This window comes from Oncorhynchus mykiss, chromosome 31 (genome assembly GCF_013265735.2).
Source record: "Oncorhynchus mykiss isolate Arlee chromosome 31, USDA_OmykA_1.1, whole genome shotgun sequence".
In the NCBI taxonomy this organism is placed as follows: Eukaryota; Metazoa; Chordata; class Actinopteri; order Salmoniformes; family Salmonidae; genus Oncorhynchus; species Oncorhynchus mykiss.
Window position 1 is genome coordinate 4,059,941 of NC_050571.1, and position 60,948 is coordinate 4,120,888.

General features: G+C 45.5%; 3 protein-coding genes across 5 annotated transcripts; 2 read left to right on the top strand and 1 right to left on the bottom strand.

Moving 5' to 3' along the window:
• Nucleotides 1-6,870: 6,870 nt before the first annotated feature.
• LOC110504473 (clathrin light chain A) lies at nucleotides 6,871-37,732 on the top strand. Of its 3 annotated transcripts, XM_036970449.1 has the most exons (6): nucleotides 18,495-18,936; nucleotides 19,447-19,502; nucleotides 20,557-20,674; nucleotides 21,322-21,433; nucleotides 36,173-36,226; nucleotides 36,766-37,732. In XM_036970449.1, the coding sequence occupies exons 1-6, from the start codon at nucleotides 18,750-18,752 to the stop codon at nucleotides 36,935-36,937; spliced, it is 699 nt and encodes a 232-aa protein (XP_036826344.1). In that variant the 5' UTR covers nucleotides 18,495-18,749; the 3' UTR covers nucleotides 36,938-37,732. The 3 variants fall into 3 exon arrangements, with proteins under 3 accessions (XP_036826346.1, XP_036826344.1, XP_036826345.1); XM_036970451.1 differs by lacking the exons at nucleotides 18,495-18,936; nucleotides 36,173-36,226 and adding an exon at nucleotides 6,871-7,122; XM_036970450.1 differs by lacking the exon at nucleotides 36,173-36,226 and having other exon boundaries at nucleotides 18,496-18,936.
• A 1,094-nt stretch (nucleotides 37,733-38,826) lies between these two features.
• On the bottom strand, nucleotides 38,827-40,776 carry higd2a (HIG1 hypoxia inducible domain family, member 2A). Its single transcript, XM_021583228.2, has 2 exons — nucleotides 40,478-40,776; nucleotides 38,827-39,640 (listed from the first exon to the last, which is right to left on the bottom strand). The coding sequence occupies exons 1-2, from the start codon at nucleotides 40,656-40,658 to the stop codon at nucleotides 39,477-39,479; spliced, it is 345 nt and encodes a 114-aa protein (XP_021438903.1). The 5' UTR covers nucleotides 40,659-40,776; the 3' UTR covers nucleotides 38,827-39,476.
• Nucleotides 40,777-43,800: 3,024 nt separating this feature from the next.
• On the top strand, nucleotides 43,801-59,433 carry LOC110504355 (FAS-associated factor 2). The gene is made up of 11 exons (XM_036970226.1): nucleotides 43,801-43,905; nucleotides 44,614-44,682; nucleotides 44,960-45,094; nucleotides 45,492-45,568; nucleotides 45,661-45,799; nucleotides 49,816-49,901; nucleotides 50,208-50,299; nucleotides 50,573-50,750; nucleotides 57,089-57,260; nucleotides 57,485-57,628; nucleotides 58,672-59,433. Exons 1-11 carry the CDS (start codon nucleotides 43,843-43,845, stop codon nucleotides 58,852-58,854), a joined length of 1,338 nt encoding a protein of 445 aa, XP_036826121.1. The 5' UTR covers nucleotides 43,801-43,842; the 3' UTR covers nucleotides 58,855-59,433.
• Nucleotides 59,434-60,948: the final 1,515 nt, after the last annotated feature.

The following is a 60,948-nucleotide window of genomic DNA, read 5'->3' on the forward strand; positions in this document are numbered from 1 at the left end:
CCTTCAACCCTAACAGGAAACTCCTTACCATCTCATTCTCCTTCAACCCTAACAGGAAACTCCTTACCATCTCATTCTCCTTCAACCCTAACAGGAAACTCCTTGCCATCTCATTCTCCTTCAACCCTAACAGGACACTCCTTACCATCTCATTCTCCTTCAACCCTAACAGGACACTCCTTACCATCTCATTCTCTTTCGCCCCTAACAGGAAACTCCTTACCATCTCATTCAACCCTAACAGGACACTCCTTACCATCTCATTCTCCTTCAACCCTAACAGGAAACTCCTTACCATCTCATTCTCCTTCAACCCTAACAGGACACTCCTTACCATCTCATTCTCCTTCGCCCCTAACAGGAAACTCCTTGCCATCTCATTCAACCCTAACAGGACACTCCTTACCATCTCATTCTCCTTCGCCCCTAACAGGACACTCCTTACCATCTCATTCTCCTTCACCCCTAACAGGACACTCCTTACCATCTCATTCTCTTTCGCCCCTAACAGGAAACTCCTTACCATCTCATTCTCCTTCAACCCTAACAGGATACACCTTGCCATCTCATTCTCCTTCGCCCCTAACAGGAAACTCCTTGCCATCTCATTCTCCTTCAACCCTAACAGGACACTCCTTACCATCTCATTCTCCTTCAACCCTAACAGGAAACTCCTTACCCTTACCATCTCATTCTCCTTCAACCCTAACAGGAAACTCCTTACCCTTACCATCTCATTCTCCTTCAACCCTAACAGGACACTCCAAGAATTCAGATGCATGTTCACCTCCACAGTTGCAGCATTTCTCTTAATCTGGCACACGATACTCTTCCCTTCTGCACACACTTGACACGTCAGTCAACTTACCTGGTAAAATAAAGGGTAAATTAAAATAAATAAATACAATTCCAGATTTTCCTGTAGACATTAAACAGATTTCCCAGGTAGCATTGGTCCAACACCTTCACTCCGACTAAAAACGAGGCTAGGGGTTTCCTAGTTTCCACCACAACTCTTCTTCTCTTGTATCCCTTTTTCGTCACCACGGTAACCCACTCACTCACTTCCTTTGCTATTAGCTTCTCCCGACTCACTAGCAATTTCAAACAAAACCTCAGTTTCCGCCATATTCTCACTTCCTTGAAGTAATTCCAATCTCCACAAGTTTCTATCTACTGCAGAGAGAGTACGTCAAATTAGTTTACACTCAGAACAACATGCCAGAGAGTACAGAACATCTCCCCCTCAGAGAAAGACCTGTCCAAGTGGTCTTACCTGAGTACTGTAAAGATTCTCCTCAATGAATGCAGAAGTGATGTTCCCCAAGCTGTAAAAATGGACCATAGAATCTCTGTCCTACTGTTACCAACTAACAGAATCTCAGTTTCAAAAATCAGGAAGAGGTGTCGATATGTCAATACAACACAGACTTAAAATGAGAAGTCCTACGAGGTGAGAAAAAAGAGGAAATGTCAGTGGAAAACTTTTTTAAAAAAAGGGGGTTTATGAAGATACTGAATGAGTCTGTCAAGTTCCCAGGAGGGTCATTACAGCCTGAGGTGACCGTTGCCTAGGCTCCACATACCTCCACTGTGATACGGAAGATACTGAATGAGTCTGTCAAGTTCCCAGGAGGGTCATTACAGCCTGAGGTGACCGTTGCCTAGGCTCCACATACCTCCACTGTGATACGGAAGATACTGAATGAGTCTGTCAAGTTCCCAGGAGGGTCATTACAGCCTGAGGTGACCGTTGCCTAGGCTCCACATACCTCCACTGTGATACGGAAGATACTGAATGAGTCTGTCAAGTTCCCAGGAGGGTCATTACAGCCTGAGGTGACCGTTGCCTAGGCTCCACATACCTCCACTGTGATACGGCCGTGTTCTCTCTGATAACAAGAGATCCTATTGGCCACAAATGTTTGAAACCTCGTACGCACATTGGCTATATACTTAATAAGCACTGACTGACTGTCTGTCCAGAACACCGAGTCGTCCAGCTTCAGCTGTTGCCAAGGTTACCTTTCAGGAAGGACGAGGTCACCTTACCTGGCAACCGTCATGTTGCCGAACAGCGCCTCCTAAACTTGAAGTGCAAGTTCAAGAGAAACATACACTTTCCGTAAAGGACTACAAAAGGTTTCCTGTCTGATGTCCTTGACAAGGGGAACGCTGAGAGAGTGTCAGAAGAGTCATAGAGGTCATATAGAGGAATGTTGACATCCTGAGGTTCCTCTGGTGGCCTGGAGGTGACACTAACCTCTCACCTGTTTGAGTGACACGTGACTGTACATCTGTTTGGAGCTGCCTCGTCACCCAGCTGTGTGAGCTATGCATTGACTACAGAGGAATGTTGACATCCTGAGGTTCCTCTGGTGGCCTGGAGGTGACACTAACCTCTCACCTGTTTGGAGCTGCCTCGTCACCCAGCTGTGTGAGCTATGCATTGACTACAGAGGAATGTTGACGTCCTGAGGTTCCTCTGGTGGCCTGGTGGTGACACTAACCTCTCACCTGTTTGGAGCTGCCTCGTCACCCAGCTGTGTGAGCTATGCATTGACTACAGAGGAATGTTGACATCCTGAGGTTCCTCTGGTGGCCTGGTGGTGACACTAACCTCTCACCTGTTTGGAGCTGCCTCGTCACCCAGCTGTGTGAGCTATGCATTGACTACAGAGGAATGTTGACGTCCTGAGGTTCCTCTGGTGGCCTGGTGGTGACACTAACCTCTCACCTGTTTGGAGCTGCCTCGTCACCCAGCTGTGTGAGCTATGCATTGACTACAGAGGAATGTTGACATCCTGAGGTTCCTCTGGTGGCCTGGAGGTGACACTAACCTCTCACCTGTTTGGAGCTGCCTCGTCACCCAGCTGTGTGAGCTATGCATTGACTACAGAGGAATGTTGACATCCTGAGGTTCCTCTGGTGGCCTGGTGGTGACACTAACCTCTCACCTGTTTGGAGCTGCCTCGTCACCCAGCTGTGTGAGCTATGCATTGACTACAGAGGAATGTTGACGTCCTGAGGTTCCTCTGGTGGCCTGGTGGTGACACTAACCTCTCACCTGTTTGGAGCTGCCTCGTCACCCAGCTGTGTGAGCTATGCATTGACTACAGAGGAATGTTGACATCCTGAGGTTCCTCTGGTGGCCTGGTGGTGACACTAACCTCTCACCTGTTTGGAGCTGCCTCGTCACCCAGCTGTGTGAGCTATGCATTGACTACAGAGGAATGTTGACGTCCTGAGGTTCCTCTGGTGGCCTGGTGGTGACACTAACCTCTCACCTGTTTGGAGCTGCCTCGTCACCCAGCTGTGTGAGCTATGCATTGACTACAGAGGAATGTTGACATCCTGAGGTTCCTCTGGTGGCCTGGTGGTGACACTAACCTCTCACCTGTTTGGAGCTGCCTCGTCACCCAGCTGTGTGAGCTATGCATTGACTACAGAGGAATGTTGACATCCTGAGGTTCCTCTGGTGGCCTGGTGGTGACACTAACCTCTCACCTGTTTGAGTGACACGTGACTGTACATCTAGAGGAATGTTGACATCCGTAGGCGGTTGATACAATCAGGAAAATAGAACATTTGATGTTGACGACTGCCTTAAAAACAAATCAGTGTCTGTTGAAGAGGAGGCAGTGCAACTTGCCAAGGATGTCACAGCTACTTGTCATGAAGGAAGATTTAATCTCTCCAAGTGGGCGAGCAATAGTCAAACTGTACTAGCCTCCATCTCAGAAAACTGACAGAGCTAAAGAGGCGAAACTGTTGAAATTGGACAGAGACAAACCTCCCATTGAAAGAGCATTGTGAGTTACAATGGTGGGTGGAGAGCGACACCTGTTTACCTTTAATGTTACCATAATAAGACCAACCCCACACAGGTAGAGGAGTTCTACCCACGGCGAGTTCTACCCGCGGCGAGTTCTACCCACGGCGAGTTCTACCCATGATCCCCTGGGCTTCCTCGTTCCCTCCTGGTAACCCTGCCTGCAAAACTGCTGTGTTACCGGGAGCTGCGTTACCAGGAGCTGCGTTACCAGGAGCTGCGTTACCAGGAGCTGCGTTACCAGGAGCTGCGTTACCAGGAGCTGTGGCTGGGATAAGAATATTTCCAGGTGATTCTCTGAAAAGTGGATGAAATGGATTAGGGATCTTAAAAATAAATTAAAAAATCTACTTTACGATTGAAAGGTATATTAAGCTGTCTTTGGCCAACTCACTCAAGCTCAACTGCACCAGTTCTCAGATGAGCAGTGAGCTAGGTTACGGGACAGTGAGCTAGGTTACGGGACAGTGAGCTAGGTTACGGGACAGTGAGCTAGGTTACGGGACAGTGAGCTAGGTTACGGGACAGTGAGCTAGGTTACGGGACAGTGAGCTAGGTTTCGGGACAGTGAGCTAGGTTACGGGACAGTGAGCTAGGTTAGGGGACAGTGAGCTGGGTTACGGGACAGTGAGCTGGGTTACGGGACAGTGAGCTAGGTTACGGGACAGTGAGCTAGGTTACGGGACAGTGAGCTAGGTTACGGGACAGTGAGCTAGGTTACGGGACAGTGAGCTAGGTTACGGGACAGTGAGCTAGGTTACGGGACAGTGAGCTAGGTTACGGGACAGTGAGCTAGGTTACGGGACAGTGAGCTAGGTTACGGGACAGTGAGCTAGGTTACGGGACAGTGAGCTAGGTTACGGGACAGTGAGCTAGGTTACGGGACAGTGAGCTAGGTTACGGGACCGTGAGCTAGGTTACGGGACAGTGAGCTAGGTTACGGGACAGTGAGCTAGGTTACGGGACAGTGAGCAGAATGGGGGCCAAGGAATAAGTTAGCCCTAAATATTTCAAAATCTAAAAGCATTGCATTTTGGACAAACACTTCACTAAACCTCAACTAAATCTTGTAATAAATAATGTGGAAAATTGAGCAAGTTGAGGTGACTAAACTGCTTGGAGTAACCCTGAATTGTAAACCGTCATGGTCAAAACATGTTGATACAACAGTAGCTAAGATGGGGAGAAGTCTGTCCATAATAAAGCGCTGCTTCTTAACTTCTTGGTGACAGGGGGCAGTATTTTCACATCCGGATGAAATGCATGCCCAAATTCAACTGTCATCTGCTACTCATCCCCAGAAGATAAGATATACATATTATTAGATTTGGATAGAAAACACTCTGAAGTTTCTAAAACTGTTTGAATCATGTCTGAGTATAACAGAACTTATTTAGCAGGCGAAACCCCGAGGACAAACCATTCCGATTTCTTTTTTTTTAGGTCACTTTTCAATTCATTGGGAATCCAGATTTCTAAGAGACTTTCCTGCAGTTCCTACCACTTCCACTGGGTGTCACCAGTCTTTAGAAATTGGTTGAGGTTATTCCCTTTCTGTAATGAAGTAGCCCTGTTCAGAACGAGGGTCATTTGTAGTGCACTGTTAGATAGAGGCACGTGACCAGAAAGCTAGCTACAGTTTGTTTTCCTCCGGTATTGAACACAGATCATCCCTTCTTCAATTTGATTGATTATTTACGTTAAACAAATACCTAAAGTTGTATTACAAAAGTAATTTGAAATGTTTTGGCAAAGTTTACAGGTAACTTGAGATATTTTGTAGTCACCGGTGTTTTTCTGGATGAAACGCGCCAAATAAAGGGACATTTTGGATATATAGACGGAATTAATCGAACAAAAGGACCATTTGTGATGTTTATGGGACATATTGGAGTGCCAACAGAAGAAGCTCGTCAAAGGCATGAATTATATTTTTATTTCTGCGTATTGTGTCGCGCCTGCAGAGTTGAAATATGCTTCTCTCTCTTTGTTTACGGAGGTGCTATCCTCAGATAATAGCATCGTTTGCTTTTGCCGAAAAGCCTTTTTTAAATCTGGCTGGATTCACAACAAGTGTAGCTTTAATTTGCTATCTTGCATGTGTGATTTAATGAAAGTTAAATAAATTACTGTAAAAATCTGAATTTGGCGCTCTGCATTTCCCCTGGTTAACAACACTATCAACAAGGCAGGTCCTACAGGCCCTAGTTGTCACACCTGGACTACTGTTCAGTCATGTGCTACAAAGAGGGACTTAGGGAAACTGCAATTGGCTCAGAACAGCACGGCTGGCCCTTGGATGTACACAGAGATCTAACATTAATAATATGGCTGCCCATCTCTCCTGGCTTAAATTGGAGGAGATGTTGACTTCATCACTACTTGTTATTTGTGAGAGGTATTGACATGTTGAAAACCCTGAGCTGGTTGTTTAAATGACTAGCACACAGCTTAGACACCGATGCATACCCCACAAGACATGCCACCAAAGGTCTCTTCACAGTCCCCAAGTCCAGAACAGACTATGGGAGGCACACAGTACTACATAGAGCCATAACTACATGGAACTCTATTCCACATCAGATCAATGCAAGCAGTAGAATCAGATTTAAAAACAGATTTAAAAAAATACACCTTATGGAACAGTGGGGACTGTGAAGCAACACAACAATTGGCACAAACACATGATAACATACGCACTATACACACACATGGATTTTGTGTTGTAGATGTGTGATGGTGGAGTAGGGGCCTGAGGGCACACAGTGTGTTGAGAAATCTGTTATGATTGTATTGTAGTGTTTTTACAATTGTATCGCTGCCATCAGCTGCCTAGGAATACAAATACAATCTCTGGAAAGCACAGCTTGGAAAGCAAATGGCTCGTTCTTAAAAGAGAATACTCTAATCTGTTTGGTGTACTTGTAACGGATGTGAAACGGCTAGCTTAGTTAGCGGTGGCGCGCGCTAAATAGCGTTTCAATCGGTGACGTCACTTGCTCTGAGACCTTGAAGTGAGACCTTGAAGTAGTAGTTCCCCTTGCTCTGCAAGGGCCGCAGCTTTTGTGGAGCGATGGGTAACTGTTGTTGATGTGTGCAGAGGGTTCGCGCGAGGGGACGGTTTAAAGTTATACTGTTACATACGCTACCAAAATATTTATAAACTTCCAAATAGGCCTATTGTTTTACAAAGTGAAACGAGAGAGAGAGAGAGAGCGAGAGCGAGAGCGAGAGAGACTTTTGGCACGAGTGCATTGGCCATCACCAGTGAGTGAGCTGTGCATCATTGGGTGAGTCAGTGAAACTGGAAAGCATTGTTATGACTATAAATATCCTCCTCATATTGTAGCCTACAATATGCGTCTTCACACACCTTGGCCTAGGCTACTGATGGATTCAAGACAAGGTCGTTATTATTGATCTCAGATTGACCGTGTCAAAGTAGCCCGTCATTTCAATCCTTTGTGTGGTATGTTGCTTTCTGGGAACTCGGAAGAAAACGAGGTCGAATCATAACGTCAGTGATCTTCAGGCCGGACCGTTCTAAACTCGTTTTCCCAGCCGGAGCTCATTTTTGGAACACTGGTCACTTTGAGCACTGTGCCACACGTTGGCTCTCCATTGAACCAGCGGTTTCACGCATTCTGGACCAGTGGGAGGAGCTTAGGCTGCATTTCGCAGTCACCAAGTCCAGTGAACACTGCTACATGGCTGAGGGTTTATACTCCATGTCTAGTGAACACTGCTACATGGCTGAGGGTTTATACTCCATGTCCGGTGAACACTGCTACATGGCTGAGGGTTTATACTCCATGTCTAGTGAACACTGCTACATGGCTGAGGGTTTATACTCCATGTCCGGTGAACACTGCTACATGGCTGAGGGTTTATACTCCATGTCTAGTGAACACTGCTACATGGCTGAGGGTTTATACTCCATGTCTAGTGAACACTGCTACATGGCTGAGGGTTTATACTCCATGTCCGGTGAACACTGCTACATGGCTGAGGGTTTATACTCCATGTCTAGTGAACACTGCTACAAGGCTGAGGGTTTATACTCCATGTCTAGTGAACACTGCTACATGGCTGAGGGTTTATACTCCATGTCTAGTGAACACTGCTACATGGCTGAGGGTTTATACTCCATGTCTAGTGAACACTGCTACATGGCTGAGGGTTTATACTCCATGTCCGGTGAACACTGCTACATGGCTGAGGGTTTATACTCCATGTCTAGTGAACACTGCTACATGGCTGAGGGTTTATACTCCATGTCTAGTGAACACTGCTACATGGCTGAGGGTTTATACTCCATGTCTAGTGAACACTGCTACATGGCTGAGGGTTTATACACCATGTCTAGTGAACACTGCTACATGGCTGAGGGTTTATACTCCATGTCTAGTGAACACTGTTACCTGGCTGAGGGTTTATACACCATGTCTAGTGAACACTGCTGAGGGTTTATACACCATGTCTAGTGAACACTGCTGAGGGTTTATACACCATGTCTAGTGAACACTGTTACCTGGCTGAGGGTTTATACACCATGTCTAGTGAACACTGTTACCTGGCTGAGGGTTTATACTCCATGTCTAGTGAACACTGCTACATGGCTGAGGGTTTATACTCCATGTCTAGTGAACACTGCTACATGGCTGAGGGTTTATACTCCATGTCTAGTGAACACTGCTACATGGCTGAGGGTTTATACTCCATGTCTAGTGAACACTGCTACATGGCTGAGGGTTTATACTCCATGTCTAGTGAACACTGCTACATGGCTGAGGGTTTATACTCCATGTCTAGTGAACACTGCTACATGGCTGAGGGTTTATACTCCATGTGTAGTGAACACTGCTACATGGCTGAGGGTTTATACTCCATGTCTAGTGAACACTGCTACATGGCTGAGGGTTTATACTCCATGTCTAGTGAACACTGCTACATGGCTGAGGGTTTATACTCCATGTCTAGTGAACACTGCTACATGGCTGAGGGTTTATACTCCATGTCTAGTGAACACTGCTACATGGCTGAGGGTTTATACTCCATGTCCGGTGAACACTGCTACATGGCTGAGGGTTTATACTCCATGTCTAGTGAACACTGCTACATGGCTGAGGGTTTATACTCCATGTCTAGTGAACACTGCTGAGGGTTTATACTCCATGTCTAGTGAACACTGCTACATGGCTGGGGTTTATACTCCATGTCTAGTGAACACTGCTACATGGCTGAGGGTTTATACTCCATGTCTAGTGAACACTGATACATGGCTGAGGGTTTATACTCCTGGTGCAGTGAACACTGCTACATGGCTGAGGGTTTATACTCCATGTCTAGTGAACACTGCTACATGGCTGAGGGTTTATACACCATGTCTAGTGAACACTGCTACATGGCTGAGGGTTTATACTCCATGTCTAGTGAACACTGTTACCTGGCTGAGGGTTTATACACCATGTCTAGTGAACACTGCTGAGGGTTTATACACCATGTCTAGTGAACACTGCTGAGGGTTTATACACCATGTCTAGTGAACACTGTTACCTGGCTGAGGGTTTATACACCATGTCTAGTGAACACTGTTACCTGGCTGAGGGTTTATACTCCATGTCTAGTGAACACTGCTGAGGGTTTATACACCATGTCTAGTGAACACTGTTACCTGGCTGAGGGTTTATACTCCATGTCTAGTGAACACTGCTGCATGGCTGAGGGTTTATACTCCATGTCTAGTGAACACAGCTACCTGGCTGAGGGTTTATACTCCATGTCTAGTGAACACTGCTACATGGCTGAGGGTTTATACTCCATGTCTAGTGAACACTGCTGCATGGCTGAGGGTTTATACTCCCATGTCTAGTGAACACTGCTGCATGGCTGAGGGTTTATACTCCATGTCTAGTGAACACTGCTACATGGCTGAGGGTTTATACTCCTGGTGCAGTGAACACTGCTGCATGGCTGAGGGTTTATACTCCCATGTCTAGTGAACACTGCTACATGGCTGAGGGTTTATACTCCTGGTGCAGTGAACACTGCTACATGGCTGAGGGTTTATACTCCATGTCTAGTGAACACTGCTACATGGCTGAGGGTTTATACTCCATTTCTAGTGAACACTGCTACGTGGCTGAGGGTTTATACTCCTGGTACAGTGATAACTGCTACATGGCTGAGGGTTCATACTCCATGTCTAGTGAACACTGCTACATGGCTGAGGGTTTATACTCCATGTCTAGTGAACACTGATACATGGCTGAGGGTTTATACTCCATGTCTAGTGAACACTGCTGAGGGTTTTGTAAGGAAGTGCTATTTCTTATGCAGGTGACCAGCCTACTGCTATTACATTGCTATGACTGAGACAACGTATTTTCACAGTAAAACATGTTAGGTCCCATACAGGATAGCTCCCACACCCACACACATTACACACACTAACTGCCGAGGACACACAGATAAGACATACACCCACACATTGGGAGGAAGAGACAGCCTTGACTTGCAGAAACCAGCGCACACACCTAATCTCCTTTTTTAGCTGAACATTGTGTGACAAGGAACGGCACGACAAGACTCAGAGGGATGACGGACGGCCCAACAGGGCCAATCCAAGAAGACTACACCTCAGCCTGAACCAACCCGAAGACCCGATCTTCTAGAATCAACCTACTTTCTGTTCTGTATATGAGACATGTGCAAACTGTTAGCGGGGCTTCTTTTCTGCTGGTTCCTTAAGAACCGAATGAAATGGGCCTGTATACGTTGTACCAGATATCTTTACTCATAATTAAACTGTCACTTGTCATACAATAGACCACCTTGTCTGAATCGATCCTTGACCGGCTCACCCTCCTACATATCCCATTATCAACAGTTTATACTCCATGTCTAGTGAACACTGCTACATGGCTGGGGTTTATACTCCATGTCTAGTGAACACTGCTACATGGCTGAGGGTTTATACTCCATGTCTAGTGAACACTGCTACATGGCTGAGGGTTTATACTCCATGTCTAGTGAACACTGCTGAGGGTTTATACTCCAAGTCCGGTGAACACTGCTACATGGCTGAGGGTTTATACTCCATGTACAGTGAACACTGCTGAGGGTTTATACTCCATGTCTAGTGAACACTGCTACATGGCTGAGGGTTTATACTCCATGTCTAGTGAACACTGCTACATGGCTGAGGGTTTATACTCCATGTCTAGTGAACACTGCTGAGGGTTTATACTCCAAGTCCGGTGAACACTGCTACATGGCTGAGGGTTTATACTCCATGTACAGTGAACACTGCTGAGGGTTTATACTCCATGTCTAGTGAACACTGCTACATGGCTGAGGGTTTATACTCCATGTCTAGTGAACACTGCTACATGGCTGAGGGTTTATACTCCATGTCTAGTGAACACAGCTACCTGGCTGAGGGTTTATACTCCATGTCTAGTGAACACTGCTACATGGCTGGGGTTTATACTCCATGTCTAGTGAACACTGCTACATGGCTGAGGGTTTATACTCCATGTCTAGTGAACACTGCTACATGGCTGAGGGTTTATACTCCATGTCTAGTGAACACTGCTACATGGCTGAGGGTTTATACTCCATGTCTAGTGAACACTGCTACATGGCTGAGGGTTTATACTCCATGTCTAGTGAACACTGCTGAGGGTTTATACTCCAAGTCCGGTGAACACTGCTACATGGCTGAGGGTTTATACTCCATGTACAGTGAACACTGCTGAGGGTTTATACTCCATGTCTAGTGAACACTGCTGAGGGTTTATACTCCAAGTCCGGTGAACACTGCTACATGGCTGAGGGTTTATACTCCATGTACAGTGAACACTGCTGAGGGTTTATACTCCATGTGTAACAGGGTTATATTGGTGATTCCACTTGCCACTTTATTGTTAAGCCAATGGGTTTTTGGTTTGAGTTTGTTTTGCCTTCACCTACTCAACATGGCATCTTATTGGCTGGTTTGCGTAGCTTGCTTACGAGGGGGGATGTTCCAGTTAGAATCGTCCCAGTGAACAAGCACCAAACCAGCGTGCGTGAGTGCAGAGTTGGATGGTGAGACGTGCATTGCATGACGTGCAATTTTGTGTCGTTCTTATCAGAATAAAGCTACATGACTGGTGCTACATGTTGGAGTTCCGTGTCGATGACTGATTGTACACAACGCAAGACGAGTACTGTTACAGTGGTGCCGTGACCGTTCTTCTGGATCGGATCATCCTTCTCTGGATTTCCATCTCAGAACTTCGCCGTGGTTGCTGTTGAAGAATCAGATAAGACGTTGCTGGTGCAGTTTATGGCGATATCGCATTTCGCCACAAGAGGGCGCCACTAGAACGTTTTATTATCGAAATTGATGAACTTTTGTGTTACTTGTTTAATTGCAATTCTAATGTATATCTGATATAAGTAGGGTGAGTTTTACCAGTGTACTAGATATAGGTTAGATTGGCGTGAGGTTTAAAATATATATATATATATACACACATGTTTTGCTATTTACATTTTTATTAGGGTGTTGATTTCCCATTGTTAAAATGGAAGGTGTTGGGAGAGGTAGGGGTTTCCTGTCATTTAATATGTCACCATCTGTTGGTAGGGGTTCAGCCAAAATTCCAGTTACTTCTACACCTATGCCCAAACTGGAGGGTTTTGATGATAGGTTACCCATGGACACGCCCAGGGATGTGTATGAAAGAGTTTTGCCAAATACAGGGAGTGGGGAGGTCTCCATGGATTTGATAGCAGACATAGTACAGCAGATTGGTCATTCCATTGGGGAGAACATTGCCTCCTGTTTGGAGTCAAAGGCAATTGTTGGGCATGTTGGGGACAATGTTATGGGGAGTGTATGCAGCTTGAGGGGTATGGATGTGTCAGGCCTGAACCTGGTATTGAAGTCTGATATCAGGGAACCGGTGTACTTTCGGGGGGTTGGCTCTGAAAAGTGCACAGTGCATGAGTGGGAGGATATGGTAAGGGTTTACATGCGTAAGAGGGGCGTGTCTGTGATGGACCAAGCAGTTGAGGTTATGGGCAGGCTAATGGGAAGGGCCCGCGATGTTGTTAAAGTGGGCATACGCAGCAATCCCTCCATTGATTTATCTAAAGGCCCGAGTCCCATCTTTGACATACTGAAACAACATTTTAGTGACACTGTTTTTTCAAGCATGCCCCTTGCTGACTTTTATGCCACATTACCTCTGACTGATGAACAACCATTTGAATATTGGCTCAGACTGAACAGGGCTATGGAGGTTGCTGAAGATTGTCTAAAGAGACAGGGAAAAAGTGTTGAAGACCCATCTCGTGAGCTCACAGTCATGTTTATCAGACATTGCCCTAATGCTGAACTGTCGCTTATCTTTAAGTGCAAGCCATTACAGCAGTGGACTGCAGCAGATGTTCATGAGAGGCTGGATGAATACAGGAGGGAGCGGAGGTACTCTCACTTACCTAAGTTGACCCCAGCCATCGCAACAATGAAGCAGGAAGTTGGTGCTGTCATGCCGATCACCATGCCTGCTGTGAGAACCCACATGGAAGTACCCAATACGTTGCCTTACCCAGCCCAGACTATTCAGGGCTCAGCTGAGCCGATGGAACGTATCCTTGCAATGCTGGAGCGTGTGCTGGAGCAGAGGCCACAACAGTCTGACCATAAGTTCCAAAAAGGGAATAGGAGCAAAGTGAAGTCTAATGGGCCATGTAACGTGTGCGGGGATGCTGGACATGATACTTACTTTCACTGCAGGGCCAATCACCTCTGCTTTCTTTGTCATGTAGCTGGCCACGCACGCTCTCAGTGCCCCAAGGCCGCAGCTCTGAGCACAGCTGGTGGAGTCCCTACAGTAATCACTGCTCAGCTTCCGGAAAACTAGTAGGCCTGCATGTAGAAGGGGAGAGTGTTGGGCCTTTTGTAGAGTCCCCATCAGTGAGAGCTGTTGATTTGGAGTCTGTATATAAAAGTGTTTGTGACGAAATGGAAACTGAGAAGAGTATCATAATGCAGAACACACAGAGACTTACCCCGTATGATGATTTATTCTATGCCAAGGTGTTAATAGGAGGAGAAGTAGAAGTGAGAGCTATGCTTGACAGTGGATCCATGGCTTGTACCTTGAGCTCTAGGGTCTTACCTGAACTGTTGCATGCAGGAGTGTTGAAAAGTCCATCATTGAGTCCTACAGAGGTAGTCTTGGTTGGTTGTGGTGGGTTGAAGACGAGGCCTTTGGGAGTATGTGAGCTGGAGATGGAGGTGTACGATGTAGAGTGGCTGTGCCTACACTGGTGGTGGAAGGCCAGAGTGATGACCTCATCTTGGGCAGCAATCTCCTAAAGCACTTGATTCGCCACCTGAAGACGGATGGAGATCTCTGGAAGAGGGTTTATACTCCTGTGTGTGACGGGGGTGAGGAGAGCAAGCTAATCGATATGATGGCTAATGTGGAGAGATGGAGAGACAGTGAAGTACCTGACAAAGTTGGAACTGTGAGACTAAAAGGGGCTGTGACTCTAGAGCCTATGCAGGAGCACTTAGTCTGGGGCAGACTACGAAACACTCAGAATCTATCAGCTGGCAGTGCTGTTGTCATTGAGCCCAGCAGTTCAAGGTCAACACCAAGGTCAATACTGGTAGGGAGGACAGTAGCTCTATTGCGGGGGGATGGGTGGCTCCCTGTTAGAGTGATTAACCCTTCTCAGAAGACAGTGACATTGAGACGAAACGCCACTCTAGCCGATGTCTTTCCTTGCATGGCTCTAGAGGACTTTGACTGTTCGTGTGTGAAGGATGATTCATCAGCAGCTTTCCAGCAGCAAGTGCAGAGAACGGCTGATATACTCACTGACTGCCAAGATGACTTGACACTGACTGACGGTTCCAGCCAACTTCACGATGCTGACGGACCGGACACTTCAAGCGATCCTGAGGTCTTACGTGACTTAGGTTTGACTGATATTGATGTCTCCTCCTGTCAAGCGTCTCCTGCTGGTAAGAAGAAACTCATCCAGCTCATAGCTGAGTACCAGACTATTTTTTCCAGGCACAAGTTGGATTGTGGAAAAGCTTCCGGATGTCTTCACCGCATTCAACTGAGTGATGAGAAACCCTTTCGGATGCCCTACCGACGCCTTTCACCAAATAATTATGAGAAGCTCAAACAAGCATTGAATGAGATGGAAGAACGTGATATCATAAGGAAGTCTAGTAGTGAGTTCGCCTCTCCCCTTGTCTTTGTATGGAAGAAGTCTGGAGACCTGAGACTCTGTACTGATTTTCGTTTGCTCAATGCTCGCACCATCAAAGACGCCCACCCACTCCCTCACCAGGCTGACGCGCTGGCTGCGTTAGGTGGAAATGCCTTTTTCTCGACAATGGACCTTACCTCTGGCTACTACAATGTGGAAGTGCATGAGGATGACCGGAGATTCACAGCTTTTACGTCGCCATTTGGATTGTACGAATACAATCGAATGCCACAGGGGTTATGTAATAGTCCGGCAACCTTTATGAGGATGATGCTAAACATCTTTGGGGATCAGAACTTTCTTAGCCTACTGTGTTACCTTGACGATGTCTTGGTCTATGCGCCCACTGAAGATCTGGCTATACAGCGCCTGGAAATGGTTTTTGAGCGTCTCAAGGCTCACAACCTGAAGTTGGCGCCAAAAAAATGTAACTTTCTGCAGAGGTCTGTGAAGTTTCTGGGGCATATCATTAGTGCGGATGGTGTAGCTACAGACCCTGAGAAGGTGAGGGCCATTACAGGAGTAACAGAAGCCGATCTGATGAAAGATGGCACTGACATTCCATCTCAGAAGAAATTGAGGTCATTCCTTGGGATGGTGGTGTATTATCAACAGTTCATTGAAGGTTGCTCGACCATTGCAAAGCCTCTCTTTGGATTGACCAGTCTGCTTACGATATCCGTACTGACCTACCAAACACGGACCATTCCTTACCTGATCAGTTACGTACTGATTGTGTTGACGGACACACTATTGCAACAGTACACAACACTGTTACCCCTTATGCAGTTGAAGGTAGTCGGGGTCATATTAGGTCAAGGGCAGGAAGGCTAGTTAAACCAGTGTCAAGACTGATTGAGATTATGAATCAGCAGAAAGTTAGCTCTTGAAGGTTAAATATGTGAATAGAGGGTCAATGGTATTGACATCTTTTATTTGTTTTGCTTTTACATCATTGTGACCATGATCAGAGGTTGCAGGATGGTAATGTGACGGATATGATAGTCTCTTATGGTGGTTTATTTTATTACTTGGATGTTTTAAAGTCACCGAGTGTACTTAACATGTGACAGGCATGTTTACCTATGAGGGCTAAGGGGTTTGATCAACTGCTTTTCACTCTAATTCTCAAGGAGAATAGTCTAATGACTGGAATATTTAGTGACTGATTTAAAGCAGGGTCTGCATCCTTGATATACACAGCTTTACCTTTTAGTTCTCTCTATTAGGTAGTATATATATATATTTTTTTCTCTGGATTATTCTGTACATATGTTGAGTGTCTCTGTATCTGGTATGTTTGCACAGTGCCGTTTTGTATTTTGTTATTTTTCTTGGCAAGTGGAATTCAGTAGGGGGGAGTGTAACAGGGTTATATTGGTGATTCCACTTGCCACTTTATTGTTAAGCCAATGGGTTTTTGGTTTGAGTTTGTTTTGCCTTCACCTACTCAACATGGCATCTTATTGGCTGGTTTGCGTAGCTTGCTTACGAGGGGGGATGTTCCAGTTAGAATCGTCCCAGTGAACAAGCACCAAACCAGCCTGCGTGAGTGCAGAGTTGGATGGTGAGACGTGCATTGCATGACGTGCAATTTTGTGTCGTTCTTATCAGAATAAAGCTACATGACTGGTGCTACATGTTGGAGTTCCGTGTCGATGACTGATTGTACACAACGCAAGACGAGTACTGTTACACATGTACAGGGATCCTGAAAACATATTGGATCTGAAGATCATATTGGATCTTTTGAAGTCAGTGCTGGGTGAGGTACAGTAGTGCTGGGTGAGGTACAGTAGTGCTGGGTGAGGTACAGTAGTGCTGGGTGAGGTACAGTTGGCCATCAAGTCTTTTGAGGGAGAGCAAGTAGATCCTCTTATTAAAGATACTTGACAGCTTGGTTAGCCAGATCAAGCCTGTGAGCAGCAGGGTGCGGATTCCACTGGCTAATGTTAATGTACTCAAAGGGCCAATAGATGGATACACCAGTCCCAAAAAGTACCTTGGTTACCTTTTTGAGTCAAAGGCAGCTGAGCTACACCTTGCGCCTGAGGATGAAAACAATGTCCGACAGCAGTGTGTTTGAGCCTTCCCCATCTCCCTCACTAATGAGTTGAGGGTGAGACTGCCGGACAACATCGAAGCATTGCATGTCAGTTTTCAATGTGGAGGAAACTCTAAAGCACAATAAGAGCCCTGGAGAAATACTAAAAATAGCCAAGCTCCTTGGCTACTCCCCTGCAGAGATAGACAAGATGGTCCAGCAATGGCGTGCCATCCATCTTAGTAAATGGAATGAGACAAACAACACACTGGGCTTCTGGAGTGAGATCTGGAAGTTCAGGGATGCAGCTGATATCAACCCGTTTCAAGAACTTGCCATGGCTGCTGTGTCTGTGTTGTCCTTGCCATGGCTGCTGTGTCTGTGTTGTCCTTGCCATGGCTGCTGTGTCTGTGTTGTCCTTGCCACACTCGAATGCTGAAGTCGAGAGAGTATTTAGCCAGATGAGTGTGGTAAAACGCAAACTTAGAAATGGGATGTCCTTGCAGACCCTTAACTCCATCTTGTACATTCGATATGGACTGAAGCTGTCTGGTGAGGCTTGCTATGAGCACCAGCTGCCTGATAATGTGTTGCAGCTTTTTGGCACATCAGCTGCTTATTCATTTACATTTATTATTTATTTTCTTTCTGTGAGCCAGCACAGCCTGTGTGTGTGTTTGGAGGGGGGTCTGGGGGAAAAAAAAAACACAATTAACCTGAATTAGGGCCAGACTAGTTATCATAATTGTCTCCCATTGACAGTTTTTTTCTATTGTCTCTTTTTGGTCCATTAGGTTGTTAATGTAGATTGTATACAAAAAAACATTATGGTTAAAAATGTTCATGTTTTACTGTGACTTGTTGTAGGCTCCTACGTGAACCATAAGGTTAAAAACCAAACCAAATTAAGAAAACTAAACTAAAAAAATAAAATAAAAAATGTAAATTAAAAACTAAGTAACTGTCTCTTTTGGGTCACTTTTTCCAGTCCCAAGCCCAGATAAAAGAGGATGGTTGGAATTGTGACATAAAAGAAAAAATAAGAATCGACAGAAGAAAGTTCATTTGTAGTTCTAAACATATTTAGGGTGTTTTTTTACTCACTTCTTGTCTCTCCCACAGAGTTATTCCTCTCTCCCACAGCGTCCATTACAATTACATGCACATGGCCAATTATACCAATTAGGTGATGAAGTCATTTAGTGACTTCTAGGACAGCCAATAACTACTTTCCTTACAGAGGAGATGGCAACACTGCTTCAGATACCAGTTGGGTAATAGAAGTGCATTTCTAGGTTTCTCCAGCAGATAGAGACACATCCTAATAAACCAAAAGGTTGGAAGTACGTGTGGCAGGGCTAGGCAAATTGAAAGTGAACAATCATGAATCATCACAGACAGAAAGAAGCTCGCTTAAACGTTAGTCCTTATTCATTCTTCTATTAGCTGACAACCGTCCATGAAAAAGTTCTGCATGATTCAGATATATCCATCATCATAACTCCTCTCTCGGCTGAATTAATCGATAAGCCAGCAAGATAACAATCAATAATTATAACGTTAGATACATTCCACTTTTGTTGAAAGATGGCTGATGCAGATTTCGGGTTTGCATCTGACAACGGAGTGCTGCCTGTCGAGGTGGACCCAGCTGCAGCTTTCTTAGCTCAGCAAGAAAGCGAAATAGCGGTGATCGAGGATAACGAGGCCGGCGTCGGGGCTTTGCAGGGATCCGCTGAGCAGCAGCCGGCGGCCGATTCACCTGTACAATATGGTAAATTGCTAACTGTGCTAAGTTAGCATGTTAACTAAAACTAACTCCTAACTAGAAGTACATAAACGAAGACAATAAAATATAAATACTTTTATTAGTACCATAACTAGGTAGTTAATTCTTACCAGACGACTTGTTAAGTTAGTTTGTTTTGGCTAAGTTTTAGCCTGGCTTTTTAGTTAGCAAAGTGGCTAACGTTAGCTTGTTAGTTGATTGACAGCTTTCCATGTAAACAGTCATGTTAGTTGGAGCAGCAGCTCATCACACTCTGAGTTGAATTATAAACTCAAGTTTGTCCGATATAATTGTTTGGATGTGATTGTGTAAATGTATTGAAGTTACCCTCAGGCTAAATTGAGGCTAGTTTAGGTTACTGCCCATGCAGGTGTTTCTGCATTCTTGTCACTTATCTCTCCACCCCTAGAAAGCAAATGATGACTAGCTAGGTTAGAATAATGTAAAGCATGTCATATGTTTGTTTAAAGCCCTTTTCTTTGTTTCGTCTGCCAGATGCAGGGTTTGCAGAGGCATCAACAGCCACGGTAAACGGAGACATGTTTGAGCTGGTAAGAGAATAACACTTCTAATGAGAATTCACATTTATAAGAAAATGTTTTTAGACTTGTTTTATTGTAGGTTAGTTTTGTAAGTGAGGCAGTACCTATAGCAGATGACAACACACCTGAAATAGGTACCTCTTTCTCAATGTTAAGTGATTTGTTAACAAGTAAATCTGCCCATATCCGATATTTATATGTCCTGGGAATAGTCTTTTTTTGTTTCTTATAACATCGTGCTAATCACATTAGCCTACGTTAGCTCAACTGTCCCGAGGAACGGGACACCGGTCTTGTAACTTAGAGGTTACAATTCCAATTCCTCCACATTTCAATGACTCAAACCAACTATACATTGTAAACATGAAATTAATATACAGATATGGAAAGCATTTAATGAGAAATAAAAAGGTATGCAACATGAACATATTGTCTAATTTACACATTTATGGACGGACTCTAACTAGCCCCGGAGATAGTTTTAACTTTGGATAGCCTATTTGCCACGATTTCACACCAGCTGGCTGAAGCTAATTGGTGAAAGAATTTGGCTAACTATTCCCACCTGCGAACACACACGAGACACCCAAAACCAATTCCGGTTTGAATTGTCATGGCTCCTGGTATTTCTTAATGAGTCCAAATCTAAGGAAGTTCAGCAGTATTTCTGCATTTGCTCCTCAGTGTCTAGCTGTTACTACTGAATCACCTGGTGGGCCTCATGCCTTATTAGTGCTGAGCAATTAGTGTTTCTTGAGATTGGTTTCAGTTCGATTTTTAACATTTTTAAAATAATCATAATGCTTTTTTATCCCTCTCGATCGCGCATTGTCTTTATCTCCGTGTCTGCTCCGCACAGACCGGACAAGTTTAAGCGGGCGCACAATGGATTATGGTCATTGTAGTTAATTACCATGTTGTCTGCGCTAAACTATGTAGAATATCAGCCTGTTGGAAACTATAATTGGCAAAAGATCAGAATTGGGCTGCTTGTGTAAACGCAGCCTATGACTGGTGGTTCTTATGTCTCATGCCTGGTCCTGGTTCTTCTCCCCCCCCCCAGGAGTCCAACGGTCCATCGGACAGCTATGCGGCCATCGCCCAGGTGGACTCTCTGAGAGCAGAGCCTGAGAGCCTGCGTAAGTGGAGGGAGGAGCAGAAGGCACGGCTGGAGCAACTAGGTAAGTGAACAGCAGAGACTATAGTGTGGCCCAAATGGCACCTTATTCCCTATATAGTGCACTACTTTTAACCAGGGTCCATAAGGCTCTCCGGTAGAGACTGTGATACATGCAGTCTCTACCGCTACGATACATGCAGTATTTTGTCCACTTATTGTCCACATTGACAAAGTGTGACACCTGGGGCGGCAGGGTAGCCTAGTGGTTAGAGGCAGGTAGCCTAGTGGTTAGAGCATTGGACTAGTAACCGAAAGGTTGCAAGTTCAAACCCCCAAGCTGAGAAGGTACAAATCTGTCGTTCTGCCCCTGAACTGCTCCTAGGCCGTCATTGTAAATAATAATTTGTTCTTAACTGACTTGCCTAGTTAAATAAAGGTAATAAAATAAAAATAAATGTCATATTTTCCCTCTACCAGCTTAAAAGCTACATAAAAGACCTGGGGGAAAAAAAAGTGAAGTTGATTAGTCTGTCTATTTGTGTGTGTGAACCACCCTTCATTTGGGTTCCACTCAGTGTCTTGTCCTCCCCATTTCCTTCTGTTTGCTTCCGCTTCGTTCCTACTGAATAGGACCCTGGTATTGTGCACGTTCTGTTGACTGTGTATTGATCATCCTCGTCGTTCCCTGTGTGTATGTCAACCCTGAAGACTCTGCGTCCAAGGCAGCGGAGGCTGAGTGGAAAGAGAAGGCCAAGAAAGAGCTGGAGGACTGGCATGTGCATCAGATTGAACAGATGGAGAAGAAAAAGTCCAACAACAGGTTAGTTCCTAAGCTAGCTCTGTTTAGTTCCACCATGGTTCCCTCGAAACTACAGGGATGCAAACTAGTCACCTTTTTGGTGAAATTCCCTGTTTTGAATCTGAAGTAGGTGACCTACTTGATTCGTGTAGATACAATTAGAAAAGTTGGAGGGGGGGGGGGGGGGGGGGGGGGTTAGATCACTACTGGCTGTATGTGAATGAATGATGAGCGTTTGGAGTAATACTGGCTATATCCAAGGCTCAGCCAATCGTGTTACATAACATAATGCAGCACGTGACTGAAGAGAGAAGAGACGACCAACTTACTATTTACAGCATCAGCCTGTGCTCTGAAAGACAGTTTGCCAGTTAACTTACAGCAGCGCGTCCCCTGAACCATAACGAAGAGGTACTGCAGGTCAGAAGCCTGACCACGGAGACGGGGGGGGGTGAGAAGGTGATGAAGCAGTACTTCATGACCTGTAACCGAAAAAAACACCTGGCATTTGGAAAGTTTGAGGTGAGGGAGACAGTGTGGTGGAACAAGTATTGGTAGCACTGTGAAGTATCTTGCTAGCGGGATCGGATTCTCGGTTAATTAGCCAGAGAAATGTTGAGCAACATTAGCCAACTTATCAAATAATAGAGTTTATGGTGTGAAAAGGCTGTCGTGGTAACCAGCATTCTATTATAAAGGCTGTCGTGGCAACAAGTGTTCTATTATAAAGGCTGTCGTGGTAACCAGCATTCTATTATAAAGGCTGTCGTGGTAACCAGCATTCTATTATAAAGGCTGTCGTGGTAACCAGCATTCTATTATAAAGGCTGTCGTGGTAACCAGCATTCTATTATAAAGGCTGTCGTGGTAACCAGCATTCTATTATAAAGGCTGTCGTGGTAACCAGCATTCTATTATAAAGGCTGTCGTGGTAACCAGCATTCTATTATAAAGGCTGTCGTGGTAACAAGCGTTCTATTATAAAGGCTGTCGTGGTAACCAGCATTCTATTATAAAGGCTGTCGTGGTAACAAGCGTTCTATTATAAAGGCTGTCGTGGTAACCAGCATTCTATTATAAAGGCTGTCGTGGTAACAAGAGTTCTATTATAAAGGCTGTCGTGGTAACCAGCGTTCTATTATAAAGGCTGTCGTGGTAACAAGAGTTCTATTATAAAGGCTGTCGTGGTAACCAGCGTTCTATTATAAAGGCTGTCGTGGTAACAAGCGTTCTATCATAAAGGCTGTCGTGGTCAGAAGCGTTCTATCATAAAGGCTGTCGTGGTAACCAGCATTCTATTATAAAGGCTGTCGTGGTAACCAGCATTCTATTATAAAGGCTGTCGTGGTAACCAGCATTCTATTATAAAGGCTGTCGTGGTAACCAGCATTCTATTATAAAGGCTGTCGTGGTAACCAGCATTCTATTATAAAGGCTGTCGTGGTAACAAGCGTTCTATTATAAAGGCTGTCGTGGTAACCAGCATTCTATTATAAAGGCTGTCGTGGTAACAAGCGTTCTATTATAAAGGCTGTCGTGGTAACCAGCATTCTATTATAAAGGCTGTCGTGGTAACAAGAGTTCTATTATAAAGGCTGTCGTGGTAACCAGCGTTCTATTATAAAGGCTGTCGTGGTAACAAGAGTTCTATTATAAAGGCTGTCGTGGTAACCAGCGTTCTATTATAAAGGCTGTCGTGGTAACCAGCATTCTATTATAAAGGCTGTCGTGGTAACAAGCGTTCTATTATAAAGGCTGTCGTGGTAACCAGCGTTCTATTATAAAGGCTGTCGTGGTAACCAGCATTCTATTATAAAGGCTGTCGTGGTAACAAGCGTTCTATTATAAAGGCTGTCGTGGTAACCAGCATTCTATTATAAAGGCTGTCGTGGTAACAAGAGTTCTATTATAAAGGCTGTCGTGGTAACCAGCGTTCTATTATAAAGGCTGTCGTGGTAACAAGAGTTCTATTATAAAGGCTGTCGTGGTAACCAGCGTTCTATTATAAAGGCTGTCGTGGTAACCAGCATTCTATTATAAAGGCTGTCGTGGTAACAAGCGTTCTATTATAAAGGCTGTCGTGGTAACCAGCATTCTATTATAAAGGCTGTCGTGGTAACAAGCGTTCTATTATAAAGGCTGTCGTGGTAACCAGCATTCTATTATAAAGGCTGTCGTGGTAACAAGAGTTCTATTATAAAGGCTGTCGTGGTAACCAGCGTTCTATTATAAAGGCTGTCGTGGTAACAAGAGTTCTATTATAAAGGCTGTCGTGGTAACCAGCGTTCTATTATAAAGGCTGTCGTGGTAACCAGCATTCTATTATAAAGGCTGTCGTGGTAACAAGCGTTCTATTATAAAGGCTGTCGTGGTAACCAGCGTTCTATTATAAAGGCTGTCGTGGTAACAAGCGTTCTATTATAAAGGCTGTCGTGGTAACCAGCATTCTATTATAAAGGCTGTCGTGGTAACAAGAGTTCTATTATAAAGGCTGTCGTGGTAACAAGCGTTCTATTATAAAGGCTGTCGTGGTAACCAGCATTCTATTATAAAGGCTGTCGTGGTAACCAGCATTCTATTATAAAGGCTGTCGTGGTAACCAGCATTCTATTATAAAGGCTGTCGTGGTAACAAGAGTTCTATTATAAAGGCTGTCGTGGTAACAAGAGTTCTATTATAAAGGCTGTCGTGGTAACAAGAGTTCTATTATAAAGGCTGTCGTGGTAACCAGCGTTCTATTATAAAGGCTGTCGTGGTAACAAGCGTTCTATTATAAAGGCTGTCGTGGTAACAAGCGTTCTATTATAAAGGCTGTCGTGGTAACCAGCGTTCTATTATAAAGGCTGTCGTGGTAACAAGCGTTCTATTATAAAGGCTGTCGTGGTAACAAGCGTTCTATTATAAAGGCTGTCGTGGTAACAAGCGTTCTATTATAAAGGCTGTCGTGGCAACAAGTGTTCTATTATAAAGGCTGTCGTGGTAACCAGCGTTCTATTATAAAGGCTGTCGTGGTAACAAGCGTTCTATTATAAAGGCTGTCGTGGTAACCAGCATTCTATTATAAAGGCTGTCGTGGTAACAAGCGTTCTATTATAAAGGCTGTCGTGGTAACAAGTGTTCTATTATAAAGGCTGTCGTGGTAACAAGCGTTCTATTATAAAGGCTGTCGTGGTAACCAGCATTCTATTATAAAGGCTGTCGTGGTAACAAGCGTTCTATTATAAAGGCTGTCGTGGCAACAAGTGTTCTATTATAAAGGCTGTCGTGGTAACCAGCGTTCTATTATAAAGGCTGTCGTGGTAACAAGCGTTCTATTATAAAGGCTGTCGTGGTAACCAGCATTCTATTATAAAGGCTGTCGTGGTAACAAGCGTTCTATTATAAAGGCTGTCGTGGTAACAAGTGTTCTATTATAAAGGCTGTCGTGGTAACAAGCGTTCTATTATAAAGGCTGTCGTGGTAACCAGCATTCTATTATAAAGGCTGTCGTGGTAACAAGCGTTCTATTATAAAGGCTGTCGTGGTAACCAGCATTCTATTATAAAGGCTGTCGTGGTAACAAGCGTTCTATTATAAAGGCTGTCGTGGTAACCAGCATTCTATTATAAAGGCTGTCGTGGTAACCAGCATTCTATTATAAAGGCTGTCGTGGTAACCAGCATTCTATTATAAAGGCTGTCGTGGTAACAAGAGTTCTATTATAAAGGCTGTCGTGGTAACAAGAGTTCTATTATAAAGGCTGTCGTGGTAACCAGCGTTCTATTATAAAGGCTGTCGTGGTAACAAGCGTTCTATTATAAAGGCTGTCGTGGTAACAAGCGTTCTATTATAAAGGCTGTCGTGGTAACCAGCGTTCTATTATAAAGGCTGTCGTGGTAACCAGCGTTCTATTATAAAGGCTGTCGTGGTAACAAGCGTTCTATTATAAAGGCTGTCGTGGTAACAAGCGTTCTATTATAAAGGCTGTCGTGGTAACAAGCGTTCTATTATAAAGGCTGTCGTGGCAACAAGTGTTCTATTATAAAGGCTGTCGTGGTAACCAGCGTTCTATTATAAAGGCTGTCGTGGTAACAAGCGTTCTATTATAAAGGCTGTCGTGGTAACAAGCGTTCTATCGTAAAGGCTGTCGTGGTAACAAGAGTTCTATTATAAAGGCTGTCGTGGTAACCAGCATACTATTATAAAGGCTGTCGTGGTAACAAGCGTTCTATTATAAAGGCTGTCGTGGTAACAAGCGTTCTATCGTAAAGGCTGTCGTGGTAACCAGCGTTCTATTATAAAGGCTGTCGTGGTAACAAGCGTTCTATTATAAAGGCTGTCGTGGTAACAAGCGTTCTATCGTAAAGGCTGTCGTGGTAACAAGAGTTCTATCATAAAGGCTGTCGTGGTAACAAGAGTTCTATTATAAAGGCTGTCGTGGTAACAAGCGTTCTATCGTAAAGGCTGTCGTGGTAACAAGAGTTCTATCGTAAAGGCTGTCGTGGTAACAAGAGTTCTATTATAAAGGCTGTCGTGGTAACAAGCGTTCTATTATAAAGGCTGTCGTGGTAACAAGCGTTCTATCGTAAAGGCTGTCGTGGTAACAAGAGTTCTATCATAAAGGCTGTCGTGGTAACAAGAGTTCTATTATAAAGGCTGTCGTGGTAACAAGAGTTCTATCATAAAGGCTGTCGTGGTAACAAGCGTTCTATCATAAAGGCTGTCGTGGTAACAAGAGTTCTATCATAAAGGCTGTCGTGGTAACAAGCGTTCTATTATAAAGGCTGTCGTGGTAACGAGTTCTATCATAAAGGCTGTCGTGGTCAGAAGCGTTCTATCATAAAGGCTGTCGTGGTAACAAGAGTTCTATTATAAAGGCTGTCGTGGTAACAAGCGTTCTATTATAAAGGCTGTCGTGGTAACAAGCGTTCTATTATAAAGGCTGTCGTGGTAACAAGCGTTCTATTATAAAGGCTGTCATGGTAACCAGCATTCTATTATAAAGGCTGTCGTGGTAACAAGAGTTCTATTATAAAGGCTGTCGTGGTAACAAGCGTTCTATTATAAAGGCTGTCGTGGTAACCAGCATTCTATTATAAAGGCTGTCGTGGTAACCAGCATTCTATTATAAAGGCTGTCGTGGTAACCAGCATTCTATTATAAAGGCTGTCGTGGTAACAAGAGTTCTATTATAAAGGCTGTCGTGGTAACAAGAGTTCTATTATAAAGGCTGTCGTGGTAACCAGCGTTCTATTATAAAGGCTGTCGTGGTAACAAGCGTTCTATTATAAAGGCTGTCGTGGTAACAAGCGTTCTATTATAAAGGCTGTCGTGGTAACAAGCGTTCTATTATAAAGGCTGTCGTGGTAACAAGCGTTCTATTATAAAGGCTGTCGTGGTAACCAGCGTTCTATTATAAAGGCTGTCGTGGTAACCAGCGTTCTATTATAAAGGCTGTCGTGGTAACAAGCGTTCTATTATAAAGGCTGTCGTGGTAACAAGCGTTCTATTATAAAGGCTGTCGTGGTAACAAGCGTTCTATTATAAAGGCTGTCGTGGCAACAAGTGTTCTATTATAAAGGCTGTCGTGGTAACAAGCGTTCTATTATAAAGGCTGTCGTGGTAACAAGCGTTCTATCGTAAAGGCTGTCGTGGTAACAAGCGTTCTATTATAAAGGCTGTCGTGGTAACAAGCGTTCTATTATAAAGGCTGTCGTGGTAACAAGCGTTCTATTATAAAGGCTGTCGTGGTAACCAGCGTTCTATTATAAAGGCTGTCGTGGTAACCAGCGTTCTATTATAAAGGCTGTCGTGGTAACAAGCGTTCTATTATAAAGGCTGTCGTGGTAACAAGCGTTCTATTATAAAGGCTGTCGTGGTAACAAGCGTTCTATTATAAAGGCTGTCGTGGCAACAAGTGTTCTATTATAAAGGCTGTCGTGGTAACCAGCGTTCTATTATAAAGGCTGTCGTGGTAACAAGCGTTCTATTATAAAGGCTGTCGTGGTAACAAGCGTTCTATCGTAAAGGCTGTCGTGGTAACAAGAGTTCTATTATAAAGGCTGTCGTGGTAACCAGCATACTATTATAAAGGCTGTCGTGGTAACAAGCGTTCTATTATAAAGGCTGTCGTGGTAACAAGCGTTCTATCGTAAAGGCTGTCGTGGTAACCAGCGTTCTATTATAAAGGCTGTCGTGGTAACAAGCGTTCTATTATAAAGGCTGTCGTGGTAACAAGCGTTCTATTATAAAGGCTGTCGTGGTAACAAGCGTTCTATCGTAAAGGCTGTCGTGGTAACCAGCGTTCTATTATAAAGGCTGTCGTGGTAACAAGCGTTCTATTATAAAGGCTGTCGTGGTAACAAGCGTTCTATCGTAAAGGCTGTCGTGGTAACAAGAGTTCTATCATAAAGGCTGTCGTGGTAACAAGAGTTCTATTATAAAGGCTGTCGTGGTAACAAGCGTTCTATTATAAAGGCTGTCGTGGTAACAAGCGTTCTATCGTAAAGGCTGTCGTGGTAACAAGAGTTCTATCATAAAGGCTGTCGTGGTAACAAGAGTTCTATTATAAAGGCTGTCGTGGTAACAAGAGTTCTATCATAAAGGCTGTCGTGGTAACAAGCGTTCTATCATAAAGGCTGTCGTGGTAACAAGAGTTCTATCATAAAGGCTGTCGTGGTAACAAGCGTTCTATTATAAAGGCTGTCGTGGTAACGAGTTCTATCATAAAGGCTGTCGTGGTCAGAAGCGTTCTATCATAAAGGCTGTCGTGGTAACAAGAGTTCTATTATAAAGGCTGTCGTGGTAACAAGCGTTCTATTATAAAGGCTGTCGTGGTAACAAGCGTTCTATTATAAAGGCTGTCGTGGTAACAAGCGTTCTATTATAAAGGCTGTCATGGTAACCAGCATTCTATTATAAAGGCTGTCGTGGTAACAAGAGTTCTATTATAAAGGCTGTCGTGGTAACAAGCGTTCTATTATAAAGGCTGTCGTGGTAACCAGCATTCTATTATAAAGGCTGTCGTGGTAACCAGCATTCTATTATAAAGGCTGTCGTGGTAACCAGCATTCTATTATAAAGGCTGTCGTGGTAACAAGAGTTCTATTATAAAGGCTGTCGTGGTAACAAGAGTTCTATTATAAAGGCTGTCGTGGTAACCAGCGTTCTATTATAAAGGCTGTCGTGGTAACAAGCGTTCTATTATAAAGGCTGTCGTGGTAACAAGCGTTCTATTATAAAGGCTGTCGTGGTAACAAGCGTTCTATTATAAAGGCTGTCGTGGTAACAAGCGTTCTATTATAAAGGCTGTCGTGGTAACCAGCGTTCTATTATAAAGGCTGTCGTGGTAACCAGCGTTCTATTATAAAGGCTGTCGTGGTAACAAGCGTTCTATTATAAAGGCTGTCGTGGTAACAAGCGTTCTATTATAAAGGCTGTCGTGGTAACAAGCGTTCTATTATAAAGGCTGTCGTGGCAACAAGTGTTCTATTATAAAGGCTGTCGTGGTAACAAGCGTTCTATTATAAAGGCTGTCGTGGTAACAAGCGTTCTATCGTAAAGGCTGTCGTGGTAACAAGAGTTCTATTATAAAGGCTGTCGTGGTAACCAGCATACTATTATAAAGGCTGTCGTGGTAACAAGCGTTCTATTATAAAGGCTGTCGTGGTAACAAGCGTTCTATCGTAAAGGCTGTCGTGGTAACCAGCGTTCTATTATAAAGGCTGTCGTGGTAACAAGCGTTCTATTATAAAGGCTGTCGTGGTAACAAGCGTTCTATTATAAAGGCTGTCGTGGTAACAAGAGTTCTATCGTAAAGGCTGTCGTGGTAACCAGCGTTCTATTATAAAGGCTGTCGTGGTAACAAGCGTTCTATTATAAAGGCTGTCGTGGTAACAAGCGTTCTATCGTAAAGGCTGTCGTGGTAACAAGAGTTCTATCATAAAGGCTGTCGTGGTAACAAGAGTTCTATTATAAAGGCTGTCGTGGTAACAAGAGTTCTATCATAAAGGCTGTCGTGGTAACAAGCGTTCTATCATAAAGGCTGTCGTGGTAACAAGAGTTCTATCATAAAGGCTGTCGTGGTAACAAGCGTTCTATTATAAAGGCTGTCGTGGTAACGAGTTCTATCATAAAGGCTGTCGTGGTCAGAAGCGTTCTATCATAAAGGCTGTCGTGGTAACAAGAGTTCTATTATAAAGGCTGTCGTGGTAACAAGCGTTCTATTATAAAGGCTGTCGTGGTAACAAGCGTTCTATTATAAAGGCTGTCGTGGTAACAAGCGTTCTATTATAAAGGCTGTCGTGGTAACAAGCGTTCTATTATAAAGGCTGTCGTGGTAACAAGCGTTCTATTATAAAGGCTGTCGTGGTAACAAGCGTTCTATTATAAAGGCTGTCGTGGTAACAAGCGTTCTATTATAAAGGCTGTCGTGGTAACAAGCGTTCTATTATAAAGGCTGTCGTGGTAACAAGCGTTCTATTATAAAGGCTGTCGTGGTAACAAGCGTTCTATTATAAAGGCTGTCGTGGTAACAAGCGTTCTATTATAAAGGCTGTCGTGGTAACAAGAGTTCTATCATAAAGGCTGTCGTGGTAACAAGCGTTCTATTATAAAGGCTGTCGTGGTAACAAGCGTTCTATCATAAAGGCTGCCGTGGTAACTGTAATATTAGTGTATTGTTTTGTTCTTAAGACTAGGCAACAAACAACATTGGATTACTTTCTTTACATTTTGTTTTATCTGTGAGTCAGGTTCACATTAACCACTTTTTATTTTACACACAGAGACTGATCATATAGATGATATTATTTGTTGTTTAGTTAGTTAAAACCTGTATTCCCCCCCCAGCAGGGATTTACTGTTTCAGTGTCACCTTGTCGGGCCATCACCCGTTTGCATCCCTGAAACTAACATAACAGGAAATACGAGTTCAGACAATTTACAACATATATCACACAAAATATGAAATGTAAATTGTATCTGTAGTAGTTAACTATGAGAATTAAGAGTGTTGATATGATCAGAATGTGTGTTTCTGTGGTTATTCCGTGAGATCAGATCAGGAAATAAGATGCGTTTTATAGTTTAAGCTTAAAGACTTTCGATAGACTGTCACGGAAAGTTGACTTTATTCATGTACCTAAAATATTTATTCTAATAATAACGTGGACAGGATTTCCTGGTAAATAGCTTAAACGGAGTGGAAACTGTGACAGCTGAGCTGACCTCTGCCCCCAGGGTTCCAATGTTTTGTTGGCCTGCTTTTTGGAGCAGATAGATAATGCCTCATTATTCAGGATTGGTAAGAAATTCAGAGATCAGTTTGTATGCTTGAAGGATCAGTCGTTTGTGTCTATTTCTATGTCACCAAGCTGAACTGCTGTAAACCGTCTGACCTGTCGTTTAACACCTGAACTGTTGTAAAACACCTGAACTGTCGTAAACCGTCTGACCTGTCGTAAAGCACCTGACCTGTCGTAAAGCACCTGACCTGTCGTAAACCGTCTGACCTGTCGTAAACCGTCTGACCTGTCGTAAACCATCTGACCTGTCGTAAACCGTCTGACCTGTCGTAAACCGTCTGACCTGTCGTAAACCGTCTGACCTGTCGTTAAACACCTGACCTGTCGTTAAACACCTGACCTGTCGTAAACCATCTGACCTGTCGTAAACCGTCTGACCTGACGTAAACCGTCTGACCTGTCGTAAACCATCTGACCTGTCGTAAACCGTCTGACCTGTCGTAAACCGTCTGACCTGTCGTAAACCGTCTGATCTGTCGTAAAACATCTGGCCTGTCGTTAAACACCTGACCTGTCGTAAACCGTCTGACCTGTCGTAAACCGTCTGACCTGTCGTAAACCGTCTGACCTGTCGTAAACCGTCTGACCTGTCGTAAAACACCTGACCTGTCGTAAACCGTCTGACCTGTCGTAAACCGTCTGACCTGTCGTTAAACACCTGACCTGTCGTAAACCGTCTGACATGTCGTAAAACGTCTGAACTGTCGTAAAACGTCTGAACTGTCGTAAAACCTAAGGAAGTAACAAAATAACACGTAACTTCTCATTGCGTTTGACTATTAACTGATGATGAACTATGAATGACCTATTTTAATGCCCTCTAATCCTACACTTCAATTACTATCAAAGTATTTCTCTCCCGTTCACTTCTCTTTCTCTCGCCGTAAAGATATTTTATTCTCTGGGGGACTCTTTGCTTTTCTGTTCTAAAACCAACCTTCTCTCATGCTTCCCAGCAGATGTTGTCAAAGTAGCAGCTTGTAACTATAGCTCAATTTCTTGCTGTAATGCCCCTGTATCTTCTAAGATGAGAGAGAGAGAGGTAACTATAGCTCCATTTCTTGCTGTAATGTCCCTGTGACTGTATCTTCTAAGATGAGAGAGAGAGGTAACTATAGCTCCATTTCTTGCTGTAATGCCCCTGTGACTGTATAGAGAGAGAGAGAGAGGTAACTATAACTCCATTTCTTGCTGTAATGTCCCTGTGACTGTATCTTCTAAGATGAGAGAGAGAGAGGTAACTATAGCTCCATTTCTTGCTGTAATGCCCCTGTGACTGTATCTTCTAAGATGAGAGAGAGAGAGGTAACTTTAGCTCCATTTCTTGCTGTAACGCCCCTGTGACTGTATCTTCTAAGATGAGAGAGAGAGAGAGAGCGGTAACTATAGCTCCATTTCTTGCTGTAATGCCCCTGTGACTGTATCTTCTAAGATGAGAGAGAGAGAGAGAGCGGTAACTATAGCTCCATTTCTTGCTGTAATGCCCCTGTGACTGTATCTTCTAAGATGAGAGAGAGAGAGAGCGGTAACTATAGCTCCATTTCTTGCTGTAATGCCCCTGTGACTGTATCTTCTAAGATGAGAGAGAGAGAGAGAGCGGTAACTATAGCTCCATTTCTTGCTGTAATGCCCCTGTGACTATCTTCTAAGATGAGAGAGAGGCTAGCACTGCACTGTGTCCAGGCCAACAGCCTAAAAACCAAACATTCTGCATCCCAAATAGCACCTGGTTCTCTATATTGTGTACCACTCCAAGGCCTATAGGGCTCTGTTCAAATGTAGTGCACTAAAGGGGGGGGGGGGGGCGTTTGGGATATACCCTGAGGCTAGAAAAGTCCATTGACCTATAAATGTCAGGTTGCAGTATATCTGGCCATTGTCTCGTCTAAACTGCTGACTACTGTGGACTATGATGGTTGAGACAATGAATGCTTGTTACCACGACAGCCTTTATAATTGAACGCTTGTTACCACGACAGCCTTTATCATAACAATGCAATTGGTTTGTCCTATACACTGACTGCACAAAACATTAGGTACACCTTCCTAATATTGTGTTGAACTGCCTTAATTTGTCGGGGTATTAACAGCCGGGGCATGAACCCTACAAGGTGTCAAGTGTTCCACAGGGATGCTGGCCCATGTTGACTCCAATGCTTCCTACAGTTGTCAAGTTGGCTGGTGGTGGATCTCTAGTAGAGGGCGACCGATTATGATTTTTCAACACCGATACCGATTATTGGAGGACCAAAAAAGGCCGATACCGATTTAATCGGCTGATTTTAAATAAATAAAAATATATACAAAAAATATTTGTAATAATGACAATTACAACAATACTGAATGAACACTTATTTTAACTTAATATAATACATCAATAAAATCCATTTAGCCTCATAAATAATGAAACATGTTCAATTTGGTTTAAATAATGCAAAAACAAAGTGTTGGAGAAGAAAGTAAAAAAAGAAAGTTCCTTGCTCAGAACATGAGAACATATGAAAGCTGGTGGTTCCTTTTAACATGAGTCTTCAATATTCCCAGGTAAGAAGTTTTAGGTTGTAGTTATTATCAGAATTATAGGACTATTTCCCTCTATACCATTTGTATTTCATTAACCTTTGACTATTGGATGTTCTTATAGGCACTTTAGTATTGCCAGTGTAACAGTATAGCTTCCGTCTCGCTCCTCCCTGGGCTCGAACCAGGAACACATCGACAACAGCCACCCTCGAAGCAGCGTTACCCATGCAGAGCAAGGGGAACAGGGTAGCCTAGTGGTTAGAGCATTGGACTAGTAACCGAAAGGTTGCAAGTTCAAATCCCCGAGCTGACAAGGTACAAATCTGTCGTTCTACCGCTGAACAGGCAGTTAACCCACTAGGCCGTCATTAGGCCGTCATTGAAAATAAGAATTTGTTCTTTACTGACTTGCCTAGTTAAATAAAGGTAAAATTAAAAAATTAATGTCACATTTTCCCTCTACCAGCTTTAAAGCTAAATAAAAGACCTGGGGGAAAAAAAAAAAAAGTCTGAGCGAGTGACGTTTGAAACACTATTAGCGCGCACCCCACTAACTAGCTAGCCATTTCACATCGGTTACACCAGCCTAATCTCAGGAGTTGATAGGCTTGAAGTCAAACAGCTGCTGGCAAAACGCACAAAAGTGCTGTTTGAATGAATGCTTACGAGCCTGATAGCTGCTCTATCAAATATCAAATCATATAATTAAGTCTATCTAAATAATTAGTTCGCAACGATCCAGGCGGCCCAAACTGTTGCATATACCCTGACTCTGCGTGCAATGAACGCAAGAGAAGTGATGCAATTTCACCTGGTTAATATTGCCTGCTAACCTGGATTTCTTTTAGCTAAATATGCAGGTTTTAAAAATATATACTTCTGTGTATTGATTTTAAGAAAGGCATTGATGTTTATGGTTAGGTACAGTCGTGTAACGATTGTGCTTTTTTCGCGAATGCGCTTTTGCTAAATCATCCCCCGTTTGGCGAAGTTGGCTGTCTTTGTTAGGAAGAAATAGTCTCCACATAGTTCGCAACGAGCCAGGCGGCCCAAACTGCTGCATATACCCTGACTCTGTTGCAAGAGAAGTGACACAATTTACCTAGTTAAAATAAATGAATGTTAGCAGGCAATATTAACTAAATATGCAGGTTTAAAAATATATACTTGTGTATTGATTTTAAGAAAGGCATTGATGTTTATGGTTAGGTAAAGGTTGGAGCAACGACAGTCCTTATTCGTGAATGCGCACCGCATCAATTATATTCAACGCAGGACACGCTAGATAAACTAGTAATATCATCAACCATGTGTAGTTAACTAGTGATTATGATTGATTGTTTTTTATAAGATAAGTTTAATTCTAGCTAGCAACTTACCTTGGCTTACTGCATTCGCGTAACAGGCAGTCTCCTTGTGGAGTGCAATGAGAGGCAGGTGGTTAGAGCGTTGGACTAGTTAACTGTTAACTGTAAGTTTGCAAGAATGAATCCCCCGAGCTGACATGGTACAAATCTGTCGTTCTGCCCCTGAACAGGCAGTTAACCCACCGCTCCTAGGCCGTCATTGAAAATAAGAATGTGTTCTAAACTGACTTGCCTAGTTAAATAAAGGTAAAAAAATATATATATATATATATATATATAATTATTTTTTATTTTTTTTATCGGCGAAATCGGTGTCCAAAAATACAGATTTCCGATTATGAAAACTTGAAATCGGCCCTAATTAATCAGCCATTCCGATGAATCGGTCGACCTCTAATCTCTACTTTGAATAGCTTGTTCCATCTCATCCCACAGATACTGGTTGACTGGTTGACTGGTTGACTGGTTGACTGGTGGACTGGTGGACTGGTGGACTGGTGGACTGGTTGACTGGGTGACTGGGGACTGGGCAGGCCACTGCAATAAGCTGGAGTCACTCGTGTTTGTGGAACCATCCCTGGACAATCCTTTTGGCATAGGGTGTTATCCTGCTGAAGAATTACACTGCTGACATGGAGGGATGAACCTGATTGGCAATGATGTTCAGATATCCTGTGGTATTTAAAAACGTTGCTCCACTTTTATAAAGGGGCCCAATGTGTGTCATGAAAACACACCAGCACTCCGCCTGCCTGTAACGTTGACATGAGGCATGATGGATTCATGTACTCATGGTTTCCTCCATACTCTAGTCTTCCAATCGGCGTGAAACAGCAGGAACCAGGATTCATCAGACCAGGCAATTTTCAAGTGTTTTTGTTCCCACTGCTGTGTCTTGTTTTTTTTTGGTTGGGGGGGGGAGGGTTCTGAAAGACGTGGGACTCTGTAAGGTCGTCGGCAGCCGAACCCCCGTTTAGTTTCAGAGTACAACGAGTTCTTACATTAGTTTTATGTATCTGTCAGGTTGACTGTCTGTAGTCTGTCTGTTGCTCTGCATAACTTGTGACAGGCTCCCTTTGTCCTCTTTCATCAATGACCCGTTTTCAACCAATGGCCTGCCGTTGACTTGGATGTCGGACCATTCTCAATACACACAGGAAACTGGTTGAGCGTGTGGGGGGGGAAAACCCCAGCAGCGTTGTAGTTTTTGTCTCAAAACGATGCGCCTGTCACCTACTACCATACCCTGTTCAAAGGCACTTAAATATTTTGTCTTGCCCGTTCACCGTCTGAATGGCACACAATTCATGTCTCAAAGCCTTTAAAAAAAATAATTCACTAACCCGTCTCCTCCCACCTTCATTTACACTGATTGAAGTGGATTAAACAAGTGGCATCAATAAGTGATCATAGCTTTCACCTGAATTCACCTGGTCAGTCTACAATGTAGTGTTCACCCTCCTGAATCTTGTTAGTTCTTCTGTCACTATGGCTTCCTGTCCTACCAAACCTTAACTCTGTATGTTGTATGCCACTGACTCGTCTCTCTCTTCACTCCCTTCTGTCTTTTTGCTCTGAACACCTAGGCTTGCTGATGAGACTTTCTACCATCAGCCCAACTCTCAAGTGATAAACTTCGTGTAGGTTTTGGAACTCTTCTGTTTTTGGTTTAGTATTGTCTTGTCTTTTTTTTTTTTTAAGTGTGTTACCTGTAGTTAAAGGTGTTTGCATGTCCCAACTGTGAAACAAACACACTAGTTAGGCTCCATTTTGGGTCCTGGAGGGACTGTATTTGACTGTGTCCATAAATGACGACAACAGTGTTCATTGTCTTTCATCTTATCATTTCAGTTGTGAACATTTGCCAGAAATGCATGTAGCCTATTTTCAATACTGTGTGTAAGTTTTAGTCAAATGTACACCCACTGTGAGTCTGTGATGTGGAAGTGATTTGAGGGGCTGTGAGTCTGATGTGGAAGTGATTGAGTGTTTTGGCAGCATGGCATGTCAGTGGTACTAAACTCTATGGGACGGTTTTCCTGACACTGATTAATAAAATGTTATTTCAAAGGAGATGCTTATTAGTCCAGAACCAGGCTTAATCTGTGTCTGGGGAAACCGTCCCCTCAAACACCTTGTCCAACACCTCATCCATATCTCCCTTCCTCCCCTCCTCCAGGGCATCTGAAGAGGCCTTCCTGTCTGAGGCTGACGGCGACAGCCCAGGGACGGAGTGGGAGAGAGTGGCCTGTCTCTGTGACTTCAACCCCAAGACCAACAGGACGGCCAAGGACGTGTCCCGGATGCGCTCGGTCCTCATAGCCCTCAAACAGACACCTCTGGTGCGCTAGTACGGCCAATAGAACAGAAGGGTGGTGATATTTCCCTCCTTTAAAAAAAATATATTAAACGCCTACTCTTGAGTTATGAACCTTGGTTTGCATTAAGGCAGAATGTTCTAGGCTCTTTTCATATCTACTCTTGGTTCAGGGTTCCTTATATGTTCAGACCCTCCTGTTTTCTGTCATGTCTGTAACATGTGGAGAGGAAAGGTATTGTCTCTCCCGCCATCTTTCCTTATTCTGATGTAATGTATCCAGTGGATGTGATATACCTCTCACTACCTTAACATGGAACGACTGACTGCTCTCTTGTCTTTTTAACTTCCCATCAACAATGCTTCTATTTGACCGTTAACAAAATATGGTTACTGTAAATTCTTTATTAAACTTCTTTCCTCTCATAAAAGGGAGTGGGGGGGGGGTGCATTGGGTCAAACCTCTTATCTTTTAAGTGTGATTCCTCTCCCCAATATTTAGGGTGTGAAGTGTTCTTTTAATTAAATAACAGATTAGGTTCATCTCCACTGTAATTTGTATTTGATTTAATGTGTCGGGTGTAATGTAGCCAGTCCTGTTCAGGTACTACATTAGGAATAGGTTTTAAACCACATATGGCAGTTTTTATTTTTTATTTTTTTAGTTAAGAATTGATTCACGGACCTATTAATTTACTGTAGTATAATATTTAACGGTACCTAGTAATTTGTCCTGCCATTTTAGATGCTATGAGCTTGTTGGTCTTGCTGGACTTTTAACTCCTGTCGTTGTTTGTACTTTTGGCAAAAAAAATGTGTTTCCTTCCCAGGCTTGACTATTTCATAGCCTGGTTTTCTGATCTGTTTTGTGTGCGGTCTTGCCAAAACGCGACAATGACCCTTTCTACATACGGTCTAGACGATGGCCATAGAAGTTGACAGCATTAAAACAGATCTGGGATCAGGCTAGCCAACGTAGTCTGTTCCAACAAACAGCATTAAAACAGATCTGGGATCAGGCTAGCCAACGTAGTCTGTTCCAACAAACAGCATTAAAATAGATCTGGGATCAGGCTAGCCAACGTAGTCTGTTCCAACAAACAGCATTAAAACAGATCTGGGATCAGGCTAGCCAATGTAGTCTGTTCCAACAAAAAGCATTAAAACAGATCTGGGATCAGGCTAGCCAACGTAGTCTGTTCCAACAGTGTCTTCCCATCTAGAGAATCCTGTCATTCTGAGATTGATCTCTCGGCACCACAAGAATTCACATAATAGGGGGCTTGTTATGTCATGGTTTTTAGGCCAAGGTTTCGGCTCCTTGGGTAACCCCCCCCCCCCCAGATAGATCTGATATTATGTTACTAAATCAGCACCATTCACCAGAGTAGCCTGTTAAGACTGGACGTAGATAAGCCCCACACGTACAGAATCTGCGAGGACGTTTAGCCCCCCAGGGAAGAAAGGTCCAGTGATCCGCAGCCACTCTGTTCAGAGACCTAATCATGGCCATATTAAACAACATTAGACTAGTGTCCATGTCGAGTCATATTTCCAACCCCTCCCCCCCCAGCTGCGTTTCCTGTGAATCTGTGATCAACTGTTATCCATTAGGATGGCCTCATCCAGCCTCACACAGATGAGAATGTTACATGGGAACTGGAAAACTCATCATCAAACAAAGAGTTGTGTGTGTGTGAGGATTTAAATAAGACTGTACTAAAAACAGGGGCTGTTTTGGGAAGACAGGAGACCATAGGCTTACTGGTAAAAATGCACTAGGAAAGCCCTGGGCTGTACCTCTGCCTCCTTTACCAGAACCCCACAGTGACCGATTATCTTCACCGGTCCCTACAACACTCCTTAATCACTATATTGGTCCTAAGAGCCATCTTTCTCTCAAGTATTACAGCAGACAAACTATTAATTTTTACATTTTTATTGAAGGAACAGGACTCTGTTTTACTTGATATGGCTAATACATGGCTAGTGGAACTGACAATACATGGTGCTAAAAAAAATGTGGTTCTGAGTCTTGTTATAATTCTCTGTATTACAGAGGTGGATCTCTAACCGATAGCAAGTGGTAGTGGGTCAGCTGTGTGTCTACATATGTGGATGGCTGCATTGCATTGGATATAGTTACACAATTAGGTTTTTAACTCAAGGCAGTCTGTGCCCTGCTTGCTTTGCCATCTGCAGAACAGGGTGTACATTTCATTTGACTGGATCAGCCCAAAGCAGTTAAGGAAGTCCAGAAAAGGGAGAGCGAGAGAAGAGAGGAAAAAAACAGTTGATTGGCCCTTTTTAAATATCTGTTATGTTAGTCTTTCTATGTATTCAAACAACATTTCATTCCCACCACACTTTTCTCCAAGGCTCAAAGGAGAGGATAGACTGGCGGGAGGTTCCAAAAGGCCTGGGTCGTATTCACTAGTCGCCGAACGCTAGAAAACAGTCTGAAACAAGGAGGGACTACCTGAACTTGTCTAATAAGAAACCCCTTGTTTTAGTTTTTTTCCCCGTTGCAAAAAAAAACGTTTTTGCAGTAATGAATACAACCCTAATGCTGCTCAGTCTTTCTTCAGTGCCGTGGTGAACACGCCGAAGATGATAGCCACTACAGTGAAGCCTTGTGCGAAGATACGTCCTCTCATCAGGAGCTGGGACTGCCGGGTCTTGCCTTGTTTGAAGGCTCGGAGACCGTACATCAACGCTCCAGCTGTACCGAGACAACCTGAGAGGAGAAAACAATGAGGTTTTCCATAAACGGTCTGAAAAGAGCTGATGTGAAAGGAGGTGCATTCAGTAACTTCCATTTTGTTTCAAAGTGGTCTCAATGCTTCTCTGGTTTGTTTTGGAAGACTGAAAGGGGGTCTGAAGGTGTACAATCCATTGTACTGTAAAAGAACAAGCACTGGTGTAAATCTTAAAATATTTTAGGCCCGATTGTGTGTGCAATCCACCCTGTAACCACAGGGGAAAGAAGAGCGACAGAGAGCACGCCCAATGTGTTGTAGTGTCCGGTGTTATATTCACATAAATGTCCAATAACTAAACTATGTTATACTGACAGTTACTGACCTGTGTAGTCTAGCACCCAGTGTATGACCCATTGATTACACTAGTTTACCATTATAATACATGTTTAGTTTTTTAATGAAAACTCCTTGACAAGGACATTATGGCCCCTGTAATGTTTCATAATGGGGCTCGGAACACTCGGATTTGTTCCAATTAAATCATCAATGTTGACGCCTTTTACTGTACCGTATGGGGTCCACAAGGACACTGTGCATGACACATCTTATTAAAACTGTAGCTGGCTGTAAAGTTACCATATTAGCGGTTAAATTGATTGTATGCTGTTCCCCTGCTAGCTAGCAAACGAGTTAACATAGTTAGCTAACTAGCTACAACAGTGCTGTCTCTTTGGTAAGTGATTGACCAAATGACAGTCTATTCAATGCCTGAATCATCTAATTTAGTAATAGTATGTATTGAAGCCGAATACATACAGCTGTGGACATTGGACCATTTTCAATAGACTTACAGTACCGCTTATGTAACTGACCTATAGGGACGAACGGGTTCTCCTTCGACTTCCTCATAAACTTCTCCTGAAACGTCTCTTCTCTGGGTCGAGATAGAGGTGTAAATCCTTCTATAACGGGGGGCTTGGATATGTCGAGCATTGGTAAATGTGTGGTTGTCGCTGACTGTTCAGGGACAACCGGGGTAGTGGCAGAAGCCATGTTTGCAGAGTGTCTGTTCCCGAAGTTACGGATACCAGCTACACTGGGAGCGGATGAATGGTTCCGAACAAAGATGTTGAAAATGTGATAGATGACCTCATTCGAGAGCTTCCGTAAATAATCACATGCTATCACGCAAAGGATTCCATCCGGGTCACATTTGACCACATGTATCAATGCAAAGAAAAGTGTTTGATGCTTGAAAGTATCGTAAAATAGAAAAACATGATCTTATCAATCATAAGTTATGACAAGTTATGTCCATTTTTTAGATAACAGAATTATACATAAACTAAAGAAAACTTCACCACACTTAGTTACCAGAGTTTACCTTAGTTACCAGAGTTGACCTTAGTTAATAAGAGTTTATCTGTTGGATATATATATATATATTTATATTAATATATATATATATATATATACAGTACCAGTCAAAAGTTTCTTTATTTTTACAATTTTCTACATTGTAGAATAATAGTGAAGACATCAAGACTATGAAATAACATATACGGAATCATGTAATAACCAAAAATGTGTGAAAACAAATCAAAATACATTTTATATTTGAGATTCAAAGTAACTACCCTTTGCCTTGATGACAGCTTTTCACACCTGGAATGCTTTTCAAACAGTCTTGAAGGAGTTCCCACATATACTGAGCACTTGTTGGCTGCTTTTCCTTCACTCTGCGGTCCAACTCATCCCAAACCATCTCGATTGGGTCGAGGTCGGGCGATTGTGGAGGCCAGGTCATCTGATGAAGCATTCCATCACTCTCCTCCTTGGTCAAATAGCCCTTACACAGCCTGGAGGTGTGTTGGGTCATTGTCCTGTTAAAAAACAAATGATAGTCCCACTAAGCGCAAACCAGATGGGATGGCGTATCGCTGCAGAATGATATGGTAGCCATGTTGGTTAAGTGTGCCTTGAATTCTAAGTAAATCATTGACAGTGTCACCAGTAAAGCACTCCCACACCATCACACCTCCTCCTCCATGCTTCCCGGTGGGAACCACACATGCGGAGATCATCCGTTCACCTACTCTGCGTCTCACAAAGACACTGCGGTTGGAACCAAAAATCTCAAATTTGGACCAAAGGACATATTACCACTGGTCTATTGTTCATTGCTCATGTTTCTTGTCCCAAGCAAGTCTCTTCTTATTATTGGTGTCCTTTAGTAGTGGTTTCTTTGCAGCAATTCAACCATGAAGGCCTGATTCACGCAGTCTCCTCTGAACAGTTGATTTTGAGATGTGTCTGTTACTTGAACTCTGTGAAGCATTTATTTGCAATTTCTGAGGCTGGTAACTCTAGTGAACTTATCCTCTGCAGCAGAAGTAACTCTGGGCCTTCCTTTCCTGTGTGCGGGTCTATGGTTATTTGAGCGATATATTTGACTCTAATGATCTCTGATCTCTGATCAGGACGACGATTGATTACGGGTGTATAGTTTATGGAACAGCAGCAAAGACTTGTCTTCAGAGGCTGGACAGAATCCAGTATTTAGCTTTAAGGATATGCATTGGTGCATTTAAATCACCATCTGTATGTGTCTTACTAGTGGAGGCAGGTGAGATGTCTTTGGATATACGGTGTAAAAAAAAAAATTGTAATTAACTTGTTGGTTTAGGTTGAAAGGCTGTGAGGTTGAGCATCCCACTGCTACTGTTCTCGATGACTGTTGGGAATATACTAGTAGACAAGGCAGTGGTTTTGGTTGGACAGTTGGAAAGCTTGCTGATGAGAGTGGTTTGAGAGAGTTGGAGGTTGGCCCTTCTTTGGTAATAGGGGATGTTCCTCCATGGTTACTCCCAGATCCTGTTGTTGATCTAATCTTGGTGGAGAAAAGGAAAGTATAATCAGTTGAACTGTTGGTGATAATAGTTGCCCTCCAGTGGGTGGAGGACGTACAACCTGTTAGAATTATAGGATGCTCAGATTCTCTGTCTGTATTGAATAGTTTATCATCTGGTAAATCTGATAGGAGTGACCTACTAAATCAAATCAAATTGTATTAGTCATATGCACCGAATACAACAGGTGTAGTGTGTATCTAATAGGAGTGACCTACTATTGGAGGTATTAATGTTACTATGGAGAATTGAGAGAATGGGTGTAGTAGGGAGATTCTGCTGGGTCCCAGCACATTCAGGTGTGAAATTGTAGACCAGTTAGCCAAAAGAGCTTTGAAGCAAGACATTGTTTCATTTCTATGAATGTTCCACTGGGGTAGAGGTAAGGCCAAATGTAAGATCAGAGCCATTTTGATAGATGAGTGGCAGAAGGGATGTGACTCTGAGCCCAAGGGCATTTCTATGAATGTTCCACTGGGGTAGAGGTAAGGCCAAATGTAAGATCAGAGCCATTTTGATAGATGAGTGGCAGAAGGGATGTGACTCTGAGCCCAAGGGCATTTCTATGAATGTTCCACTGGGGTAGAGAGGTAAGGCCAAATGTAAGATCAGAGCCATTTTGATAGATGAGTGGCAGAAGGGATGTGACTCTGAGCCCAAGGGCATTTCTATTAATGTTCCACTGGGGTAGAGAGGTAAGGCCAAATGTAAGATCAGAGCCATTTTGATAGATGAGTGCCAGAAGGGATGTGACTCTGAGCCCAAGGGCATTTCTATGACCTCCAAAGAAAGGTCGCTGGACTAAAATTCAAAGGTCAGATTAGAAAGGACAAAGTGGTGTTTGCTCGATTGCCCTTCGGACATTGTACATTGACCTCGTCCTTACATCTGGTTGGCAATGGTTTATGTTTGGAGTGTATGGCCGATGAAACGGTGGAGCTTGTGTTGTTATATTGTTGTAAGTATGTTGAAGAGAGGGACAGATTGAAGTGTAGGGTCATTGGGGTTAGATGTGTTTGGCGGGGTTTGGAAGGGATTTAGGGGATGGGGAAGGGTCTATTAGAAGTTAGTAGGGCTCTTTTTTTATGATTATTTTTTGTTCTCAGACCGTACTGAGTTAAAGTAGGAGGATTGAGAAATGTTGTAAACCGTGACACGCACACACACACACACACACACACACACACACACACACACATACACACACTCCATCCATCCAGCACAGTAGGTGGCGGCACGCAGCTGTAACGTTGGTTTGCGGACCGCGGTTATATCATAGAAGAAGAACGACTCGTTCGCAAAGTGCAAGGAACTATTGGCGAGGCAAGATGGCGGCGCCAGAGGAGCAGGAATTATCTCAGGCGCAGACCGAAAAACTCCTTCAATTTCAGGTACTCAACCTTTCTTCAGCTTACAGTCGTTTTTATAACTCCGTATTAATGTATGTTTAGATATAGGATGGAAATGGTTTAAATATTAAATCACGTTTATGGTTGTGAAACTGCTTTTTTGACCCCCCCCTAGCGCCACGGTTAACTAACTAACTTAACTAGCTAGTTACCGTTAACGTTATCTAACAACACACCAATTATTTCTCCTCTACAAAACTATTGTCTGGAATTGTCTGTCCGTTCCCGACATTTGCCCCCCCCCCCCCCCCCCCCACATAAATGAAACACATCAGAAAACTTAAATCAGTGTATGGTGAATTAGAAACTACATTTTGAACTTTTAGTTATCTTACAAGGACTTGTCTTAGCTACTTACAACTAACTAGCTAGCTAGGCTAACGACAGTTAGTTAACTAGGTCAACAATGCTAACGTTACTTTAGTTATTAAACTGTTTAGCTGAAAGATGGTTTTTGAGAGAGGGATCATCAGACACAATTGTTATGGCACATGACTGGTTAGTTCCTAGCAAGGCCCCCTCTGTTTCATCCAGACCCAAGATGTGGAAATGTCCTGTAGGAATGATTGAAATACATTTATGGAACCTGACATCTTTTACATTTCTCACCTATCAATTGGAGATTGATCCGGTATCGTGTACACTAGTGTTAGATCTGTGATTTCAGATTTTTTTTGGATTTGATTTCAGGACTTGACAGGTTTGGAGTCTACGGGCCAATGTCGTCGTACGTTAGAACAACACAATTGGAACATCGAGGTAAGAACTGTCAACCCCCCCAAAAAATACAGGAATGGTTGTTTTTGTTGTTGATGTTGGCCTTGAAGACCCACAATATACACAGGACATCATGCATGAATGAATGAATGAATGTTATGAATGGAGGACATACAGGGAGTGCAGTAATATATATCATGTGACAAATGTTGCCTTAAATTCATCAAGATCTCTGCGCTTTTTTAAAATGGTCATGGTTTTAGTCTTCCTGTGCTGTCCAGGTTGAGATCAAATGGATAGTGTGTGTGTTTGTTCCCAGGCTGCGGTGCAGGACAGACTGAATGAGCAGGAAGGAGTTCCTAGTGTGTTTAACCCTCCGCCCTCCAGACCCTTACAGGTCAACACAGCAGACCACAGAGTGTATAGTTATATTGTCTCCAGGCCACAACCCAGAGTACGTACACACACACACTCTCTCTCTCTTTCGTGTGTTCTTCTTTAAGCTCATATGTCACTGGTAAATTGTTCTTGTATCTCAATTTAAAGGTAGGATCTGCAATATGACGTTTATTGCTTGACTGAACAGTGGGTTTAACTGCCTGTTCAGGGGCAGAACCACAGATTCGTACCTTTGTCAGCTCGTGGATTTGAACTTGCAACCTTTCCGGTTACTAGTACAACGCTCTAACCACTAGGCCGCCCCATTCACACATTCACATACACAGTGGCACAACCTTCTGCTTCCAGAAATCAAGTCCGAAATCATCCAGCTGTAGTTTTCTCATTGAATCTTCTCCACTGTTCTGATCGTCATGTCTCATCTGGTCTTTTTTATGTTGTTTTTCCTCCAGGGATTAATAGGATGGAGTTACCACATGATAATGTTACCTTTCAGATTGACATATTACACACTTCTGGACATATTCAGGTAATACAAAAGAAACTGTATTTGGCCATCAGTTCCCTTGATGTTTCTGTATAAAGGTGACTGATTGGTTCCTCCTCCTCCTTCCTAACCAGGTTTGCCCTGCGGTGGGTCAGGCCAGACCCTCGTGGACGCGTCACAGACCCTGTGGGTGACGTGGTGTCCTTCATCCATAGTTTTGAAGAGAAGTACGGTCGATCGCATCCGGTGTTTTACCAGGGGACATATAGCCAGGTGTGTTACTCAGGGATACTTGGGATACTAGTAATAGTACCTTGGACCATCCACAACAAGTATATTGGGAACGCAAAAAAAAAGTTGGTTTTAAAGAAGCGGATGTTCCAGAATCCATACAGGTTCAATCCATTTAGAACATACCTTTTGTTGATGTCGTGTATGTGGACACCTGCTTGTCCAACATCTCGTTCCGAAATCATGAACGTTAATATGGAGTTTGTCCCCTCCCCTTTGCTGCTATAAACAGCCTCCACTCTTCTGGGAAGGTTTTCCACTAGATGTTGGAACATTTCTGCTATAAACAGCCTCCACTCTTCTGGGAAGGATTTCCACTAGATGTTGGAACATTGCTGCTATAACAGCCTCCACTCTTCTGGGAAGGCTTTCCACTAGATGTTGGAACAATGCTGCTATAACAGCCTCCACTCTTCTGGGAAGGCTTTTCACTAGATGTTGGAACATTGCTGCAGGGACTTGCTTCCATTCAGCCACATTAGTGAGGTCGGGCACTGATTTTGGGCGATTAGTCCTGGCTCGCAGTCAGCGTTCCAATTCATCCCAAAGGTGTTAGATCGGGTCGAGGTCAGGGCTCTGTGCAGGCCAGTCAAGTTCTTCCACACTGATCTCTATAAACCGTTTCTGTGTGGAACTCGCTTTTTGCACAGGACATTGTCATGCTGAAACAGGAAAGGGCTTTCCCCAAACTGTTGCCACAAAGTGGGAAGCACAGAATCGTCTAGAATGTCATTGTATGCTGTAGCGTTAAGATTTCCCTACACTGGAGCTAAGGGGCCTGAACCATGAAAAACAGACCCAGATCGTTATTCCTCCTCCACCAAACTTTACAGTTGGCGCTATGCATTGGGGCAGGTAGCGTTCTCCTGGCATCCGCCAAACTCGGATTCGTCCGTGAAGCGTGATTCATCACTCCAGAGAACGCGTTTTCACTGCTCCAGTGTCCAATGGCGGCGAGCTTTACACCGCGTCAGCCGACGCTTGGCGTTGTGCATGGTGGTGATCTTAGGCTTGTGTGCGGCTGCTCGGCCATGGAAACCCATTTCATGAAGCTCCCGACGAACAGTTCTTGTGCTGACTTTGCTTCCAGAGGCAGTTTGGAACTCGGTAGTGAGGGTTGCTGTCGTGGACAGATGATTGCTACCCGCTTCAGCACTTAGCGTTCTCGTTCATCTTGTGTGGCCTACCACTTCGCAGCTGAGCCGTTGTTGCTCCTAGATGTTTCCACTTCACAATAACAGCACTTACAGTTGACCGGGGCAGCTCTAGCAGGGCAGACATTTGATGAACTGACTTGTTGGAAAGATGGCATCCTATGACGGTGCCACGTTGAAAGTCACTGAGCTCTTCAGTAAGGCCATTCTACTGCCAATGTTTGTCTATGGAGATTGCGTGGTTGTGTGCTCGATTTTATACACCTGTCAGCAATATGTGTGGCTTAAATAGCCAAATCCACTCATTTGAAAGGGTATCCTCATACTTGTGTGTGTATATATGGTGTACAGTTGAAGTCAGAAGTTTACATACACCTTAGCCAAATATACTTAAACAACATTTTTCACAATTCCTGACATTTAATCCTAGTAAAAATTCCCTGTTTTAGGTCAGTTAGGATCACCACTTTATTTTAAGAATGTGAAATGTCGGAATAATAGTAGAGAGAATGATTTATTTCAGCTTTTATTTCTTTCATCACATTCCCATTGGGTCAGAAGTTTACATACACTCAATTGGTATTTGGTAGCATTGCCTTTAAATTGTTGAACTAGGGTCAAATGTTTCGGGTAGCCTTCCACAAGCTTCCCACAATAAGTTGGGTGAATTTTGGCCCGTTCCTCCTGACAGAGCTGGTGTAACTGAGTCAGATTTGTAGGCCTCCTTGCTCGCACACGCTTTTTCAGTTCTGTCCACAAATTTTCTATAGGATTGAGGTCAGGGCTTTGTGATGGCCACTCCAATACCTTGACTTTGTTGTCCTTAAGCCATTGTGCCACAACTTTGGAAGTATGCTTGGGGTCATTGTCCATTTGGAAGACCAATTTGTGACCAAACTTTAACTTCCTGACTGATGTCTTGATGTTGCTTCAATATATCCACAGAACGTGTCTCCTTCCTGAGCGGTATGACGGCTGCGTGGTCCCATGATGTTTATACTTGCTTACTATTGTTTGTACAGATGATCGTGGTATCTTCAGGCATTTGGAAATTGCTCCCAAGGATGAACCAGACTTGTGGAGGTCTACAATTTTCTTCTGAGGTCTTGGCTGATTTCTTTTGGTTTTCTCATGATGTCAAGCAAAGAGGCACTGAGTTTATCAAATCAAATCAAATTTTATTTGTCACATACACATGGTTAGCAGATGTTAATGCGAATGTAGCGAAATGCTTGTGCTTCTAGTTCCGACAATGCAGTACTAACCAACAAGTAATCTCACTAACAATTCCAAAACTACTGTCTTATACACAGTGTAAGGGGATAAAGAATATGTACATAAGGATATATGAATGAGTGATGGTACAGAGCAGCATAGGCAAGATACAGTAGATGGTATCGAGTACAGTATATACATATGAGATGAGTATGTAAACAAAGTGGCATAGTTAAAGTGGCTAGTGATACATGTATTGCATAAAGATGCAGTAGATGATATAGAGTACAGTATATGACCTCGCCTTCTGGATGATAGCGGGGTGAACAGGCAGTGGCTCGGGTGGTTGTTGTCCTTGATGATCTTTATGGCCTTCCTGTGACATCGGGTGGTGTAGGTGTCCTGGAGGGCAGGTAGTTTGCCCCCGGTGATGCGTTGTGCAGACCTCACTACCCTCTGGAGAGCCTTACGGTTGTGGGCGGAGCAGTTGCCGTACCAGGCGGTGATACAGCCCGACAGGATGCTCTCGATTGTGCATCTGTAGAAGTTTGTGAGTGCTTTTGGTGACAAGCCGAATTTCTTCAGCCTCCTGAGGTTGAAGAGGCGCTGCTGCGCCTTCTTCACGATGCTGTCTGTGTGAGTGGACCAATTCAGTTTCTCTGTGATGTGTACGCCGAGGAACTTAAAACTTGCTACCCTCTCCACTACTGTTCCATCGATGTGGATAGGGGGGTGTTCCCTCTGCTGTTTCCTGAAGTCCACAATCATCTCCTTAGTTTTGTTGACGTTGAGTGTGAGGTTATTTTCCTGACACCACACTCCGAAGGCCCTCACCTCCTCCCTGTAGGCCGTCTCGTCGTTGTTGGTAATCAAGCCTACCACTGTTGTGTCGTCCGCAAACTCGATGATTGAGTTGGAGGCGTGCGTGGCCACGCAGTCGTGGGTGAACAGGGAGTACAGGAGAGGGCTGAGAACGCCCCAGTGTTGAGGATCAGCGGGGTGGAGATGTTGTTGCCTACCCTCACCACCTGGGGGCGGCCCGTCAGGAAGTCCAGGAAGGTAGACCTTGAAATACATCCACAGTTACACCTCCAATTGACTCAAATGATGTCAATTAGAAGCTTCTAAAGCCATGACATAATTTTCGGGAATTTTCCAACAGTCAACTTAGTGTTTGTAAACTTCTGACCCACTGGAATTGTGATACAGTGAATTATAAGTTAAATAATCTGTCTGTCAACAATTGTTGGTAAAATGACTTGTCATGCACGAAGTAGATATCCTAACCGACTTGCCAAAACTATAGTTTGTTAACAAGAAATGTGTGGAGTGGTTGAAAAAACGAGTTTTAATGACTCCAACCTAAGTGTATGTAAACTTCTGACTCCAACTGTCTGTGTAACTGGGTTGTTAGCTGGTCGTGTTTATATGTTGTGTTTGTCTGTGTAACTGGGTTGTTAGCTGGTCGTGTTTATATGTTGTGTTTGTCTGTGTAACTGGGTTGATAGCTGGTCGTGTTTATATGTTGTGTTTGTCTGTGTAACTGGGTTGATAGCTGGTCGTGTTTTATATGTTGTTTGTCTGTGTAACTGGGTTGATAGCTGGTTATGTTTGTTTCCCCCTCTGTAGGCATTGAACGATGCCAAACGTGAGCTTCGCTACTTGTTAGTTTACCTCCATGGAGAGGAGAACCAGGATACAGACCAGTTCTGTCGGTAGGTCCCATAACACAACACATGATCCGTTTTACATGAGGCCAACATCCACACAAACAGAAACTAAACACCCCTTTTTTCTGAGGGAGACCTGTCAATAATCAGTAGGTTGTTTTTATCTTCCTTTTCTGTTTGTTTGAATATTTATTCAGTTGATTGGATGGAGGTTTTCCTCGCTCGTTTCCATATTTTTGGCATTTTTGGTATTATTCACATGTCCTCCCCCTCTTCGTAATTATTAATAAATTATTTTATATTTTCCCGTGTTTTTATATTAATGATGCTTCTGTTTCCATCTTCCTACAGCTCCACGTTATGTACAGAAGAGGTCCTGACCTTCCTCAACACCAGGATGCTGTTCTGGGCCTGTTCCACCAGCAGGCCTGAGGGATACAGAGGTACACATCCGTCTACTCTTGCATTGCGTCTTCACTACCTAGATCTCCTAGAGCTGGAGATACATTCTACAAAGAGGAACTGGCCTTATTATGTTACTCGTTGTTGTTACTGTAAACGAGGCCGTGTTCTCAGTCAGTCTGATCTGGTTAAATAAGATAAAATATGATTTTTGTCAGTCCTCTAGGATATGAGGAGGAATCTCTTTATTTCCGGGTTTTAATCTGTGTTTGGTGTGTGTGTGTTTTTTTCCCCCCTGTGTGTCTGTACCTCAGTGTCCCAGGCGCTGCGTGAGAACACTTACCCGTTTCTGGCCATGATCATGTTGAAGGACCGTAAGATGACGGTGGTGGGACGTCTGGAGGGGCTCATCCAATCAGAGGACCTCCTCAACCAGCTCACCTTCATCATGGAGGCCAACCAGACCTACCTGATGTCTGAACGCCTGGAACGGTAAGGGACTGATTGCAGAGCTGTGGTTTCCAATAGCCCTTCAGACAAAGTCAAAAAGTACGTAAATAGTTTTTTTGTACGTATTTGAAACCCAGGTTTGATTTGCTTATTTTACTTATATGAAAAATAATGTGGAGATGGTCTCTGGTCCTGGAGATGTGGTGAGGTCTCCCATACGTCTGTCTCTGGTCCTGGAGATGTGGTGACGTCTGTCTCTGGTCCTGGAGATGTGGTGACGTCTGTCTCTGGTCCTGGAGATGTGGTGACGTCTCCCATACGTCTGTCTCTGGTCCTGGAGATGTGGTGAGGTCTCCCATACGTCTGTCTCTCTGGTCCTGGAGATGTGGTGACGTCTGTCTCTCTGGTCCTGGAGATGTGGTGACGTCTGTCTCTGGTCCTGGAGATGTGGTGACGTCTCCCATACGTCTGTCTCTGGTCCTGGAGATGTGGTGAGGTCTCCCATACGTCTGTCTCTCTGGTCCTGGAGATGTGGTGACGTCTGTCTCTCTGGTCCTGGAGATGTGGTGACGTCTGTCTCTCTGGTCCTGGAGATGTGGTGACGTCTGTCTCTCTGGTCCTGGAGATGTGGTGACGTCTGTCTCTCTGGTCCTGGAGATGTGGTGACGTCTGTCTCTCTGGTCCTGGAGATGTGGTGACGTCTGTCTCTCTGGTCCTGGAGATGTGGTGACGTCTGTCTCTCTGGTCCTGGAGATGTGGTGACGTCTGTCTCTCTGGTCCTGGAGATGTGGTGACGTCTGTCTCTCTGGTCCTGGAGATGTGGTGACGTCTGTCTCTCTGGTCCTGGAGATGTGGTGAGGTCTGTCTCTGGTCCTGGAGATGTGGTGACGTCCGTCTCTCTGGTCCTGGAGATGTGGTGACGTCTGTCTCTCTGGTCCTGGAGATGTGGTGACGTCTGTCTCTCTGGTCCTGGAGATGTGGTGAGGTCTCCCATACGTCTGTCTCTGGTCCTGGAGATGTGGTGACGTCTGTCTCTGGTCCTGGAGATGTGGTGACGTCTGTCTCTGGTCCTGGAGATGTGGTGAGGTCTCCCATACGTCTGTCTCTGGTCCTGGAGATGTGGTGAGGTCTCCCATACGTCTGTCTCTGGTCCTGGAGATGTGGTGAGGTCTCCCATACGTCTGTCTCTGGTCCTGGAGATGTGGTGAGGTCTGTCTCTGGTCCTGGAGATGTGGTGAGGTCTGTCTCTGGTCCTAGAGATGTGGTGAGGTCTGTCTCTGGTCCTGGAGATGTGGTGAGGTCTCCCATACGTCTGTCTCTGGTCCTGGAGATGTGGTGAGGTCTCCCATACGTCTGTCTAGTCCTGGAGATGTGGTGAGGTCTGTCTCTGGTCCTGGAGATGTGGTGAGGTCTGTCTCTGGTCCTGGAGATGTGGTGAGGTCTGTCTCTGGTCCTGGAGATGTGGTGACGTCTGTCTCTGGTCCTGGAGATGTGGTGAGGTCTGTCTCTGGTCCTGGAGATGTGGTGACGTCTGTCTCTGGTCCTGGAGATGTGGTGACGTCTGTCTCTGGTCCTGGAGATGTGGTGAGGTCTCCCATACGTCTGTCTCTGGTCCTGGAGATGTGGTGAAGTCTCCCATACGTCTGTCTCTGGTCCTGGAGATGTGGTGACGTCTCCCATACGCCTGTCTCTGGTCCTGGAGATGTGGTGAGGTCTCCCATACGCCTGTCTCTGGTCCTGGAGATGTGGTGAGGTCTCCCATACGTCTGTCTCTGGTCCTGGAGATGTGGTGAGGTCTCCCATACGTCTGTCTCTGGTCCTGGAGATGTGGTGAGGTCTCCCATACGTCTGTCTCTGGTCCTGGAGATGTGGTGAGGTCTGTCTCTGGTCCTGGAGATGTGGTGTGGTCTCCCATACGTCTGTCTCTGGTCCTGGAGATGTGGTGACGTCTCCCATACGTCTGTCTCTGGTCCTGGAGATGTGGTGTGGTCTCCCATACGTCTGTCTCTGGTCCTGGAGATGTGGTGACGTCTCCCATACGTCTGTCTCTGGTCCTGGAGATGTGGTGACGTCTCCCATACGTCTGTCTCTGGTCCTGGAGATGTGGTGAGGTCTCCCATACGTCTGTCTCTGGTCCTGGAGATGTTGTGAGGTCTGTCTCTGGTCCTGGAGATGTAGTGAGGTCTGTCTCTGGTCCTGGAGATGTGGTGAGGTCTGTCTCTGGTCCTGGAGATGTGGTGAGGTCTGTCTCTGGTCCTGGAGATGTGGTGAGGTCTGTCTCTGGTCCTGGAGATGTGGTGAGGTCTGTCTCTGGTCCTGGAGATGTGGTGACGTCTGTCTCTCTGGTCCTGGAGATGTGGTGACGTCTGTCTCTCTGGTCCTGGAGATGTGGTGACGTCTGTCTCTCTGGTCCTGGAGATGTGGTGACGTCTGTCTCTCTGGTCCTGGAGATGTGGTGACGTCTGTCTCTCTGGTCCTGGAGATGTGGTGACGTCTGTCTCTCTGGTCCTGGAGATGTGGTGACGTCTGTCTCTCTGGTCCTGGAGATGTGGTGACGTCTGTCTCTCTGGTCCTGGAGATGTGGTGACGTCTGTCTCTCTGGTCCTGGAGATGTGGTGACGTCTGTCTCTCTGGTCCTGGAGATGTGGTGACGTCTGTCTCTCTGGTCCTGGAGATGTGGTGACGTCTGTCTCTCTGGTCCTGGAGATGTGGTGACGTCTGTCTCTCTGGTCCTGGAGATGTGGTGACGTCTGTCTCTCTGGTCCTGGAGATGTGGTGACGTCTGTCTCTCTGGTCCTGGAGATGTGGTGACGTCTGTCTCTCTGGTCCTGGAGATGTGGTGACGTCTGTCTCTCTGGTCCTGGAGATGTGGTGACGTCTGTCTCTCTGGTCCTGGAGATGTGGTGACGTCTGTCTCTCTGGTCCTGGAGATGTGGTGACGTCTGTCTCTCTGGTCCTGGAGATGTGGTGACGTCTGTCTCTCTGGTCCTGGAGATGTGGTGACGTCTGTCTCTCTGGTCCTGGAGATGTGGTGACGTCTGTCTCTCTGGTCCTGGAGATGTGGTGACGTCTGTCTCTCTGGTCCTGGAGATGTGGTGACGTCTGTCTCTCTGGTCCTGGAGATGTGGTGACGTCTGTCTCTCTGGTCCTGGAGATGTGGTGACGTCTGTCTCTCTGGTCCTGGAGATGTGGTGACGTCTGTCTCTCTGGTCCTGGAGATGTGGTGACGTCTGTCTCTCTGGTCCTGGAGATGTGGTGACGTCTGTCTCTCTGGTCCTGGAGATGTGGTGACGTCTGTCTCTCTGGTCCTGGAGATGTGGTGACGTCTGTCTCTCTGGTCCTGGAGATGTGGTGACGTCTGTCTCTCTGGTCCTGGAGATGTGGTGACGTCTGTCTCTCTGGTCCTGGAGATGTGGTGACGTCTGTCTCTCTGGTCCTGGAGATGTGGTGACGTCCGTCTCTCTGGTCCTGGAGATGTGGTGACGTCCGTCTCTCTGGTCCTGGAGATGTGGTGACGTCCGTCTCTCTGGTCCTGGAGATGTGGTGACGTCCGTCTCTCTGGTCCTGGAGATGTGGTGACGTCCGTCTCTCTGGTCCTGGAGATGTGGTGACGTCCGTCTCTCTGGTCCTGGAGATGTGGTGACGTCCGTCTCTCTGGTCCTGGAGATGTGGTGACGTCCGTCTCTCTGGTCCTGGAGATGTGGTGACGTCCGTCTCTCTGGTCCTGGAGATGTGGTGACGTCCGTCTCTCTGGTCCTGGAGATGTGGTGACGTCCGTCTCTCTGGTCCTGGAGATGTGGTGACGTCCGTCTCTCTGGTCTTGGAGATGTGGTGACGTCTGGTCCTGGAGATGTGGTGACGTCTGGTCCTGGAGATGTGGTGACGTCTGGTCCTGGAGATGTGGTGACGTCTGGTCCTGGAGATGTGGTGACGTCTGGTCCTGGAGATGTGGTGACGTCTGTCTCTCTGGTCCTGGAGATGTGGTGCCGTCTGTCTCTCTGGTCCTGGAGATGTGGTGACGTCTGGTCCTGGAGATGTGGTGACGTCCGTGTCTCTGGTCCTGGAGATGTGGTGACGTCCGTCTCTCTGGTCCTGGAGATGTGGTGACGTCCGTCTCTCTGGTCCTGGAGATGTGGTGACGTCTGTCTCTCTGGTCCTGGAGATGTAGTGATGTCTCCCATACGTCTGTCTCTGGTCCTGGAGATGTGGTGAGGTCTCCCATACGTCTGTCTCTGGTCCTGGAGATGTGGTGACGTCTGTCTCTGGTCCCGGAGATGTGGTGACGTCCGTCTCTCTGGTCCCGGAGACGTGGTGACGTCCGTCTCTCTGGTCCCGGAGACGTGGTGACGTCCGTCTCTCTGGTCCCGGAGACGTGGTGACGTCCGTCTCTCTGGTCCCGGAGACGTGGTGACGTCCGTCTCTCTGGTCCCGGAGACGTGGTGACGTCCGTCTCTCTGGTCCCGGAGACGTGGTGACGTCCGTCTCTCTGGTCCCGGAGACGTGGTGACGTCCGTCTCTCTGGTCCCGGAGACGTGGTGACGTCCGTCTCTCTGGTCCCGGAGACGTGGTGACGTCCGTCTCTCTGGTCCCGGAGACGTGGTGACGTCCGTCTCTCTGGTCCCGGAGACGTGGTGACGTCCGTCTCTCTGGTCCCGGAGACGTGGTGACGTCCGTCTCTCTGGTCCCGGAGACGTGGTGACGTCCGTCTCTCTGGTCCCGGAGACGTGGTGACGTCCGTCTCTCTGGTCCCGGAGACGTGGTGACGTCCGTCTCTCTGGTCCCGGAGACGTGGTGACGTCCGTCTCTCTGGTCCCGGAGACGTGGTGACGTCCGTCTCTCTGGTCCCGGAGACGTGGTGACGTCCGTCTCTCTGGTCCCGGAGACGTGGTGACGTCCGTCTCTCTGGTCCCGGAGACGTGGTGACGTCCGTCTCTCTGGTCCCGGAGACGTGGTGACGTCCGTCTCTCTGGTCCCGGAGACGTGGTGACGTCCGTCTCTCTGGTCCCGGAGACGTGGTGACGTCCGTCTCTCTGGTCCCGGAGACGTGGTGACGTCCGTCTCTCTGGTCCCGGAGACGTGGTGACGTCCGTCTCTCTGGTCCCGGAGACGTGGTGACGTCCGTCTCTCTGGTCCCGGAGACGTGGTGACGTCCGTCTCTCTGGTCCCGGAGACGTGGTGACGTCCGTCTCTCTGGTCCCGGAGACGTGGTGACGTCCGTCTCTCTGGTCCCGGAGACGTGGTGACGTCCGTCTCTCTGGTCCCGGAGACGTGGTGACGTCCGTCTCTCTGGTCCCGGAGACGTGGTGACGTCCGTCTCTCTGGTCCCGGAGACGTGGTGACGTCCGTCTCTCTGGTCCCGGAGACGTGGTGACGTCCGTCTCTCTGGTCCCGGAGACGTGGTGACGTCCGTCTCTCTGGTCCCGGAGACGTGGTGACGTCCGTCTCTCTGGTCCCGGAGACGTGGTGACGTCCGTCTCTCTGGTCCCGGAGACGAGGTGACGTCCGTCTCTCTGGTCCCGGAGACGTGGTGACGTCCGTCTCTCTGGTCCCGGAGACGTGGTGACGTCCGTCTCTCTGGTCCCGGAGACGTGGTGACGTCCGTCTCTCTGGTCCCGGAGACGTGGTGACGTCCGTCTCTCTGGTCCCGGAGACGTGGTGACGTCCGTCTCTCTGGTCCCGGAGACGTGGTGACGTCCGTCTCTCTGGTCCCGGAGACGTGGTGACGTCCGTCTCTCTGGTCCCGGAGACGTGGTGACGTCCGTCTCTCTGGTCCCGGAGATTTGGTGACGTCCGTCTCTCTGGTCCCGGAGATGTGGTGACGTCCGTCTCTCTGGTCCCGGAGATGAGGTGACGTCCGTCTCTCTGGTCCTGGAGATGAGGTGACGTCCGTCTCTCTGGTCTTGGAGATGTGGTGACGTCCGTCTCTCTGGTCCTGGAGATGAGGTGACGTCCGTCTCTCTGGTCCTGGAGATGTGGTGACGTCCGTCTCTCTGGTCCTGGAGATGTGGTGACGTCCGTCTCTCTGGTCCTGGAGATGTGGTGACGTCCATCTCTGGTCCTGGAGATGTGGTGACGTCCGTCTCTCTGGTCCTGGAGATGTGGTGACGTCCGTCTCTCTGGTCCTGGAGATGTGGTGACGTCCGTCTCTCTGGTCCTGGAGATGTGGTGACGTCTGTCTCTGGTCCTGGAGATGTGGTGACGTCTGTCTCTCTGGTCCTGGAGATGTGGTGACGTCTGTCTCTGGTCCTGGAGATGTGGTGACGTCTGTCTCTGGTCCTGGAGATGTGGTGACGTCTGTCTCTGGTCCTGGAGATGTGGTGACGTCCGTCTCTCTGGTCCTGGAGATGGAGGTTAATTGAACGTGTCTGTGTGTGTTCCAGGGAGGAGAGGAACCAGACTCAGGTGTTGCGGGCGCAGCAGGACGAGGCCTACCTGGAGTCGCTGAGAGCCGACCAGGAGAAGGACCGGAGGAAGAGGGAGGAGCAGGAGAAGGTCCAGGCGGAGGAGGAGAAGGTCCGGCAGACCGTCCTGGCCGAGGAGAGGAGGAGGAGGGTGAGGACACCTTGATACTGTCTGGCTCTCCTCTTTCTCTGTCTTGTCAATCTTTTTGTCTCCTCACACACACTGTCTGCTCGCGCTCTCTGTTCTCTCTGACTTTTCTCTCTGACTTTTCTCTCTGACTACATTTAAAACCGTTTCTTATCTTGGTCTTTGTTGTTGCCAGTTTGACTGTGGCTAACTAATTCTGTTTTTTTTATCTTTTTTTTTTTTTTAAGACGCTGGACGAAGAGAAGGAGCGCAAGTCAGAATGTCTTCCCCCCGAGCCCCCAGCAGACGACCCCGACAGCGTCAAGATAGTTTTCAAACTGCCTAACGACACCAGAGTAGAGAGGCGGTTCCTCTTCCAGCAGTCTCTGACGGTAAGACACGGCTCTGCTCGGTAAGACACGGCTCTGCTCTGTAAGACACGGCTCTGCTCGGTAAGACACAATCTGACCGTACGAACACGGCTCTGCTCTGTACGAACACGGCTCTGCTCGGTAAGACACGGCTCTGCTCGGTAAGACACGGCTCTGCTCGGTAAGACACGGCTCTGCTCGGTAAGACACGGCTCTGCTCGGTAAGACACGGCTCTGCTCGGTAAGACACGGCTCTGCTCTGTAAGACACGGCTCTGCTCGGTAAGACACGGCTCTGCTCGGTAAGACACGGCTCTGCTCGGTAAGACACGGCTCTGCTCTGTAAGACACGGCTCTGCTCGGTAAGACACGGCTCTGCTCGGTAAGACACGGCTCTGCTCGGTAAGACACGGCTCTGCTCTGTAAGACACGGCTCTGCTCGGTAAGACACGGCTCTGCTCGGTAAGACACGGCTCTGCTCGGTAAGACACGGCTCTGCTCGGTAAGACACGGCTCTGCTCGGTAAGACACGGCTCTGCTCGGTAAGACACGGCTCTGCTCGGTAAGACACGGCTCTGCTCTGTAAGACACGGCTCTGCTCGGTAAGACACGGCTCTGCTCGGTAAGACACGGCTCTGCTCGGTAAGACACGGCTCTGCTCTGTAAGACACGGCTCTGCTCGGTAAGACACGGCTCTGCTCGGTAAGACACGGCTCTGCTCGGTAAGACACGGCTCTGCTCTGTAAGACACGGCTCTGCTCGGTAAGACACGGCTCTGCTCGGTAAGACACGGCTCTGCTCGGTAAGACACGGCTCTGCTCGGTAAGACACGGCTCTGCTCGGTAAGACACGGCTCTGCTCGGTAAGACAGTCTGACCGTACGAACACAGCTCTGCTCTTTTAAACTGTTGACTCACGGTTCTACACAGCAAACTCCTAGTCACTCTTCCATGTGTAGTGTCATTGTAACAGTCTGATTTTAAACTCCCCTGGCAAATACCAATGGAACTTATGGTCTTGACAACAACAACAAAAAACACCCATCTCTCCCTCTGTTTTCTCCAGGTAATATACGACTTCCTGTTCTCGTTGAAGGAGACCCCGGAGAAATTCCAGATAGTTACCAACTTCCCCCGCCGGGTTCTGCCCTGCCTTCCCACGGAGGAGCAGCCCAACCCCCCCAGCCTCAAAGAGGCCGGCCTCAGCCGGTCCGAGGTCCTCTTTGTTCAGGACCTCACGGACGATTGACGCCTATAGCTAACCCTCTCTCCTCCAACGTGAGGAAATCAGCTGTTCTGGGTTTTTTTTCCCCCCTTGTTTCTTCCCCCATTTTTTTTTTTTTATTTTATTTTTTTTAAATGGCCGTTGTGCACTAGGGGTCACCGTCTGAAATAATGAAACAAACTCTAACCCGAAATAATTAAAGCCGTCAGCCCTGATACTGTTTGTTTTTAAAAGGAGAGACATGTGAACTCCCTGTACATACGTTAGATATTTAAAGAACAAGGCTGAAAAAAAGTACTGCTTATTTTTTATTATTGTTATTATTATTATTATTCAATCAAAGTTGACTCTATAATGTAATTGTCTTGAGACGACCAAAACAAGCGAGAGGGGGTTTGAGTTTCCGTACCGCCTGCAGTTTGGAACGACAACCCAGTTTCAACAAGAAGAGGGCCACAGCTTTGACCTCTTATCTCGAGTGTAACAGTCTGCCTGTGGTGACTCATAGATGCCTATTTCTCCTGTAACATCGGAAATGGGCTGGTCATGTTTAATTAAGATGTCATTTTCCAACAACTATAAATTAAACATTTTTAAAATGTTGTGATGGTTTTGATAATATTCCTGGCTGTCTTTTCCCATCCCCAGCTCTCTTGGTCTGATAAATCTGACTTCCTCCCAGAATCTCTGCTGACCTTGAAGCGTTAACATTATTGTAGGTATGTGGGAGAACAAGTGTATTATGCCAACCTGAATAATTGTATTTTTATTTTAAGCTTTTATTTATTTAGGCAAGTCAGTTTAGAACAAATTCTTATTTTCAATGACGGCCTAGGAACAGTGGGTTAACTGCCTTGTTCAGGGGCAGAATGACATGATGTGTACCTTCTCAGCTTGAACTTGCAACCTTCCGGTTACTAGTCCAACGCTCTAACCACTAGGCTACCCTGCCGCCTCTACACTCTAACCACTAGGCTACCCTGCCGCCTCTACACTCTAACCACTAGGCTACCCTGCCGCCTCTACACTCTAACCACTAGGCTACCCTGCCGCCTCTACACTCTAACCACTAGGCTACCCTGCCGCCTCTACACTCTAACCACTAGGCTACCCTGCCACCTCTACACTCTAACCACTAGGCTACCTGCAGCCTCTACACTCTAACCACTAGGCTACCTGCAGCCTCTACACTCTAACCACTAGGCTACCCTGCCGCCTCTACACTCTAACCACTAGGCTACCTGCCTCAGTGCAAAGTGACAACTGTAAAGTTTGGTGGAGGAGGAATAATGGTCTGGGGCTGTTTTTCATGGTTCGGGCCCCTTAGTTCCAGTGAAGGGAAGTCTTAATGCTATAGAATACAATGACATTCTAGACAATTCTGTGCTTCCAACTTTGTGGCAACAGTTTGGGGAAGGTCCTTTCCTGTTTCAGCATGACAATGCCCCCGTGCACAAAGCGAGGTCCATACAGAAATGGTTTGTCGAGATCGGTGTGTGGAATAACTTGACTGGCCTGAACAGAGCCCTGACCTGAACCCCATCGAACACCTTTGGGATGAATTGGAACGCCGACTGAGAGCCAGGCCTAATCGCCCAACATCACTAATGGTCTTGTGGCTGAATGGAAGAAAGTCCCCGCAGCAATGTTCCTACATCTAGTGGAAAGCCTTCCCAGAAGAGTGGAGGCTGTTATAGCAGCAATGTTCCTACATCTAGTGGAAAGTCTTCCCAGAAGAGTGGAGGCTGTTATAGCAGCAATGTTCCAACATCTAGTGGAAAGTCTTCCCAGAAGAGTGGAGGCTGTTATAGCAGCAATGTTCCAACATCTAGTGGAAAGTCTTCCCAGAAGAGTGGAGGCTGTTATAGCAGTAATGTTCCAACATCTAGTGGAAAACCTTCCCAGAAGAGTGGAGGCTGTTATAGCAGTAATGTTCCAACATCTAGTGGAAAACCTTCCCAGAAGAGTGGAGGCTGTTATAGCAGCAATGTTCCTACATCTAGTGGAAAGTCTTCCCAGAAGAGTGGAGGCTGTTATAGCAGCAATGTTCCAACATCTAGTGGAAAGCCTTCCCAGAAGAGTGGAGGCTGTTATAGCAGCAATGTTCCTACATCTAGT

Coding starts and splice junctions, on each gene's coding strand:
- LOC110504473 (XM_036970449.1), top strand. CDS start 18,750: ATGGCTGATGCAGATTTCGGGTTTGCATCTGACAACGGAGTGCTGCCT. Junction 19,503..20,556: donor ACGGAGACATGTTTGAGCTG/GTAAGAGAATAA, acceptor CCCCCCCCCCAG/GAGTCCAACGGTCCATCGGA. Junction 21,434..36,172: donor AAGAAAAAGTCCAACAACAG/GTTAGTTCCTAA, acceptor CTGAACACCTAG/GCTTGCTGATGAGACTTTCT.
- higd2a (XM_021583228.2), bottom strand. CDS start 40,658: ATGGCTTCTGCCACTACCCCGGTTGTCCCTGAACAGTCAGCGACAACC. Junction 39,641..40,477: donor GAACCCGTTCGTCCCTATAG/GTCAGTTACATA, acceptor TTCTCCTCTCAG/GTTGTCTCGGTACAGCTGGA.
- LOC110504355 (XM_036970226.1), top strand. CDS start 43,843: ATGGCGGCGCCAGAGGAGCAGGAATTATCTCAGGCGCAGACCGAAAAA. Junction 44,683..44,959: donor AACACAATTGGAACATCGAG/GTAAGAACTGTC, acceptor GTTTGTTCCCAG/GCTGCGGTGCAGGACAGACT. Junction 50,751..57,088: donor ATGTCTGAACGCCTGGAACG/GTAAGGGACTGA, acceptor TGTGTGTTCCAG/GGAGGAGAGGAACCAGACTC.